The sequence below is a fragment of the Triturus cristatus genome, chromosome 1_1 (assembly GCF_964204655.1).
Source record: "Triturus cristatus chromosome 1_1, aTriCri1.1, whole genome shotgun sequence".
In the NCBI taxonomy this organism is placed as follows: domain Eukaryota; kingdom Metazoa; phylum Chordata; class Amphibia; order Caudata; family Salamandridae; genus Triturus; species Triturus cristatus.
In genome coordinates this window covers 1,041,857,548-1,041,929,636 of record NC_140579.1, presented here as the reverse complement: position 1 = coordinate 1,041,929,636, position 72,089 = coordinate 1,041,857,548, and positions in this window count along the sequence as shown.

Genomic DNA, 72,089 nt, shown 5'->3' with positions numbered 1-72,089 from the left:
AGACATATGTGGGTGGGTGCAGAGGACTCCCAGCAGTGGACAGACATGTGAGGGGTGGGTGTATATGACTACCAGCAGTGGCCAGAGATATGGGTGTGGGCGCATTTCACTACCAGCAGTGGACAGAGACATGGAGGTGGGTGCATATCACTCCCAGCAGTGGACAGAGACATGGGGGTGGGTGCATATCACTACCACCAGTGGACAGAGATATGAGGGGTGGGTGCAGAGGACTCCAGGCAGTGGATAGAGACATGGGGGTGGGTGCATATCACTCCCAGCAGTGGACAGAGACATGGGGGTGGGTGCATATCACGACCAGCAGTGGACAGACATGTGAGGGGTGGCTGCAGAGGACTCCCAGCAGTGGACAGACATGTGAGGGGTGGGTGCAGAGGACTCCCAGCAGTGGACAGACATATGTGGGTGGGTGCAGAGGACTCCCAGCAGTGGACAGACATGTGAGGGGTGGATGTATATGACTACCAGCAGTGGCCAGAGACATGGGTGTGGGTGCATATCACTACCAACAGTGGACAGAGACATGGGGGTGGGTGCATATCTCTCCCAGCAGTGGACAGAGACATGGGGGTGGGTGCATATCACTACCAGCAGTGGACAGACATGTGAGGGGTGGATGCAGAGGAATCCCAGCAGTGGACAGACATGTGAGGGGTGGGTGCAGAGGACTCCCAGCAGTGGACAGACATATGTGGGTGGGTGCAGAGGACTCCCAGCAGTGGACAGACATGTGAGGGGTGGGTGTATATGACTACCAGCAGTGGCCAGAGATATGGGTGTGGGCGCATTTCACTACCAGCAGTGGACAGAGACATGGGGGTGGGTGCATATCACTCCCAGCAGTGGACAGAGACATGGGGGTGGGTGCATATCACTACCACCAGTGGACAGAGATATGAGGGGTGGGTGCAGAGGACTCCAGGCAGTGGACAGAGACATGGGGGTGGGTGCATATCACTCCCAGCAGTGGACAGAGACATGGGGGTGGGTGCATATCACGACCAGCAGTGGACAGACATGTGAGGGGTGGCTGCAGAGGACTCCCAGCAGTGGACAGACATGTGAGGGGTGGGTGCAGAGGACTCCCAGCAGTGGACAGACATATGTGGGTGGGTGCAGTGGACTCCCAGCAGTGGACAGACATGTGAGGGGTGGATGTATATGACTACCAGCAGTGGCCAGAGACATGGGTGTGGGTGCATATCACTACCAGCAGTGGACAGACATGGGGTGGGTGCATATCACTCCCAGCAGTGGACAGAGACATAGGGGTGGGTGCATATCACTACCAGCAGTGGACAGACATGTGAGGGGTGGCTGCAGAGGACTCCCAGCAGTGGACAGACATGTGAGGGGTGGGTGCAGAGGACTCCCAGCAGTGGACAGACATATGTGGGTGGGTGCAGAGGACTCCCAGCAGTGGACAGACATGTGAGGGGTGGGTGTATATGACTACCAGCAGTGGCCAGAGACATGGGTGTGGGTGCATATCACTACCAGCAGTGGACAGAGACATGGGGGTGGGTGCATATCACTCCCTGCAGTGGACAGAGACATGGGGGTGGGTGCATATCACTACCACCAGTGGACAGACATATGTGGGTGGGTGCAGAGGACTCCCAGCAGTGGACAGAGACATGGGGGTGGGTGCATATCACTACCACCAGTGGACAGACATATGTGGGTGGGTGCAGAGGACTCCCAGCAGTGGACAGAGACATGGGGTTGGGTGCATATCACTACCAGCAGTGGACAGACATGTAAGGGGTTGCTGCAGAGAACTCCCAGTTGTGGACAGACATATGTGTGTGGGTGCAGAGTAATACCAGCAGTGGACAGAGACATGGGGGTGGGTGCATATCACTCCCAGCAGTGGACAGAGACATGGGGGTGGGTGCATATCACTCCCAGCAGTGGACAGACCTGTGAGGGGTGGGTGCAGAGGACTCCCAGCAGTGGACAGAGACATGGGGGGGGGTGTACATCATTATCAGATGACCACAACTCCATGGGTGTATGTATGCATCCCTAACTTTGGACTATGACGATAGTGCCATAACAACACATCACTGACAGCAGTGTCCCACTCCCAGGAGGATGGATGTCTTTCCCCCACTGCATGACACACCACATGTGGGTGTGAGGACAAATAACACATGCATACCCACCCCTGGCGGATGCAGCACAATACACACACTGAGATCATGCCACAAGACTGTATAGTCATGTCACTGCCTACTAAACTAAGAGAGCCAAAGGGAACACACACTGTCACGCACATCCCAGGACTGATAGGAATGTACAGGTGCTGGGCCACCCACCAAGATGTTGTCTCTCATGGAAGGAATAGGGTGGAGTTCCCACAGATACAACGCTCACAATTGTGAGTCAGGTGCCCAAATACCCTGCAGAACAAGTTCCATATGTGTGCTAGGCCGGGAGTACACACATGCATAGTGCTGAAAAGGGAGAATTTCTCCATTAAGGCATTTCAACATACTCAATACACAAGTACAGTGACTAGCAAGGACGGCACAGACGATGCAGCCGGAGACATTGCTGAGCAGGCATGGCCATAGTTGAAGGGATCCGTCACCAACAAAGGAAATGTAGACACAGGTCAGCACAACAATTGTGCAACTCTTTGCAGGGAAGATGTCAGGTGCCACAGAGGAAGGAACAGTCCTTGGGACAATGTCTCAAAACCAAAATAACACACACTACCAATGAATCTTTGCAGAGACCTTGTGATGGCACGCAGATACCATGGTCCACCTCATGACCATCAGACTAGAACATTTCTCAGAACCATAACACATTACCACAACACCAACTCCTGGAACCTCAGCACCAACATCAATACCTGAAATGCAATAGTGTTCAAAGTAAAAATAAAATGCTTTATTCAGCATAAAAAACACATTATGAAATCACACTATATACAAAGGTCAATGGCCAATCCATAATAGAAGTCCTTGGGGGGACACATGGGCACGCGTCTCCCCTAGCTTGCCTGCACAGTGGAACCCTCTTGTTCGTCAACCGGGGGGGTATCATGTAGGGAAGGACCAGGCACCGCAGGGACAGAAGGGGGAAGGGTAGGTGTGGTGGGTGCAGGGGTGGATGTCTCCACCACAGGGGGTGGGGCAGCATCAAAGGTGGAGGTGAGCTCGGCGCTGCCCACTGCTGCCAGGGCGTCCAGAGTAACCCCTGCACCGGAAGAAACCCCAGGGCCAACGGAGGGGGGTGTGGCCGAGGGATGGGGTGCAGCGCTCTTGGGGGAGGGGGTGGACATGGGGGGGACTCAACTTCCCTGCCTGGGGACTTCCTCGCCCGCTTGCGGGGTGGTGTCACAGTGGGGGTGAGGGCCAGCGCACCCATGTCGACCTCTTTGGGTGACAGTTTGGCAGGGGAGCCAAGGGGAGTGCTTTTGGAGGGACTGGGTTGTGAGGCCTGCGGACTCAGACTGTGGCTGCGTGTATGTCTTTTTGCCCGAAACCCAGTGGGTGTGCTTACATCCCCCTGAGTGTGCGTGCCAGGAGGTGTGCGCTTGCCCTTACTTGGTGGTGTGCTGCCTGTGTCTGGTGGGGTGCGTGCTTGGGAATGTCTGGGTGTGCATGGGACAGGTATGGGAGAGGGAAGTGTGGATGGGGCTGGGGTGGGGGGGGACGAAGCGCTGCAGGAGAGTCACTGCTGCCGTCAGGGAGGAGTCCATGGACCGCAGAAACCTGCGTTGTTCAGACATCGTTGCTGACATGCCCTCCATGAACGACACCATCTGTGTCAGCAGTGTGGTGTGGCCATGGAGGACAGTCAGCACCGATGCCTGCCCAACCTGCAACTGCCGCAGTATGTCCACAGACTCTGCACTGAGGGCAGCAGGGGTGACAGGGGCAGGGGGTGCGGTGCCTGTCCCGAAGGAGACATGGTGGGGCTCTGCACGGACAGAAGGGACCGGAGCAACTGCGAGGGCGGTGATGGGAATGGAGGAGGCGGGGGAAGATGTTGGGCTGCTGCCAGGTGTTGTAGCAGCCTCCGCCCCCTCGATGAGGTCAGCCTCGGACCCGTCTGCGTCGTAGTTGGGCTCGCCACCAGACAGGTCCTCCGACCGACTCCCCTCGCCCTCCGTGCCACTGGCTCCCGCAGACTCGCCAGTACTGGTGGCACTGGTGCTGGGTCCCTCCTCCAGGTCCGTGCAGGTGTCTCCCTCGGTTTCCAATGATGATGCTGTGGGCAAGGTGAAGATACAGAAAAACATCAGTCACCTGTATACATCTGACATATGAGTACAAAACCAATAGGTCACAGTGCATGTCAGGTAATGCATCATGAGTAACAGCTAGATTACTCCGCACATATGTAAGCCCTGTACTCCCCAGTTGGTAGACCCACCATGCCACTTGGACACAAGGAAAAATAGGAAACACCAGCCCAAAACTTGAATGAGAAATACACTGAGAAGCTAGTGTCTGGGAACAGGTGAGCACAGCAATACAAAGAAGTCATGTCACCTCTTGTTTACCCTGAAAGAAACAGTAGTGGTGCACCCGAGGCAAACTAACACACCTCAATACTAAAGGTGTCCCCACACTCATAGACCTGTAAGTACGTTGGAACACAAAACGAAATATTTTTGCTCCCTTGGGAATCACAATACTTTACACAATCGACATGTTTAGAATGTGGGAATGTGCCATTTTGTGGACAGAACACACATGTGCCGTCATAAGAGATGGCTCCCAAGGAGGTGCACACAAAACTACATTGACCCAGTCATTAAAGAAGCTGGCAGCCTTATTTAAAGAAGCCACTGTTAAAAAGAAATGGGGTTGCAGAAAGTACATATACATGGGCTCACGGAGGTCTTGATGACTTGACACTCGTAAGTTGGTATCACCAACAACCAAGGACTTACCCAAATTCCACAACACTGTGGGAACATGTATATTTATAATCCAAAAAACAGTCTTATTAGAACAGTGCCTTCTTTTAAAATGTGCCAGCGTGTTCCCTGAAAGTGTAAAGGTGGTTTGTTGTGCACTTCCTTGGGAGACATCTGTCATGCAGGCACATTATTGTTCTTAACAACAATACATCAAACTAAAGCATTTAAAACATGAAGACCTGTTGACAAGTGTTGTGAGTGCCAAGGTACAATACTTTTTGACTAACAACTTGAATTATGTCAGTTGTCACATGGCCATCCGTTACCTGATGACACAGTTGGCAACACATCTGACCCACTGCCTGTCATGTGGAGTGGCACACATGTCCAAACCCAGGACAATGCATAAGCTAATGGGCCTGCAATTGTGTTGTAAAAAGGCATACCTGCACTGAGGAGACACTCTCATGGCAAGCCAGAATGTCCACACAGATGTCAGCACACAAAGACCAAACTACGTAGCATCTGGACCACACACTGGTGCAAAAAATGTATGAGCAGGAATCATGTATTTAACCAATTGACACATGCTGCAAAGCACAAACATTAAACCCTGCACAACATCACTGGGTCACTGCACGTTGAGTCTCTGTCCAGCCAATTATCACACACAGGTCAGACCTGGCAAGGAGACATAAGGTTTGGCCATGTAGGTGTCGCCCGCACAAATCCCCCATACCTGAGACAATGTGATAGAGACAGATCAAGAAGTGACACCTCTTAATCAGGGTTTACAAAAATGTGCTGCAAGAATTCCCAAATGTACTCCACATCACTTCGTGAGGCTGGCAACACATATTTGTGACAAACAACCATCAACAGATAGTTGTGAATAGACACACAGGCACTGCCCAGTGTGAGTATGCACAAGTCAAATGGGGTCTCCCTGTCCAGTGGACACATGTAGCACACTTTGGATAAATACAAATGAGGCCAGGGAACAATGCCACAGAGGCAAACCTATGCTGAACACACAGAGAATGGGCACAGTGTTGGATGACACACATGATTACGAGGCAAGGGTGTCTCATGGGACTGTAGTGGGCACACTGCTCCTTGTTTCTAGAATGATCTGACTGTAACATGAGCAACCGTCCTGGCACTATGCATATCTCCCACTCATGCACATCATGTCTGAGGCCACTACATTGGTCATGCATGCTGCAAGTGTGTTCATTTGAAACCTCACACTCCTATGTTGAGACTCATCATCAGTGCCAACAAATATGGACCCCCAACAGAGTGAACAGGACAGGGCACAGGCAAGGTACCAACACATGTCACAGACCACCCTCCCACATGATGCAGAAAGCAATGTGCACTTGGATTCACTGGCAGCCTAGATGACCATGTGCAATTGTGATTACACACAGACCAGGGGACACATGTCAAGGAGGGGAAGGGATGAATAAGAGCACCGGCTGACTTTGGGGAACAGAATATGCACTGCACATATAAACCCTGGCAGTGTATCCAGGCTACAGAGCACTTCCAAAAGCTGGTGACACACAACACAACAAACAGACATGTACCTACCCCATCCTTGCTGCTGTCTCTCCTGGAACTGCCTATCCAGGTCAGGGAAGTCCACCGCCAGGACACGCGTCATGTAGGTGGTCAGGCGTCGGCGCCCGCCGTGGGGGTGTGGAGGTGAGAGCCCCAGCTGGACCCGGGCGATCCGCCGGGTCCAGCACCGGATGTCCTGCCACCGTTTTCGGACTTGGGCTAGGCGCTGACTGCGACCCCCCGCCGATCTCATGGGCCTGACGATCTCCTTCCAGATCCCCCCCTTCTCGTAGGCAGTTACCTGTGAGGATGACAAAGTGAGACAACATCACTACACCTGCTCCATGTCACAGAGACACACATTTGAACATCTTTGATATGTTGAACAGGGCATAGGATGTTGCCAATGAATTGCATCTTTCTCATATAGACATTGGCCTCTGTGGAAGCCCCAATGCACTATATGGCATTGAAAGTACACAGGTGGCAGGAGGGGTGCGACACACTCCCTGATCATGGCACACACTGTGCATCACATGCAACACCAGGCTGATGGACAGCACCTCAAAGCAGTTACATGCCCCAGGCCACTGACGCAACCTCAGCAGAGTACACAGACACACACAGGCACAGATCAATCACCTGCCATTGGCAAAAGCGGATACAAACCTCACTCTGCACATGTGTCACTTGCCTGTGGGGTGTCACAGGTGTCGGGCTAGCTCAGCAAGTCAGACACACAGCATGGCTTACTTCTCACATCAGATGGGTAGAGCTGTTGCCTCCTCCATGCAGCTGTGGTGCAACACTTCACATAGACACTCACCCACATGACAAGGAACATTCACACACATCAATGTCCAGGAGGGCGTACACATCACTTGGACACTCTCACCACAGGTCCACTCAACTCATATACATCTGTGGGTACAGTTACCTGTCACACCGGGGGGACCACTGAATCACCTCAGGACAATAGCCAAAAAATGCCACCAAGGATTTGCCAGGCTGAATGTGTCATGCACTATGCAGTGAATGTCACAGTAAGCACAATGCAAGTGAGGAGTGCACACAGGAACTACATCATGCTCTGCATGAGAGACATAAGCCTTTCCCCCCCCCGGGACCCACTCTAAACAACATTGCATGTCTGTCACACCTGGACACAATGCCAGAAGTGACAGTCACAAAAAAGGTGCACAGTCAAAGGTAGTGGAGTCAGCACTCACCTGCTCCCCTGGTCTCCCATACAGCTTGGGGTACTGTGGGAGGAGGACATCCAGCAATGCCTCATTCTCCTCAAGTGTGAATGGCTGGGCCCTCTCCACAGTACGCGACATGGTGCCAGAGGAAGCACAGACAGCAGCAGTGTGGTCGACAGGAAAGTTGTTCAGGCAAGTGCCCACTCATGGGTTCTGGCTGACTTATGTCTGTCTTGCTGGGGGCTTTCATTTACAGGAGTACAGAGTGATTGGTCAGACTCATTTGCATCCTATGTTTCCTCCAATCCCTTTAAACATACATCAATGACACGAATTTGCATGGTTCAAATTTTGAGCATCATAGCAAGGCAAACACCACTTTGCAACATTGTAATTTTTGGGCCAACTGACTTTTCAAGCCCACATGATGGCCACATTGCAACTGAAATCTCTGTATCCATGACAACCAGCATGCATTTTGGGCCTAATACTTGTCCCCTATGTAATTTTTGAATCCAAAAAACATGTATGGTGCGTTTCACACGTACCCGTACACGTACGGCACCACTACAATAGTGATACGCACCGTACTCACACATCCATAGCATGGGTACGGTGCGTATCACTATTGTAGTGGTACCATAGGAGTACGCGTGGTACGGGCCGTACACACGCTTACTCCTACGGCACCACTACTATAGTGATATGGGCCGTACACACGCTCTGAGAGCGTGTGTACGGTCCGTACCACGCGTACTCCTACGGCACCACTACTATAGTGATACGGGCCGTACACACGCTCTGAGAGCGTGTGTACGGTCCGTACCACGCGTACTCCTATGGCTCCACTACTATAGTGATACGGGCCGTACACACGCTCTCAGAGCGTGTGTACGGTCCGTACCACGCGTACTCCTTACGGCACCACTACTATAGTGATACGGGCCGTACACACACTCTCAGAGCGTGTGTACGGGGCGTTTCACATGCTTACACTGGTGATAGGAGGCGCACACGAAAAGAATGGAGGTCTCCGACTCGCACAAGGCTGTACATCAAGTCATTGTCATTGCAGACTTTCATGTGCAGGGCCTAGGTGTGTCAGGCAGTGATATTGCACATGTCTTCTCATGTAGTTGCACAATTGATGTGTGATGACCTGTGTACACATGTCATGTGTGATGGGGCACTATGTGGCACACTTCCCCTTCACACTTTGCACATGTGTGCCTGTAGTACAAACGTGTCAAGCGCAGCATCACTGGTATGGCACAGTCACCACCACCCGCAACTGTCCCCTGATGCCAGGGACAGGGACACTAACAACTGACATTTCACGATCAGCGTGCCCCGATGTGACTATGTCATGTGTGTGTCATGTGTTCCCATGAGCTTTCTGTTAGTGTTCCGTCAACTACATCTGCTGTTGCTGTATCCAAAATGTGTCTGTGTGGAGATGGGCATGGCACACATCTACGCACACCATGCCACATGTGGATTCCCACGTAAGCAGGGTATGTATGGATCGGACATGATATTTTCACATGAGGACATAGCTGCGTCGTCTCAATGTCTGTGTTTTCTATTTTCACGTGTACCCCTTCATCGCAATGTGTTTGATCTGTACATTTGACATTCCATGTGACCTGTGCGTCTAGCTTGCCGTCAGCTGTCTGTATGAGATGACATCCTTTAAATGCAGCTATGTGAATGTATGTCACTCCTGTGATGTCTCTGGCTGTTCACTCAGACTGGCCCCCAGCTCGTTTCAGGGCATGTCATGTAGACTTGCCAATCAACTGGTGTATCTGGCTTTTCGTAGGAGTATCACCAAGCTGGCATACATGTCCTGGATGTATTGCACAGACCAAAATCTGTATTTAGCTGATGTGTAGTAGCAATTTAGCATGTGCTCTGTTCATTGACATTGATGTTGGTATGCTCTCAATCTTCGTTATTCAATACAATTTTCTGCAGGGCACCGCCTGTCTCCCGACCAATGCCAGACTTGGGTGCCATGAGGGAACATGCCTGCATCCGACGTTACAGATTCACTGAACAGTTGATTGAGGACTTGACCGACAAGCTGGCACCACACCTCCAACCGCGACACAGGTATCCTACTGCGCTGACCCCCAAGATGAAGGTGATGGCAGCCCTACATTTTTTTGCCACAGGTACGTTTCAATTCACCATAGCTGATGTTGGTGGCATGTCACAGACAATGTTCAGCCGTGTCCTGCGGGATGTTTTGGCAGCCATGTTGGAGCACCTTGATGAATTCATCCATTTTCCTACTCCTGAGGAGTTGACAGGTGTCAAGGGTGATTTCTATGCCCTGGGAGGGATGCCCCATGTCATTGGGTCAATTGATGGGACACATGTGGCTTTGGTACCACCACAGGCACAGGAGGTAGCCTATCGCAACCGTAAACATTACCACTCTATAAATGCCCTTGTGGTGTGTCTTGCTAACATGCTGATTTCCCATGTCTGTGCACGTTTTTCAGGGTCAGCACACGATGCCTGCATCATGAGGCGTAGCAGGGTGCCACAAATGATGCTGCGGCTGCACAACGAACGAGCATGTCTTGTTGGTGGGTATACTCTGTTTGTCCTGTTTGTTGCGGTATCTTTGGCTCTTACGGTATCTCCTGACCCACTTATTTACATGATGTTTCCATGTAGGGGACTCTGGCTATCCCAACATGCCATGGCTGATGACACCTCTCCGCAACCCAAGATCAGCTGCAGATCACCGGTACAACACACGGGCAGACCAGGCGAGTGATTGAGAGGATGTTTGGCCTCCTGAAGAGCCGATTCTGGTGCCTTCACAAGACAGGTGGGTCCCTCCCATATGCACCGGCGAAGGTCTGCAAAATCTTCCTCGTGTGCTGCATGCTGCACAACATGGCAGTGGAGAAGGCAGTGCCACTCATCCTGGAGCAGGATGAGCAGGAACATCCACCCGTGGAGGATGAAGGGCTTGGTCACGAGGCAAGTGAGGAGGAGGAGGAGGATATCCGGAGTCAGCTCATACGCAACTTCTTCTCATAATGGTGAGTCACTGGGCCTGAGTGTGCACGCTTGTAGCCTTGGGTGGCATGTGTTGCAATGTGTGTGTCCAGCTGACTGTATGCTGAGTGACTTAGATGTGTGTTCTGATGTGCCACTCGAGTGATGATGTCATTCCACACATTTTAGCAGAGACACTTTCTTTTAAATTAGGATGGGGACAACATTGTTCATGTTTAGTAAATGACCATGTATGCGGAGAAAAATCTTTTAGCTGACTTCTTGTGTGTCTGTCATTCCCTGGTTCTTGCGCATGTTGTCTGCTCGTGTCATCGTTGTCCTCCTGCTATTCCTCATGAGTATTGCAACGTGTGCTGAATCAGCGTACCATGCACGGACATGGGGAAATGTCATTTTGGGTAAGGATTGCAGCAAGGCATTTTGTGGGTGGTACGTGTTTGGAATGTGTGGGGACTGCTTCTGTGCATGTTGTGTTACCATGCATACATGTTTACTCATCATGGGGCATATAACATGTAGCATGACTCCCATGAATTGATAGTCACCATTCGTGACAGTCATCTGTAATGGATTTTGGATTCTGATGAAGGCATCAATGTGTGTAAAACTTCCCTCTGAAACATACGGGATGCTACGGGTGGACATAGTGTGGGACATCCCCATAACAGGCTCAATGGGGAATTGCAGCCTCTCCGTGTGCAGCAGGAGGTGTTTGGCTCATCCCCTTAACTTGTGTGCCAGTGTATTTGGATTTACAACATCCGTGTTGTGAAGGGGGTGTCCAGCGTATGTCCCACATGTTCAGTCAAATGACCTGTGAGTATTGATGCATTTCCCTTAGTGTGAGTTTGAGTAATAAAGGTGTTCCTCACCCTCCAAAGTGCCTCATCTCTGTCAATGCAGGTCTCTTGCCACTTTGCATGCGTCATCTCCTGCATAGTTGTCAAAGATTGTGCATATGAGTGTATGTGTAGTTCGGCAACATGCATGCAGTTCTTCATGGCTAATAATCTCTATTGTGCATGAAGTCCATGGTTGTGTATGTATTTGGGCAGGTTGCTCCCCCCAACGGGCCGTCAACGCCTGCTGAGGGTGTGTCTCCTGTGCGCAGCTCGGCCTTCTGTTTCCTGATCCTGTGTCAGTCATCTTTGGTGATTGTTTATCCATTTTCTCTGGGTGAGCCATGAGTAACCTGACACTCCTTCCTTTACGTATGCCTGTTGCAGTTGTCCTTTCTGACATCCTTGTTTTTGTGTGCTACTTTTGGCCTAGTTTCCAGTACATGCCGCCTGCTGCTGCAGCCCCTGCGGCAAAGGCCCACCAAGTTCCCGGATTCTGCAACCCACACGCCTCCAAGATGCTCCTCCCTTCCTCCTCCCTTCCTCCCTCCACCCATTCATCAGGCTGTCATCAGCTTGTCTGTGCCACTGTTGCGGCCACGCCGTGCCAAAGGCAGGACCGTCAGCGCATGCAACGTGCACATTGCACGACCCTCATGTCCTTGCATGACCCACATCACACAACAGTCTCATGTTGCAGCCACCCTCCAAGCAATGTCCAACCGAAAATCAACCGCCTGCTCTCAGGCATACCCTAAGCGCACACTCGACACCTTCGCATGCTGAGTGTGCAACTCCAACTGCCTACACAGCGCTGCCCCGCCTTCCAGGCCCTGTCACACCAACCAGGTCATGTCCCTCCTACTCCACACCGGCTCCGTCCAACAGCACGCCATTGGACTCTGTTACCTCCTCAACACAACAGGCCCACACATCACCTTCATGACAGGGACCTGGATAAAAGCATCCTCAGCACACAACTTCTTCATTGCCATCTCAGACGGATACAAGAGCACCCGCAGGGACGGCACTAACAATCCCGGAGGATGAATTGATATCTATTCCCAAGTACGCACTCAGGGTCACAAATCCGGTTTGGCACAAACCCCCTGCAAACCCTCAGAGTAACACTCATCTACAGATCTCCAGGCCTACATCCACAATTCCGCAAAGCCATCAACACGTCCATCTTCACGCATGCCCTCACATCCACAGGATACATGTGGCTGTGGGCCAGGAACTTCTGGCTGGATGAGAACCACACCAGCATCCATCATTAGTCCATCCACATTAGCATCCACGTCTCCGACAAGCAACACGCTGCCACACACCCCGCTACCAATCCCCCAAAGATGCTTGATGTAAGTCAACACAGACATGCTGAGTGGGACACTGGAACCAACACCATCGCCACACCCTGCAACCTCACACACTGGATCAGCAACTGATCCAACAATCTAGCCACGTTGACGGACTTTCCTGTGATGCACAACAACAATTAAGCCACCTGGGACAAGGCAGACCTACTGGACTCATACACGTCTAGCAGGACTCTTGTGCACAACTTGCAACACAAATAACCATCAGTGGCCTTACAACCCTGGAAAACGGCACACACAGCCATCACCATATCATCAGCAAGGACAATTGGAGATCCTTCAGATGGGGCCGAGGCAAAAAAACGCACGACATCAAGGAGCTCATCAGCATTGTGAGTGCACTGACATCAGCTCTCCATCCAAAAGACACCCCACCCTTCCAAGGCTGAGCCAATCCCTTGCAACTTTCTGCCACTACAAGCTCATGGACATACACGCAAGCCTTGGCACACAGAGGCAGAACGCACTATTATACGTGGGACCAACCCCCCTCAGGTTTTTGACTTCCATCATCAGGAGATACAACACCCGGCTCATGTGCAACATCCCCTGGGGATCTCCATCAGGCCCCTTCCCACACAACATCTCAACCACATCATTCCCCATCCTTGTAGCCCCGTCCAGCCCGTCATGTATGTATCATTGGAGTTAGCCACATTCCATGGTAGATAGAGGCATGCATGACCCAGGCCCTTCTTAGACAACGGGCGGCAGGAACGCAGGCTCTCAAGGAACATCACCGTGCTTCCCTAGTCAGCAAATGTCATCAGGAAGACAGTCAACGAGCAACTGACAAACTTCCTCCACGCAAAGAGCTCCAGGCAACCTGCACAAGACCATCTTCCACAGTAATCACCCCACTGCAACCGTCATCATTGCCACCAACACCGACAACTTTGCCCTGCTCAACAATGGTGAGGCCACCCCCCTTGACCTCTCCACAGCATTATACACGATGTGCTCACACACTGTCAGCTCACACATCTCCAACACTGGTATCCAGGGGATGGACCAGGATGAAATCACCAAGTAGCTCACCAGCAAGGCCATGGGAGTGGGACTTAAGCCTTAAGCATGTAGTACAGTGGCGTCATCTGGCACATGGCCCAGGGCTCATCTCTCAGCATGTCAATCTTCAATGTGTCCATGACCCCCCTCTCCACCATCACATGCGCACACAACCTCATCATCATCTCGTATGCCATTGACAGCCAGCTGCTCCTCACCCTCACCAAATACACAGCCATTGCCAGTTCCAACCTTCAAGAAGGCATGAGGTCCGTTGATGAATGGCTGAACATCAGCCACCTGAGGCTGGACTTGGCCAGGACTGAGATAATCATCTGAGGATTGTCCCCTTACAGCTGGGTCAACTCCTTGTGTCCCACCGCCAGGGCACTGCACCAGCACCCAGTGGCCCCACACACAAGATGGTGTGCATCATGGACTCGTCACTTACAATTGCCATGCAACTCACCAGCATATGTACCTCATGCTGCAACACCCTCCGCATGATGCACATGATCCACAGATAGATCCACTCCAAGGCAAGACAGACCGTCCCCCAGGTCCACGACACCAGCTGTGTCAACTACAGCCCCGCCCTCTACGGAGCAAGAACAGCCAAACTCCCGGAAAACTTGTCCACATCCAGGGTGCATCTGTACACCTCAGCTTCAACATCCTGCGCCCCAGCCACCTCACCGTCCACCTGAGATAGCTGCAATGGATCACTGTCTGCTGCAGGATGACCTTCACACTCCTCACCCACACTCAGGAGGCAGTCCACAACCCCAGACCCCAAACCAACCTTGGACGTCTGTCATCCAAGACCCCGTTGGGCCAACTCCGTGCATCCAACCTTGCCCTGGCCACCATTTGTCACATCCAACGAACTCCAGCATGCAGGAGATAGTTCTCACACCTGGCCAAACATACCTGGGACTCCCTCCCCGGGAACCTCCACATGAGCCATGACCTCTATGCCTTAATGATACTCTTCCAAATTGGTCTGTCCGCACAGTATTGCAAGCCCCCTCTCTGCAGCTTGAGGCCATCACGGGTGAGTATTGTGCTCTATGTCTGTATTGGATGATACATTGTGACCCATGTGTGTCCTGTACCGGACTCAGATCCCAGGGTATGGATGGCTGGAGTTAGTTCAACACTCAGGCATAGTTTGACATTTCCCCACACGTATGTTGTGGACTCATGCAAAATGACTGCAACATCTAATTAAAGAAATTTAGTTTTATTCTCGGTGGGGGGCGTGTTTTGTGGGAAAAAATAGGTGCTATACAGTGTGCCTAGAATCCAATGTTCACAGGGGTAGATGGGATCCTTGGCATTTGAAGTCATCAGAGTCCAGAACACAGTGTTTGTCATCATTGGTCAGACTGTGACCAGCAAGTCCATGTGGCAGAGAATGTCAGTGAATGAGGTGATGCTGCTGCGCATGAAGGCCTGGTGCCAGGCCAGGTGACCTGGTAGATGTGGATGGTCCGCTGCCTCTCACAGTCTTTCCCGTGGACGACCCACCTTCCTCGTGGGACCCTCAGATGCAGGCCTTGACGATGTTTGGGACGCTCCGTCGGACAAATCCTCCTCCTCCTCCCTCCCTGTGGCTGGTGGTGGTCTTCGCCTAGTGGCACAGGGAGGGTTGCCCATGTTGTCGGCGATCTGACGGAGTGAACGGCTTATGTCCGTTTGCACCGCCAGGAGCTCAGACAGTCTTGCCTCCATTTGTCCTTGGTGTTCTTGTTGACTGGCGTGTTGCTCGGCCTGCTGGTTCTTAATCTCTGTGAGGGTCTCCACCACCTGGCTGATGGCCCTGGTGTCACGCCGGTATGCGTCCATGATGTTGCGTATGTGTGATATACCGGTCCCTTCAGCTGGCTGGTCAGGTTCTCGCCTCCGCCTGCCTCCACTCACACCACCCCTGCCCACACGAGCCTGGCCTGCCGTTGTGGGCACATCGGGTCTATGGGACCCCTGAGGGATGGCAGTTGCGGGGTTGTCTGCCTCCTCCTGGGTGCCCGGCAAACCTTGTCCCTCCAGGTCAGACTGGCTCAGTTGTTCAGTGCGAGCAGGGCTCCTGGGTGTCTCCTGGGATGTGGCAGGAATAGGGGTGGTGGTTGGCACAGATGTTCCTGAAGCAGGTGCTGCAGGGGCTTGGACACCAGAGGATCCAGGTGGGTTGGGGTCATCTGCGGAGTGTTGAGAGGCGTCGCTGCCGGTGGGCTCAGGTTCCTCCCGAGCCTGGGACTGTGATTCTTCACCCCCATTGTTGGGGGGAGATCCATCAGGTTGCCCTGTGTGTGAGAGAGAGACAATGTTAATGCTGATTCATTCCACATCCATGTTTCATACATATTCAAGTTGGCACAGTTCCTCCAGGTAGTTGTATGTGCCTAGCATTCTCCTCAATGTTCACTTGTGGATGGGTATGTTGCGGGGGACAGATTGATATGTTCTCCTGAGTGTTTGACATGTAGATTTTTGGCTTGGATGCTTCTTTGGCTATGGATTGATCTTGTTGTGTCACATGTCCATTGTGAGAGTGGGTAAATCCATTGCCTGCCCCGGGGGTGTGTGCTTGTGTAAGGGGTGTGTGTGACAGGGCCTGCTGGTGGGTGTAGAGTGATTTGGCAGTGGGTCTCCCAGGTGATGTATCTGTCCCCCATGGAGCATGCTGCCATGACAGTGAGTGTGAGTTCCTTTCCTAGATATCTGAGCTTGTTGTGTTGGTGTTTGAGTTTGCAGTGGTCACAGGAAGGCCTTGTGCTACCTACAGCAGGGCTAAGTGTCAGCTACCTTGTCAGTACTTTGCCAGTCCCTTAGCATTGAGCATGGTGCATGGGTATGTACCTGGGCCATATGGGCTGAGGGCAATGGTGTCTGATTCAGAGTTGAACAATGTGTTTTGTGAGCCCCACCCTCCCAGCATCCCTGAAATCCAGTCTTGGGTTAGTGCTTCGTGTAGCCTGGGACATGGCATGGCCTTGCTTTGTGAATGGGGCACACACATGTTAGTGGCATGAGCGTTGTTTTGAGTGTGGTTGTGTCCGGTGAGGGCTTGGGGGTAGTTGCGTGCATTTTGTGTAGTTGGGGTGTGGATGCCATTCCCCCCATGTTCCATGAGTTGTTTGTGTACTCACCAGTCTCTGGAAGTCCTTGAAGTCCGTGTACTCCCACCGGCGGAAGCAGGGCCATCACCTTCTCCTCCCAGGGATGGTAATGTACCAGTCTGCGGGGCAGCCCACCTCCATTGATGTTGCTCTGGGCGTAGTCCTCGTTTATTTTCCGCTTGACTGCCCTCCGCAGATCGTACCACCTGGCTTGGTATTCATTCCTGGTCCTTCTGATGGGTGCAACAGCATTCACCCTATCGATGATCCTCTGCCACAGGCGTGATTTTTCGGCTATGCTGGTCTGTCTGACCAATGTTCCAAAGAGCAGTGGCTCGACTCTGATGACTTCGTTGACAAGGATGTCCAGCTCCACCCTTGTGAACTTTGGATTCTTGTCTGTGGGCATGGTGTGGGGTGAGGGTGTGGATGGTTGTGGGTGTGTGGGTGTGAATGTGAAGGTGTGTGTGGGAATTTGAAGAGGGGGTATGTGTGAAGGAGTTTGTGTGAAGGTGTATATGTTAAGGTGTATGGGTGCAGTTGTTGGGGTGTACTCTGTAGCTGCAGTGAGTCTGTTGCAAAGGCTCATGGTTTGTGTGTGTGGGCCCTTTTTATTGGTCCATTTGTGGGTGTGCCTGAGTTTGAAATTTTGGTGGGTGTGTTATAAGAGGTGGTTGTGAGTTTGGGCCTTTGTTTGCCTGTTTGGATGTGCCAGGTCAGTCATTTTGATGTTTTTTCTACTGTAGACGTGTTTTGTGGTGTTGTGCGAGTCGAATTGAAGGTGAAGTATGAGTCATTTTTGCGTATGTAAGGTGTGTAGATACGCGATGTTGTTGTACCGTGCTCGCATACGCAATGTTGTTGTAAGGTCTGTACATACGCAATGCTGGGGGACGGGGCTGGGGTACGGTGCATCCAAGTACGGGGCTGGGGTATGGTGCGTCCAAGTACGGGGCTGGGGTATGGTGCTGGAGTACGGTGCGTACGAGTACGGGGCTGGGGTACAGTGCATCCAAGTACGGGGCTGAGGTACGGTGCTGGGGTACGGTGCGTACAAGTACGGGGCTGAGGTACGGTGCATACCAGTACGGGGCTGGGGTACGGTGCATCCAAGTACGGGGCTGGGGTACGGTGCGTACGAGTGCGGGGCTGGGGTACGGTGCATACGAGTACGGGGCTGGGGTACGGTGCGTCCAAGTACGGGGCTGGAGTACGGTGCTGGGGTACGGTGCGTACAAGTACGGGGCTGGGGTATGGTGCATCCAACTACGGGGCTGGGGTACGGTGCATACAAGTAAAGGGCTGGGGTACGGTGTGTCCAAGTACGGGGCTGGGGTACGGTGCGGACATGGGGGGGTACGGTGCTGACATACGGGGGGGTACGGTACTGACATACGGGGGTACATGCGGACATACGCAGGGGGTGGGGGGGCTGTACGACTCGTATCCGGGCACAAGTTTACCTGGGATACGAGTGTTACAGAGTTCGCTATGTACGGGACGTTTTACATAAGCTTGTGTATTCGGAAGGGCGGTACGGATCATACTTGTGCGCTCGGACTTCAGTTTTACGATTTGTACGTAAAACTGTCCGGGTACGTCTCGTAGACCTTTTCCTGATACGATTCGTATGTATTTTTCACGTACGAATCGTACTTCACCGGTGGGACGGAACTTGTACGAATCGTACGTAAAAATATACGGATACGAGTCGTACGGGAATTTTTTTTGCCCGATCGGAATCGGCTCCCAAATATTTAAATTACATCTTATTACCAATTAAATATTTAACTAAAATAAAAAGTATTTGGAACACACATAATTTAAATACATTCCCACAGTTTTTCCCTACAAACTGATAAACCCACAACCAAAGTGTTGTCTAGTAATTTATCTCTCCATTCAAATGACAAAATTCACTTAAATGAGTAAAATAATTAATGAAATAATAATTTTGCAGAATAAATTAGCTATTGAATATTTAATTGAAATAAGTTACAAATTTCAATGACATTAATCCAAAATGGAAAAAGCAATAATAACTTTCTCCATCCCCCTACAAACCCAACAACGGATTTCTAAATTACACATTTCTATTTAGGTGCCGATTCCGATCCTGTAAAACCCGGGTACAAATGGTCGTATGGAGCGTTTTCTCCGTACGACTCGTACCCGGGAATTCCACCGTACAAACCAGCAAGTACGATTCGTACAGAAATACCATTTCCGTACGAATCGTAAAAAACACCGTACGGCTAAAAAATACATACAATTCCGATCCTGGACAGCGCGTAGGCGATGTCCGCACGGAGTCAGGCAGCGTTTTACAGACCAGCAAGTACGATTCGTACCTACAGCACTCCGCACAGCTATATTTTTACGGGAGCCAAAAAGTGCCGGAAAAGCGAAGTACGCTGCGATGCACGAGGAAAAGGGGGCCCGCTACGCGATGTACATGCCATCACCCACATCGTATGTGTCATCATGTATGGTGCGTACCCCAACATGGCATATGTACGACACGTACCCCCCACCCCCGTATGTACGGCGCGTACCCCCCACCCCCCGTATGTACGGTGCGTACCCCAGGTGTACCCCCACCCGCGTATGTTCGCACCGTACCCCAGGCTTACACCAATCCTCGCGTATGTACGGTCTGTACATACGTGGGTGGGGGTACGCCTGGGGTATGTGCCGTACATACGGGGGTGGGGGGTACACGCCGTACATACGGGGGGTGGGGGTTACACGCTGTACATACGGGGGTGGGGGGTACGCACCGTACATAAGGGGGTGGGGGGTACGCACCATTCATACGGGGGTGGGGGGCACGCGGCGTACATACGGGGGTGGGGGGTACGGTGCGGACGTATGTGGGAGGGGTGGGAGGCTGGGGGGGCCGTACGACTTGTACCCCGGGCACAAGTGTACTCGGGGTAGGGCTCGTGCAAAGTTCGCTCCGTACGGAGCATTTTCCATGCGCTTGTGTTGTCGGAAGTGTGGTACGGATCGTACTTGCGCGCTCGGACTTCAGTTTTACGATTTGTAAGTAAAACTGTCCGGGGACGTCTTTTAGACTTTTCCCGAGGCGATTCGTATGTATTTTCCACATACGAATCGTACTTCGCCGTTTGTACGGGACTTGTACGATTCGTACGTAAAAAAATACGGATACGAGTCGTACGGGAAAAAATAAACCAGGATCGGAATCGACCCCTTAATGTAAAAAAAAATACAAATTAAAAACTATAGTTAAAAATATAAAACAGTTACATTAATATTATTTACTCCTAAAATTAGTATAGCTAATATATATCACATGAATTTAAAAAACATTTTATACACCTATATTAAAGTAAACAATATTTTATGTAAATTTATTTTGTAATAACGAACTATATACTTCCCGTCTATAATTTGTTACTTGAGATGTTTTTTAGTGGCAATATTTTTGACATGATATTTATGTGACACAATGCTTTTCAATCAATATTTTTGTCCTTTTCCCCAGGGGAATGTCATTTGCATAAAAGTACCAGTAAATTAAAACCCTTTGCTCAAATGCTTCAGTGCCACTGTACTACCAGTATATTTTGACCTCTCTTGAGATAAAATTGCACAGAAAATATGCATCATAACAGTAACACTTGGAATTAAAATCTGGGCATTAACCTTACCAAATAGTCGTCGGAGAACTTTTTTTGGACAAAGGAGTGAAGAAGAGCCAGATGTATTGAGATAGGATTCGCAAGAAGTGGTTGCAACTTGGGCACAAAACTTCTGCAAATCCTATGGTATTTTGTGAACTGACATATGTACTATTAGGTCTGTTCACAAATTACCAAATTGCTGAGGGGTTGCAATGTGGTCTGCCTCATGCATATTAGTGAGGTCAGCTGCAAACTGGCACTCACTAAGATTCAATGCCATTACAGGGAAGGTGACCTGCTGATGTCAGTAGACCACCATGTCTATGATCGCTTTTAAATAAAGCAATCAATATTTTTTAAGTGCAGCCTGTTAACCTTAAAGGAAAACAGGAAGCTTTGAACCAGGGACCACTGCCTATTCAAAGCAAATGTTTTTTTTAATCATTCACAAAGGGGAACGGTTCCCTTGGGGACCCCTTCCTGTTTGCAAATGGGTTAGAACTACCTTTCAGTAGTCATTAAGATATAAATGTTTTTCAACCAAATTTTGTTCACAAACGATTACTACTTATCATAAAGAATCTTTATTTCCAAATTACAATTCCTACCAGTTTCTTAAACCAATTTAGAGATCTTATAAGATGTTACTGAATTGCCAAATGGGTTTCGTACATCTGAAGATTACATATTCTTGCCACCAATCTGGATTACCAAATCGCAGGGTTTGTGACCAGATGATGCATTTGTACATCGGACCCAAATTATCTTACATAGGGGCTCATTATGATGGCGGGCAGACATCAGTTCGCCCGCCATCATAAAGGTGATGGGACCGACCGCAAGACGTGTGGCAGTACCACTGGCCCAATTAGGATGCGCACGCCATACTGGCGGGTCCATCTTGGCCTTTCACCATTGCAGACGGTGCTGCTGGCTGCTGCACCATCCGCAATGGTTAAAGGGCATGCACAGCATTTCCCTCCACGCTTTGGCACGCACCACGTGGTGCCTGCCACTTGGTGCAGTGAACTGCAGGGGTTACCATGGGTACCCCCCAAGTGTACCCCACATCCCCCCAGGGGGCCAACAACGGGCCCCCAAAGCCAATCCCTGCCAACCTTTCCATGGCGGCAACGCCGCCATGGAAGGGCCTTTAAACCACCCACATCTTAATATGGCTGGCAGTGCCTGCTAGGGACCACCACCATATTAGTGACTCAGTTCTGCCCGACCGGGAATCGTAACGATTGCCGACCGGCGGAAAAACGCCAGACGGACTTTGCGTCCGCTGCGATACCCACCGCCATCATAATATGGCAGTGGGTATTTCACATTAGGATGGCATAATGATCGCCACCACTGGCCCGACGGTGGCGATCGTTACACCATCCTAATGAGCCCCATAGTTCTCTCACAACTATTTATTGTTAATAGCTTGGATGGAACAATCTTTGATGCAATCTAGAACCTTTACCTGAATAGGTGCTACTTTAGATGAAAGGATATTGCTTTTTGTCAGGGTGCCAATTATTAAGCAGTATGTTAATGAGCTTCTATCAAACTAATTTATGATGATAAATGTTGATTGGAAAACTGAACCATAGTTTAGCAGGATGATTTGCACTAAATCTAAATGTGATAGGAAACTTCTATCCCTTGGTTATTATGTTTTTTTACTAATACCAGAGTGTTGGTATATATTTTTTAGATGTCTTTCCCTACCTACATAGGGCTGCACTAGCAATTGCTATTACCTATCAGAAGTGATCAGTTAAATACAATAAGCTATATTAGTTTAGAGATGTGTGTTGTTTGCAGTCTGTCATTGCTCTATACCACAATTTGTTCATCTGTACATGCTATATAATGTTTTATTGAGAAAATCTTGACAATTAATGCAGACTCGATTTGGGTTTTTCTGTAAGAAGTGAGGAACTTTGTAACATGTATTGGGCGTGTGATGTGATGATATTTTGGGATTTCCCAAAATCTTGATTGATTTAGTGATTGCTTGAATGACTCAACTGATGTATTTCTCTCTGATTGGTCCCCAGTTTTGTAGTGCGAGAACCTTGGAGGAATCAATCCCCAGGGATACAGTGTAATTGCCAAAAGGCCACCTGTAGGTCACCTCCATATTTGGCCCTAGGAACATAAATTACAGTGGAGGAATATTGGTGTATTTCCTCCGCTACTGGCCTGACGTCAGAAAAAACACAAGAATAAGTGAACTGAGGCTATCATCATCCCCTGGCTTCCCCCTCACTTTCATGGGAGGCAACAGTTTTTCGTCTGCATTGAAAGGCTGTCATTTCTCTCCTGGAGCATAGAAACTATTAGCATTGGCGTTTCAGAAAGTTCATGTCCACCTGCTGCCTTAATAGCTTCTGACTCTTTCTCTTTTACATGCCTTATGAAATGATCTAGCTCTATTTTTTGTCATCATCCCAAATTGCTCATGATAGTGCATCTAAGTTGTATGTGTATATATATATATATCACTGAAAAAAAACATAGGTTTCAGAGACGTTATAGTTAGAAATTAGCATTTAAAAAACCTTAGAAATTCACAGAAAAAAACATAGGTTTCAGGGGTGTTATAGTTAGCTGCCCATTTCACTCGTACAAAACCATAGAAATTCCTCCGTTATAGTTAGTTCTGCTAACTATAACTCACGCGCCCGCAATGCACTGCTGATGATGTCACATATTGCATCATTCATGACATGGTCAGTGACATCACTGATCACATCACTGATGACATCTCAAATGACATCACTGATGACATCATCCACTTGACAATCCGATACACCACATCATACACTATGTTTTTTTTCAGTGAATTTCAAAGGTTTTTTAAATGCTAACTTTTAAGTGTGATAGTAGTTATATCTATTTTTTGTACTGATTTTCTACAGTTTTTTAACTGTTTATTTATAAATATTTAATTCATTAAATAACATTATATATTTTTCTGAAGATTGCAAAAAACCATTTTTTTATTAAAACTGAAATATTGATTAATTTTCTTGTTTTCATTTTTTATTTTAATATATTTATATCATTTTCTTTAAAAAAAAATCCAATTTTTTTCGTAGTCGCGCACTCAAAGTGTACACATCACGGTGGGTGCGCGCATTCTAGCCACCATTTTAGAAAAGTCATGAAGGATCCGTGTATGGTGTGCGACGGCTGCGTGTTTTTCAGTTACATCATATACATTTAATATCACGTGATATGCGCGATTGGTATGCGACCAGTCTGCGACTCCTGCTCCCACGCATTTGCGACACATGCGCATTACGGTACGAGATGTTTGCACGCTTGTGGGTCCCGCGTGACATCATATACGTGCTGGGGCGCGCTGGGTGCGTGACTCCCGCAAAAAAAATGTATGTTCCAAAATGATATGTATGTGTCTTTAATATACATATTAAGGCAAGAGATTATGTAAGATATTCATCAAAATAATATATTTGTACTTATAAGAAACTTATATTATTTTTAAATATATTTTCGCGAAGTCGGGTGCGTGCGTCGTGAGTGCAGAAAACCAGGTCAGCAGAGCTGCTGTAGAGCCAGAGAACCAGGTCAGCAGAGCTGCTCTAGAGCCTAAGAACTAGGTCAGCAGAGCTGCTCTAGAGCCAGAGAACCAGGTCAGCAGAGCTGCTGTAGAGCCAGAGAACCAGGCCAGCAGAGCTGCTTTAGAGCCAGAGAACCAGGTTAGCAGAGCTGCTTTAGAGCCAGAGAACCAGGCCAGCAGAGCTGCTTTAGAGCCAGAGAACCAGGTCAGCAGAGCTGCTTTAGAGCCATAGAACCAGGTCAGTAGAGCTGCTTTAGAGGGAGAGAACCAGGTTAGCAGAGCTGCTTTAGAGCCAGAGAACCAAATCAGCAGAGCTGCTTTAGAGCCATAGAACCAGGTCAGCAGAGCTGCTTTAGAGCCAGAGAACCAGGTCAGTAGAGCTGGTCTAGAGCCTAAGAGCCAGGTCAACAGAGCTGCTCTAGAGCCAGAGAACCAGGTCAGCAGAGTTGCTGCAGAGCCAGAGAAACCAGGTCAGTAGAGCTGCTTTAGAGGGAGAGAACCAGGTCAGCAGAGCTTCTATAGAGCCAGTGAACCATGTCAGCAGAACTGCTTCAGAGCCATAGAACTGGGTCAACGGAGCTGCTTTAGAGCCAGAGAACCAGGTCTGCAGAGCTGTTGTAGAGCCAGAGAACTAGGTCAGCAGAGCTGCTCTAGAGCCAGAGAACCAGGTCAGCAGACCTGCTGTAGAGCCAGAGAAACCAGGTCAGCAGAACTGCTTTAGAGAGAGAGAACCAGGTCAGCAGAGCTGCTTTAGAGCCAGAGAACCAGGTCAGCAGAGCTGCTCTAGCTGACACTGACTGACTGACACTGACTGACACTGATTGACACTGACTCACACTGACTGACTGACACTGATTGACTGACACTGACTGACTGACTGACACTGACTGACTGACATTGACTGACATTGACTGACACTGACTGACTACTCTCTACTACTCTACTACTGACTCTCTACTACTCTACTACTCTCTCTCTACTACTCACTCTACTACTCACTCTCTACTACTCAACTACTCACTCTCTAATACTCACTCTCTACTACTCACTCTACTACTCTCTACTACTCACTCTCTGATACTTTCTCTACTACTCTCTACTACTCTCTACTACTCACTCTCTACTCTCTATTACTCGCGCTCTACTCTCTACCTCTCTACCTCTCTCTCTACTACTCTCTACCTCTCTACCTCTACCTCTCTACCTCTACACCTCTACCTATACACCTCTACCTCTCTACCTCTCTCTACATGCACACATATGCACATATATATATGCATATATATGCATATGCATTTATATATATGTATGTGTATATATACATATATAAACATATAAATATAATCTGCATATCTATATAAATATAAATTCATGCAAACATATACATTACCTACTGGCGGTTGCCAGTAGGTAGTTATAGTTAGGACCACGTTTCCATAGGAAATCCGCAACATTCTATTTTGAATAACTTTGGCGCCGGTCGACGAATCCTCGCGAATTTTTCAAAATAGGTGGGGCGCTACGCTCCGCTCCTACCCTGAAAGTCTCGGGGAGATTCGTCAAGCGGGGGCTGAGATAAAAGGGGGGTCCCAAAACGCGTTTTTCCCATGCATTTTTCCATAGGACCTTTAGACAGGGCTACAGCCCGAACGGCTGAACAGAATTACTAGAAATTTGGCAGAGAGGTAGTCCTCAGGTCAAGGAAGTGCCTTTTGTAGGTTTGGTGTAAATCTGTTCAGTAGATTCTGAGAAAATAGCCTTTAAATCAATATATATATCTGAGCCAGCTTACGGTGCGCTTACGGTACGCTTACCGTACGCGTACGGTGGCGTGCGCGAGCGCGATTCTGATTGGCTCTTAGATCTTAGTAAACATTCGAATCGGCCGAAACCAGGAAGCGGCGGCCGCCATTTTCTCTCTCGCACTGAGAGTGATGTTTAAAATATAAAGCACAAAAACATGTAAAGGGGCTGTTTAGACAGCTCCCACACACATAGCAATGTTGAGGGAGTCCCCAAAGATCCCCCAAGGCCAAAAACGGAATTTTAATTTTTTCGCTAATTTCGCCGATTACGCTTACCGTACGCGTACGGTAAAAAATTATAAAAAAAAAAAAATTATCCACACTCTCCTCACCCCGTGTGCAATTGGCGCCCGAAGGGCACCAATTGTGCATGGCTTATTGAAGATGAGTTAAACTAAAATATTTTAAAAAAAAAGAATAAAAAAAAAAATTATCCACACTCTCTCCACCCCATGTGCAAATGGTGCCCGAAGGGCACCATTTGTGCATGGCTTATAACATATACGAAAAATTAAAATATTACCTTTCAAAACGAAGTGCATCATATGTCCTCCATGTGCGCACGGTGCGCGAAGCGCATCGTGCGTACATGGTCCATCTAGCGTAACGTGGGCACGCGCACCGCGTGCCCACCGTGCGTGCACGGCACTAACTGCGTAAAGTGGGCGCGCGGTGCGCGAAGCGCTCCGTGCGCGCACGGAACGAACTGCGTTAAGTGGGCGCGCACGCCACGAATGGCGTAAAGTAACTTAGCATTTAAAAAACCGTACAAATTCACTGAAAAAACCATAGGTTTCACACACGTTAGAGTTAGGAATTAGCATTTAAAAAACCTTGCAAATTCACTGAAAAAACCATAGGTTTCACACATGTTATAGTTAGCGGAAATTTTACTGATAAAAAACCAATGAAATTCCCCCGTTATAGTTAGTGCAGGCAACTATAACTCACGCGACCGCAATCTTCTGCTGATGACATATGTGTCTTTATGAAAAAAAAATATTTGTAATATATGTATAGCTAAAAATGTATGGAAGAAGACATGGGCAAATAAGTGTCTAAATACAGTATTAGCATCAGCAGAGGATTGCGGTCGCGTGAGTTATAGTTGCCTGCACTAACTATAACGGGGGAATTTCATTGGTTTTTTATCAGTAAAATTTCCGCTAACTATAACATGTGTGAAACCTATGGTTTTTTCAGTGAATATACATATATGCATACATATGCATGGTATGTATATGAAAGTTTGAAAAACTCTAATACAAGCAAAGCCAAAAAGCCTCCTAATTACAAACAGAATTGCTTTAACTTAAACGAGGGCGAGACCTATTGCATTTTCAATGCTTGTTTACTTTGATTCCATCAAGAAGGCATTCAGATGTGTCACACATTTTCCATAAATTCTGAATGGTAGCACTCTAGTTGCTCATTAGATCACTGTAGTAAAGCTACTGCTCACCAGGGAAGTCTGCTGCTGGTATTGAAAGTGCATGTTTCAGTCTGCATGGCAGAATTTTTTAATGAAATAGAAGAGGATTTGAGAAGTCACTCAAAATGTGCCCTAATTTTTCTTTTTTCCTCACTAATTTCTATGGCAAAATGAACCTCCTCATTGTGTTCCTTTTCAATTAAACTACTCACTCTCTACTACTCACTCGCTACTACTTTCTACTACTCACTCTCTACTACTCACTTTCTACTACTCTCTAGTACTCTACTACCCTCTACTACTACTCTCTACTACTCACTCTCTACTACTCACTCTCTACTACTCTCTACTACTCTCTACCACTCACTCTCTACTACTCTACTACTCACTCTCTACTACTCTCTACTACTCTCTCTCTACTAATCCCTCTCTACTACTCACTCTACTACTCTCCACTACTCACTCTCTACTACTCACTCTCTACTACTCTACTACTCTCTACTACTCACTCTCTACTACTCACTCTCAACTACTCACCCTACAACTCTCTCTACTACTCACTCTCTACTACTCTCCACTACTCACTCTACTACTCTCTACCACTCACTCTCTACTACTCTCTCTCTTTACTACTCACTCTCTACTACTCACTCTACTACTCTCTACTACTCTCTCTGCTACTCACACTCTACTACTCTCTACTACTCACTCTCTACTACTCACTCTCTACTACTCTACTACTCTCTACTACTTTCTCTACTACACACTCTCTACTACTCACTCTCTACTACTCTCTCTCTACTACACACTCTCTACTACTTGCTCTCTACTACTCCCTACTACTCACTCTAATACTCATTCTCTACTACTCTCTACTACTCACTCTCTACTACTCCACTACTCTCTACTAATCACTCTCTACTACTCACTCTGTACTACTCTCTACTACTCACTCTCTACTACTCTCTACTACTCACTCTCTACTACTCTCTCTACTACTCACTCTCTACTACTCACTCTCTACTACTCACTCTCTACTACTCTCTCTCTACTACTCTCTACTACTCTATACTACTCACTCTCTACTACTCTCTATTACTCACTCTCTACTACTCTCCCTACTAATCTCTACTACTCACTCTACTACTCATTCTCTACTACACATTCTCTACTACTCTCTCTCTGCTACTCAGTCTCCACTACTCACTCTATACTACTCTCTACTACTCACTCTCTAATACTCACTCTCTACTACTCTCCACTACTCACTCTCTACTACTCTCTACTACTCACTCTCTAATACTCACTCTCCATACTACTCTCTACTACTCACTCTCTACTACTCTCTACTACTCCCTCTACTACTCACTCTCTACTACTCTCTACTACTCTCTACTTCTCACTCTCCACTACTCTCTACTACTCACTCTCTCCTACTCACTCTACTACTCTCTCCTACTCACTCTCTGCTACTCTCTCTACTACTCTCTACTACTCTCTCTCTACTCTCTATTACTCATCTCTACTCTCTACTACTCTACTACTCTCTACTACTCACTCTCTACTACTCACTCTCAACTACTCACCCTACTACTCTCTCTACTACTCACTCTCTACTACTCTCCACTACTCACTCTCTACTACTCACTCTCTACTACTCTACTACTCTCTACTACTCTCTCTACTACACACTCTCTACTACTCACTCTCTACTACTCTCTACTACTCTCTCTCTACTACACACTCTCTACTACTTGCTCTCTACTACTCACTCTACTACTCACTCTCTACTACTCCCTACTACTCACTCTAATACTCACTCTTCACTACTCTCTACTACTCACTCTCTACTACTCCACTACTCTCTACTAATCACTCTCTACTACTCACTCTGTACTACTCTCTACTACTCACTCTCTACTACTCACTCTCTACTACTCTCTCTACTACTCACTCTCTACTACTCACTCTCTACTACTCACTCTCTACTACTCTCTCTCTACTACTCTCTACTACTCTATACTACTCACTCTCTACTACTCTCTATTACTCACTCTCTACTACTCTCCCTACTAATCTCTACTACTCATTCTGTACTACACATTCTCTACTACTCTCTCTCTCTGCTACTCAGTCTCCACTACTCACTCTATACTATTCTCTACTACTCACTCTCTAATACTCACTCTCTACTACTCTCCACTACTCACTCTCTACTACTCTCTACTACTCACTCTCTAATACTCACTCTATACTACTCTCTACTACTCACTCTCTACTACTCTCTACTACTCCCTCTACTACTCACTCTCTACTACTCTCTACTTCTCTCTACTTCTCACTCTCCACTACTCTCTACTACTCACTCTCTACTACTCACTCTACTACTCTCTCCTACTCACTCTCTGCTACTCTCTCTACTACTCTCTCTCTACTCTCTATTACTCATCCTCTACTCTCTACCTCTCTACCTTTCTCTACCTCTCTCTCTACTACTCTCTACCTCTACCTCTCTACCTCTACGTCTCTACCTCTACACCTCTACCTCTCTCTACCTCTCTCTGTATTTATATAGATATGCAGATTATATACGCACATATATGCATATGCATTTATATATATGTATGTGTATATATATATATATACATACATATATAAACATATATAATCTGCATATCTATATAAATACAAATATAAATGCATGCATACATATACATATATGCATGTTATGTACATGAAATTTTGAAAAACACTAATAAAAGCAAAGCTAAAAAGCCACCTAATTACAAACAGAATTGCTTTAACGTAAACGAGGGCGAGACCTATTGCATTTTCAATGCTTGTTTACTTTGGTTCCATCAAGAAGGCATTCAGATGTGATACATTGGCCATACATTCTGAATGGTAGTTCCTCATTAGATCACTGTAGCAAAGCTACTGCTCACCAGGGAAGTCTGCTGCTGGTATTCAAAGTGCATGTTTCAGTCTGCATGTCAGAACTTTTTAATGAAATAGAAGAGGATTTGAGAAATCAAAATGTGCCCTAAGTTTTCTTTCTGCAGCACTAATCATAATTTCTATGGCAAAATGAACCCCCTCATTTTGTTCCTTTGCAAATTAAATGTTTTAAATGTTACCACTTTTTTCCAATCAAGATGGCTTCAGGTGTGCCATACCTTTGTCATAAGTAAGACTGTTAGCGCTCTAGTTGTTCTTTAAAACACTCTGGGATTTCTGTCATTGGGCTATACTTGGGCTACATCTCGGTGATATTTGTGCTACATTTGGGCTCTTTTGTCTCTGGTGGCCATCTTGGGAGACTTGTTATGAAGATTCCTAATTTCCTCATTTACTGCAGTCTCCTCAGTAGGCATACTGTCAGTTTTTTACTTTGATTCAATGAAGAAGGCATTCAGATGTGTCACACATTTGCCATAAATTCAGAATGTTAGCACTCTAGTTGCTCATTAGATCACTGTAGTAAAGCTACTGCTCACCAGGGAAGTCTGCTGCTGGTATTGAAAGTGCATGTTTCAGTCTGCATGTCAGAATTCTTTAATGAAATAGAAGAGGATTTGAGAAGTCACTCAAAATGTGCCCTAATTTTTCTTTCTGCAGCACTAATCATACATTCTATGGCAAAATGAACCCTCTCATGTTGTTCCTTTTTAAATTAAATGTTTTAAATGTTACCACTTTATTCCAATCAAGATGGCTTCAGGTGTACCATACCTTTGTCAAAAGTAAGACTGTTAGCGCTCTAGCTGTTCTTTGGAACACTCTGGGAAGCTGCAGTAGAACACAAAGGAATCAACTGACAGTCTCTGCTCTTGTTGGATGTACATGTTTTACTGAGAATGTCAGACTTCATTCTCACATGACTGAGAAAGATAATGTGAATTTACAGAAAATATGCTCTCAGTTTAGCTTATAGATCACCTTCCAAACCTCTGTGGTAAAAGCATGTGAAAATAGTTTTCTCTCAAAGATGATTCATGATATCCCAGCAGAAGGCTTTTTCACATGGTAAAATCCCCTTAGAACATACCACAATTCCTAAAATGAGTATGGTACCATCAACAAATGATTTATAATGTAACTAAAGTCTTAAAACCTTCTATTAACTGCAATGCTTTTTAATGAGGTGCTATCATGTATATTGGTCCCAAGATGGCTGCCAACACTTCTTGGATGAAGTGCTGACAGCCAATCAGATCTCACAATGAGATGTGTGGTTAGGCTCCGCCCAGATATGTATATGATTTTACTTTTGATTTTCTCAGGAACTACTGAACGGATTTACACCATATATGCAAAAGGCACATGCCTGACCTGAGGACTACCTCTTTGCCAAATTTCAAGTAATTCTGTTCAGTCGTTCGGGCTGTACCTTCGACTAAAGGTCCTATGGGAAAATGCATGGGGAAAACACGTTTTGGGACCCCCCTTTTTTCTCAGCCCCCGCTTGACGAATCACCCCGAGACTTTCAGGGTAGGAGCTGAGCGGAGCGCCCCATTAGTTTTGAAAATTTCACGAACATAAGTCAACCGGCGCCAAAGTTATTCAAAATAGAATTTTCAGATTTCCTATGGGAACTCGGTCCTAACTATAACTATCTACTGGCGACCGCCAGTAGATAATATACAAATATATATATATTGTGTATGTATACAATGTAGACATTGTATAGAGTTTTCCTATTACAATAAAGAACTGTGCTCTGCATACCATGATGTGCCTGGCACAAACACATTAAGCAACTATGCAGTTTATGCGAGAGTCCATTGACTGTTCGTCATCATACTAAAAATCTCATGCACATTTCCACTCTGTGGAAACTGAAATGAAAGGCCATGATACTCCATATAATGGACAGAGCAGATTGCACCATCCAGAGAGCTGTGCCAGTAAATGGCAGCTTAAACAGGCCTCACACAGGAATATACGTGAGCTGCACTAGCTTCAGCTGCATTCAGTCCGCCACATGTATGCAGATTCTGTATCTCTTGGTTCACTGGTAGCAATTAGAGTTATGTTGGGAATACATTATGTACTGGTGGTCGCCAGTAGATAGTTATAGTTAGGACCATGTTTCCATAGGAAAAGTTTTTTTTGACTTGCCTAAATTTTTGTCTAGGTTTGACAAATCACAAACTTTTCCCCAAAAAGTGTGCTGTGATTCTTGTTGCACATGGAATGTTTTGGGGCGATCTGTCATGCGGAACTGAGAAAAAGATGGGTGTCAAAAAAGTGAGTTTCCCATGTTAATATCCATGGGAACTTTAAACACGACTACAGGCACAACCGCTAGATGGAATTACACCAAATCTAGCAGAATGCTAGATTTGATTACCAGATCAGGTTTTTACTTATTCGGTGCAAATCTGTACAGTAGCTATTGAGAAATTTAAGGGCACGGGGGGCTGACACGTCCTGCCAAGTCAGAGCAAACACTGAGTGGGTGGGGGCTGTCAAGTTGCTCCTGCCGCTGGAAGCAGAGGTTTCATCTCTTTCCCTGCTGACAGTCATGCGGGTAGGGAAAGAAATGAAACAGATTACTTATGCACAAAGGGAGCAGCCTTTTCAGTTGCTCCCTCCATGTAGCAGCAATGCTGGCTCCCACAGGAGGCGGGGAGCTGGCTGGGACAGCAGGGTCTTTCAGGCTCCCTTCATGTCCCGGGGAAATGAGACGAAAGAGTAAAAAAAACTTGAGAAATGAGCAGAAGGAGGAGAACAAAGGTGAGAAATGAGTAGAAAGAGGCTGTATAAACGTCAGCAATGAGTAGAGAGAGGCACAAAAAAGATGAAAAACAAGCAGAAAGAGGCATAGTAAAGGTCAGAAACGAGCAGCTAGAGGCAGAATAAAGGTGAGGTGAGCAGAAAGAGGCAGAATAAGGGTCAGAAGGGAGCAGCAAGAGCAGTGGCAGCCAACACAAGCTGTGTAGGGGTGTGTGGAGGGGGCCGGTGAGTGCATGCAGCGGGGGGATTCCAAAGTGAATTAAACAAAATAAAAGACTTCCCTGGTGCTGCCAGCCACCATGCGCTCCTCTGTTCCTGGTCCCAGCAGTCCCTGGGACAGCATCACACACTCCTCATCCAATCCCTGCGCTGCTCTCAAGCATGACTGCAGCGTGTGGATTGGACTGAGTGGGCTGGATTGCCACTCCCTCAGGCACAGGGAGTCTGTGCTGTTTCTCCAACCCAGCAGTGGAAGGCAGTTAGGTTGAAGAAACTTAAGTGCGGATGTCAGTTTGGCAGGCATGAGATGGCCAGTCTAACTGACAGGCACACTTAAAAGTACACATATACCAATCCTCATCCTCCGCCGATGCCCTGGCCCCGCCCCTCCCTGCACACACTGGCTCAGCCAGAAGCTGTAAAATAAACCAATAAAAAATATTGCTTTATTTTTCAGCTGCTGGCTCTGAGCCAGTGGGGCGACGCTCCTCCACCACTGCAGAGGAGCCGCCGCTGAGCAAGAGGCAATATAAACGAGCAGAAAGAGTCAGAAAAAAGTTCAAACGGAGCAGAAAGAGGCAAAATAAAGCTGACAAACGATCAGAAAGAGGCAAAATAAAGGTCAACAATGAGCGGAAAGAGGAACAACAAAGGTTAGAAACAAGCAGAAAGAGTCGGAATAAAGGTCAGAAACAAGCAGAAAGAGGCAAAACAAAGGTCAGGAGCGAGCAGAAAGAGACAAAATAACATGAAGAATGAGCAGAAAGAGGTAAAATAGAGGTGAGAAATGAGCAGCAAGAGGTAAAATGGAGGTCAGAAAGAGGCAGAATGAAGGTCATAGAAGACACAAGCAATCAGAGAAGAGGCAGAAAAAAAAGCAGAAAATGAGCAGAGGAGGCACAAAACCAAAGGCATCAGAAGATAGTGGACAAGCGGACCATCTCAGGGGGACCTGACATGAGGACCTGCTCCTGTGTGCTCCTATGTGCCCCCTGCTATGCACCTACAGAAAGACCCACTCATACACTCATGCACCCTCTCACAGACCGACTTACATGCTCATACCCAATCACAGACCCACTCAGAGACTCATGCACCCTCTGACAGACACACGCAGACACTCACGTACCCAAGCACAGATCGATTAAAGCACTTATTTACCTACTCACAGACAAACTGAGAGATTCTCATACAAACTCACAGACCCACTCAGAGATTCACACACTCATGCACCCACTCAAAGACCCACTCAGAGACACACACCCCCACCCACTCACACACCCACTCACAGATCCACTCAGACACTCATGCACCCAAGTACCGACTCACTTAGGGACTCACACTCTCACAGACCCACTCAGACACTCATCCATCCACTCACAGACCAACTCAGACACTCATGTCCCATTCATAGACCCAGTTAGAGACTCATGCACCCACTCACAGATCCACTCAAAGGCTCACACACTCACTCAGAGCCCCACTCAGACACTCACACACCCACTCAGAGAGACACTTAGAGACTCATGCACCTAGTCACTAATCCACTTAGAGACTCATTCTCCCAATCAGAGATTCATGCAGCCACTCACAGACCCACTCAGAGACTCATATACCCAGTCTCAGACCCACTTAGAGTCACACACTCACAGACCCTACTCAGACACTCATACACACAGTCACAATCTCAATCAGAGAGTCATAAGCCTACTCACATTCCCACTCTGAGACTCACTCAATCACTAACAGATAGGATAGGATAGGATAGTCACTTGTATAGCGCGAACAAATGCCGAGGCGTCTTGACGCTAGTCCAGAGAGAGAAACTGCTTCCACTAACATCGGGTCACATCAAAAAGGCATGTTTTTATCAATTTTCGAAAAGCTTGATGACTGTCAGTACGTTTAACAAAACCAGGGAGATCATTCCATCGGCTGGCCGCCTGATACGAAAAAGCTCTGCCACCCCATTTAGCTTTTTTCACACGGTTAAGTTTAAGCAGGCTTTGAGTAGATGACCTGAGTGTCCGACCCGGAAGGTAAGGAGTAAAGAGCTTCTCCACTTCCTTGGCTCCCCCCCAAACACCGCCTTATGGACTAGGCATAGCGCCTTGAACTCTATCCGCTGCTGGACAGGGAGCCAGTGCAATGCCTTGATTCCCTCAGCGACAGACTGATCCCTAGGTACATCCAACAGGAGTCTGGCTGCTGTGTTCTGCAGGACCTGCAGTCTCTTCAGCAAGGACTTATTCAGTCCTAGTAGTAGTGCGTTACAGTAGTCCATTTTGGAAAACACTAAAGCCACCACCACATTCCTGCGAAGGTCAGGGTTGATAAAAGGGAAAATCTTCCGCAGTATCCTGATTAAATACGAGCAGGAGGAGGCAAGATTGCTGACATGCGCAGAGAAATTGAACTGGTTATCAAACACCACTCCCAAATTTCTAACCTTGCGCACAGGAGAGGGACATTCACCTGCCTCGGCCGGCCACCAGGAGCTATTCCATGTGGGCTTTCCTAGGCCAAATTCAATTATCTCCGTTTTCTCTGTATTAATTTTGAGAAAATTCTCTCGCATCCATCTCATAATTTCTGACATACAGCTATGAAACTTAATAGCCGTGTCATTTGTTTCTTGCCCAGCAGAGACTATAAGCTGCGAGTCATCAGCGTAGGAGATTATAGTGAAGCCCTGGGCCCTGATGAGCTTGGCTAGAGGGGCTACGTAGATGTTAAAGAGCGTAGGTGATAAAGAGGAGCCCTGTGGCACCCCACATGGTAGGTGGAAAGGGTCCGACTGTAGACCATCCCAGGACAGGCTATGGTCTCTACCCTCCAAAAAAGAAGCTAGTAGGGCCAATTTCATTCCCTGTACCCCAAACTCCTGGAGCCTTCGAAGCAGCACCTTATGATTGTCGGTGTCGAAGGCAGCCGAGAGATCTAACATCACCAGGACTGCGCGACCTCCCCCGTCTACTATAGCCCGCACCTTTTCCGTTGCGATCAACAGTGCTGACTCTGTAGAGTGCTGGGCACGAAAACCATGCTGAGAAGAGTCAAGTAGATCGTGGGCCACCAAATGTGTTGTAAGGGCACGGTTCAATTCTTTCTCCAAAATCTTGGCCCCCATAGGCAGGGCGGCAATTGGTCGATAGTTTTTTAAGACAAGGGGGTCTAATGTGGCTTTTTTTAGTAAAGGTTTACTTATAGCCCTCTTCCAGCAAGAGGGATAGCATCCGGATTGCAGTGCTATGTTAATTACCTGGGACAGCTCTTCCGCTATCACCTCAACGGCCAGGTGAAAAACTGATGGAGGGCAGGGATCTAGGGAAGATCCCGAGTTTGTTGAGATGATCAACCTCCGAGTTTCCTCCGCCTTGATTGAGGCAAACTCCCTGAGTCCCGTGTTGTTCCAGGAGTCTGCTTCCGGCACTAGCTCTTTCCCCTTTGTGCTGGAAGGCCTACTACTGAACTCATCGTAGATAACCTGAACCTTCTCTTGGAAATATGCCGCCAACGTTTGGCAAGTTTCTTGATCAGGACAATAGTTGTTGTCCTGCGGCGGTTTAGCCAGAGCTGTTATGGTCCTAAACAGCTCCTTAGCCGAGTTGCCGGCATCCATAATTTTGGTTGAGAAATAAGCGCTCTTGGCTGCCACTATTGTCTGTTTATAGGCTGCGAGGGAGGAGTTATGCTGTAATTTTCCCTCAGTACTATAATCCTTTCTCCAGGACCGCTCCGCCCTTCTGCATGTTGCCTTCAAGGTCTTAAGTTCAATGCTATACCAAGGTGCGCTTGGTTTGGTTCTCCTGGATCCAAGCAGCTTCTGAGGGACTACCCGCTCTACCGCCGCTTCCAACCAGTCGTTAAAGCGCTTTGACGCCACGGGGATATCATTAGTGTAGACAGGGCGTGACCCGGCCAGTAAGGGGAGTAGTTTCTCCGCAGTAACCTGGGACCATGGTCGGATCATGCGTTTCCCTGCTCTAAGACCCGAGGAAATGACTGATATCCCAGTCATAACATTGAAATTCACTGCCTTATGGTCAGACCAGGGAAGTGCCATGATGTTAACCCCCTTCAAAACTATATTATTAATAAATATACCATCTAAGGTATGTCCTCCACTATGCGTGGGGCTGGCCACTACTTGGTTAAAATCCAGCGCTGCTAAGCTATCAATTAGTGTGGCAACCTCTGACTGATTCGTGAGTTCTAAATGATAATTAAAATCGCCCAAGATCATAAAAGGGTGATGATCCAGCCGGGACTATAAAAAATGCATAAGCATCGCCGGAAAAGAGGACTTCGGGCCTGGAGGACGATAGACTAGGATTCCGTGGAAGTTGTACATATTAGCCACATAAATGGTAAAATACATAGCTTCTGCGGCAAGGTCTAGGTGGGTTTCCACCCGGATTTTGAGCTGTGATGAATGTACAACAGCTATTCCCCCCCCTTTCTTATCAAGTCTGTCCTGGGAAGAGACAACATACCCACTCGGTAGGGCAATGTTCCAATCCGGACCAGACGCTTCGTCTGTCCACGTTTCAGTTAGAAAAACTAGATCATACATGCCACTTTCTATCAGAACACGAATTTGGTAGCTGTGCTTATGGAGTGACCGAACATTCACCAGAACACAACTGAGCGACTGAAGAGAGTGAGACCTCGTCACGGGGAGGGGCACTGCCCTGCTCTCAATCGTATACTCTCCGGCCTTCTGCCTGTTCGTGGGGGGCTGCAGTCCACCCTCCCAAACATCGTTCCAAGGCTGGACATCACATTTGGGGCATGATCTCATCCCAGAGACCCTCTGACTTAGATCCCAGTCATGGGGCCTGCATGTGGAGTTATTCAGATCTAATAACTCCTCTCTGCTGAATTGGGTCAAGTGGCGAGGGGCAGGGGTCCTGGCGCTGGGCGTGGATCGGGCGCGGACGGGCGCAGACGGGCTTGCCTCTGGCTAGCCTTCGGCGCGCCGCCGGCACGCCCGCTGCGCGGCCGTCCCAGCGCCATTTTTATTTGCCAATGGTCACGCCCCCTGTCTGACGCGTCGATCCCAAGTGCAGTGCGGGCCTGCCTACAGCCGGGTCCGCTTGGGTCGACGGTCGGTGATTTAGCAGGGAGAAGTGCACAGAGGCACCTTCCCGGTAAGATTACTAACGTGCAACAAGCAGTGTGCAAAACTGATGCCAACAGCATTAAAAACCTGTGCAAAATTGTTTATATTTGTTTAAAAACGAACAGCAGCAATAGCAATTTTAAAAACCAGCAGCGTAATATATCCCAACAATTCAGTAATTTTTGTTAAAAGATAAGACAGTCCCTGAGAAATAATGAGGAGTCGACCCAAAGGCCAAGCAGAAGTCCTCTCTACAGACCACTGCGCGGCCGTCCCAGCGCCATTTTTATTTGCCAATGGTCACGCCCCCTGTCTGACGCGTCGATCCCAAGTGCAGTGCGGGCCTGCCTACAGCCGGGTCCGCTTGGGTCGACGGTCGGTGATTTAGCAGGGAGAAGTGCACAGAGGCACATTCCCGGTAAGATTACTAACGTGCAACAAGCAGTGTGCCAAACTGATGCCAACAGCATTAAAAACCTGTGCAAAATTGTTTATATTTGTTTAAAAACGAACAACAGCAATAGCAATTTTAAAAACCAGCAGCGTAATATATCCCAACAATTCAGTAATTTTTGTTAAAAGATAAGACAGTCCCTGAGAAATAATGCGGAGTCGGCCCAAAGGCCAAGCAGAAGTCCTCTCTACAGACCACTGCGCGGCCGTCCCAGCGCCATTTTTATTTGCCAATGGTCACGCCCCCTGTCTGACGCGTCGATCCCAAGTGCAGTGCGGGCCTGCCTACAGCCGGGTCCGCTAGGGTCGACGGTCGGTGATTTAGCAGGGAGAAGTGCACAGAGGCACCTTCCCGGTAAGATTACTAACGTGCAACAAGCAGTGTGCAAAACTGATGCCAACAGCATTAAAAACCTGTGCAAAATTGTTTATATTTGTTTAAAAACGAACAGCAGCAATAGCAATTTTAAAAACCAGCAGTGTAATATATCCCAACAATTCAGTAATTTTTGTTAAAAGATAAGACAGTCCCTGAGAAATAATGCGGAGTCGACCCAAAGGCCAAGCAGAAGTCCTCTCTGATCTAGTCAGAAATTAATGCATCCAGTCATTGAGAGACTCATGCACCCACTCGCAGATCCACAAAGGTACTCCTACAACCACTTACACAGCCATGTACACACCCATACAGTCACTCACATACCCACTCACAGGCCCATTCAGCCACTCACAAACCCACTCACACACTCACTCAAAGACCCATACAGCCACTCACAAACGCACTCACCTACCCATACAGCCACTCACAAACCCTCTCTCAAAGATTACAAGTTACAGTTAGGAAATACAATTTAAAAAAAGTTGAAATTCACTGGAGAAACATGGAAGAGTACAGGGACGTTATAGTCAGGAAGTAGAATTTGGAAAACCGTAGAAATTCACTGAAAAAAAACAAAGGCTACAGGGACATTACTGTCAGTCTCAAATATCACTCCTACAAAACCAGTGAAATTCAGCAGTTAGTTACCTGAGCTAACTATAACTTAAGCCCCCACAATGCACTGCTTATGACCTCATATATATTACTCATGACATGGTGAGTGATATACTACCACTCACAAACCCACACACCCACACTCAGACACCTACTCACACATCCATACACCCACTTACACACCCATACAACCACTCACATACCCAATTACACACCCAGAAAAGCACCCATCCACAGACCCATACAGCCACTCACACACCCACTGACAGACGTATACAGCCACTCACACAACCATACAGCCACACAGACACCCACTCTCACACTGATACAAGCAGTCACAAAGCCAAGCAGATGACATTTGTTAAAAATAGTGTCACTCATTAGTGGCACAGAAAGAATAGTAATTTACAGTATGCTGTAATTTAGTTTATATCTTTAAGTCTCAGAAATGTTTATGAAACACTTACACTCACTGGATGATGTCTTCAGTGATATAATCAATTATGTCACTGATCATGCCCTGGGTGATGTAATATGTGGTTTCATAAGCAGTGCATTGCAGGGGGCATAAGTTATAGTTAGCTCAGGTAACTGCTGAATTTCACTTGTTTGTATGATTGAAATCTGAGCCTAACTATAAAATATGTCATGTAACCTTTGTTTTTTTAACAGTGAATATATATATATATATTTAATCATAAAATATATATAATCCTTTCATATATATAATCATTTATAAATTTATTATATTCACTATTTACCAATACTATTGTCACTTTAGACTCTATTTAGCTACATATTCTAAGGAAAGAGAACTTTACCACATGAGTCCCTGATTTTTTGGACAGATGCTTCTGGAGTGAACAGGCCCCAGTGCATGTGCTCTGGACCCCTCTAAATGTATGTGCAATTGGCTAGTCCCTGATTTATAGATTTAACTTACCTATACGTCACTAGTAATAATAATAATCCACATTTGTAAAGCACGAACAATCACCCATAAGGGTCTCTAGGCGCTGGGGGCCGTCGGGAAGATTAAGCAAGCTATTGCCCAGAGTCACATGGTGCTGGGCTAATCTGCCGCTGGTGCCGGGGATCAAACCGTGATCTCCAGATTCCAGAGTCAGTCGCCCTGGCTGCGGTGCCACACCTCTTCCTTGACATGACAGTACATGATAGAACGTGTACCCAAGGCAAGTAGGTTGAACTCATAAATTAATTGCAGCACTTATTATGCCACCACTGCTGTGGCAAAGTGAAAACATGGCTCTAGGTCTGCCATTGACACCTGGGCAGGCAGGTTTTAAACTGCCAACACATCATGGCACAATAGCCCATATGTCATGTTCAGACCTTCCTTTATAATATTTGTAAGTCATCCTAAAGTCAGACCTTAGTAGCCCATAAGGCAGGGTGCCAGATATTAAAAAGAAGAAATGTCAAATTTAAATTTTGCATGTCCTGCCAGTAAAAACTCAAAGTTGACGAATTCACTGTACTAGGGCTAGTAGTCCCATTGGCTAGCATGGGGTTCCTCTAGCTCACGCGCTAAGTGCTAGCTTCTATCTGGGATCACTGAATATAGTACTTGAAGGTATCAAATTAATTCTTACATTAAACCTGACTTATTTCTGAAGTCGGATTTAAAGTAGCTTTTAATGCAGAGGTGACTTAAGAAAGTCACCACTTTAATGCTCCAAATGTTTTAATAGCCATTTATGATTATATACAGCAAGTGTCACCTGATACAGCCTGCTTTCCTCCTGTCAAAAAGTGTGAAACTCTCCCAGGAATGGGTAACAAAAGGACTCTTGGTGGGAGGTGGTGGGACCTCCTCCAGCAGGATGGCGAGAGAGCTATGGCCACAGATGCACCAGCTTCACAGGGGGTATCAACTCTGATAGGCAAATGCGAATCACACTGCAGCATGTCCTTCTCCTTGTGCAGACAGGCTGGCATCTCCTTCACTGGGAGAAACCGCGTTGCAGAACCAATTTTCCAGGAGGGGTAGCTAATTATATTGGACACACATCCGGGGTGTGCCCTTGGTATGCCGTTGACTCTGTCCCAGGGAAGCAGGGTCCTGACATCCTAGATATGGGCAGAGAGAATGCACTGTGGGAATGTTTAGTGCCAATCCACAGGTCATTAAATAAAGGTAGGCATGGTTGATGCGTGAAAATAGTGTCCCATTGCTTAATAAGTTCTTCTCACTAACAAATTGAAAATGTAAATAAATGTGGCATATCGCTGGACTGGGAAAGAATAGAAGGACTGCACCTGCTAAATCTATGGGCCGCAGGAAGAAAGGCAGTACAAAGGAAGACTGCACCCACTGCACCTACTGAGCCAAGACAGGACTTCATATAGAAGGGCTGCTACTGCTTTTGCACCAGTGGTGGCTCGCAAAGGTAATGCTGTGGGGCGGGGGCTGGGTGGGGGGTAGTGGAGTCTGATATACAAAGGCAGATATTTATTTATTTATGTTCAGCTTTGCCGTCGTATGTCGGACCCCACTAATCCCCCACCCAGCCCCGCCCCACCTCACTGCCCCACAGCGTTACCTTTGGGAGCCGCCACTGGGTTGAATCCATAGTGACAAACTCCAAGGACTGTATCTGCTCCAAATCATGCCAAGGACCAGGGAATTGACTCCAAGGACTAGTTGACTAGCCTCCTGTTCAGTTTGACGGAGCAAAAGCTAAAGAAGCCCTAGATCTGCAAAGAGCAAAGCTGACCAGTTTGCACTGGACTTGGGCTGGACTCCGTTGTTGTAGCAATGAGAGCCCCAGAGGTTGTTCACAGGTCTTGGAGCCCTGGTTAGTGCAGAGTGTACTTTTTCTCACCCCAGAATTGCAACTTGCTAACTTAAAGCTAAAGATAATTGTTGTTGACCACAGACTCCAATGTTCATAGACTACCACTAATTGCCAGTTTGCGGGTAGCCTCGAATGCCACTGAGAACCAAGGCTTTCATCAGACCACTAGGTTTTGCCTGTTTGCCAATGTCCAACTCAAAGTCAGACTGAAGCTGCAGAGGACCCCACCGACCTCACCAGCGATGAGAAAAAGAATCTGAAATGTTTCTAAGTACGTAGGTAAAATCCTGACCAGGACCAACATGGCACCTGAATCGGACACCGAATTCCATTGTGGGCCACCTGAAACTTTCACTTTGCCCTGAACCCTTGCGTTTAAGTCTCATAGGCCTATTATGATTTTGTTCAGAAACTGTTCCAAACGAATCGGTCTCAGAATCTTTTCTGAACGAATCGGGTCCTGAGAGCCATAAGACCGATTATGATGCTCATGCGAGTAGGGAAAGAAATGAAACAGATTGCTTCTGCACAAAGGGAGCAACCTTTTCAGTTGCTCCCTCCATGTAGCAGCAATGCTGGCTCCCACAGGAGGCGGGGAGCTGGCTGGGACCACAGGGTCTTTCAGGCTCCCTTCATATCTCGGATAAATGAGACGAAAGAGTAAAAAAAAACTTGAGAAATGAGCAGAAGGAGGAGAACAAAGGTGAGAAATGAGTAGAAAGAGGCTGTATAAATGTCAGCAACGAGTAGAGAGAGGCACAAAAATGATGAAAAACAAGCAGAAAGAGGCATAGTAAAGGTCAGAAACGAGCAGCTAGAGGCAGAATAAAGGTGAGAAGTGAGCAGAAAGAGGCAGGATAAGGGTCAAAAGGGAGCAGCAAGAACAGTGGCAGCCAACACAAGCTGTGTAGGGGTGTGTGGAGGGGGCCGGTGAGTGCATGCAGCGGGGGGGATTCCAAAGTTAATTAAACAAAATAAAAGACTTCCCTGGTGCTGCCAGCCACCATGCGCTCCTCTGTTCCTGGTCCCAGCAGTCTCTGGGACAGCATTAAACACTCCTCATCCAATCCCTGCGCTGCTCTCAAGCATGACTGCAGCGTGTGGATTGGACTGAGTGGGCTGGATTGCCACTCCCTCAGGCACAGGGAGTCTGTGCTGTTTCTCCAACCCGGCAGTGGAAGGCAGCTAGGTTGAAGAAACTTAAGTGCGGATGTCAGTTTGGCAGGCATGAGATGGCCAGTCTAACTGACATGCACACTTAAAAGTACACATATACCAATCCTCATCCTCTGCCGATGCCCTGGCCCCGCCCCTCCCTGCACACACTGGCTCAGGCAGAAGCTGTAAAATAAACCAATAAAAAATATTGCTTTATTTTTCAGCTGCTAGCTCTGAGCCAGTGGGGCGACGCTCCTCCACCACTGCAGAGGAGCCGCCGCTGAGCAAGAGGCAATACAAACGAGCAGAAAGAGTCAGAATAAAGTTCAAACGGGAGCAGAAAGAGGCAAAATAAAGCTGACAAACGATCAGAAAGAGGCAAAATAAAGGTAAAAAATGAGCGGAAAAAGGAACAACAAAGGTTAGAAACAAGCAGAAAGAGTCGGAATAAAGGTCAGAAACAAGCAGAAAGAGGCAAAACAAAGGTCAGGAGCGAGCAGAAAGAGACAAAATAACAGGAAGAATGAGCAGAAAGAGGTAAAATAGAGGTGAGAAATGAGCAGCAAGAGGTAAAATGGAGGTCAGAAAGAGGCAGAATGAAGGTCATAGAAGACACAAGCAATCAGAGAAGAGGCAGAAAAAAAGCAGAAAATGAGCAGAGGAGGCACAAAACCAAAGGCATCAGAGGGTAGTGGACAAGCGGACCATCTCAGGAGGAGCTGTTAGTTACCTGAGCTAACTATAACTTACGCCCCCACAATGCACTGCTTATGACCTCACATATATTACTCATGACATGGTGAGTGATATACTACCACTCACAAACCCACACACCCACACTCAGACACCTACTCACACATCCATACACCCACTTACACACCCATACAACCACTCAGATACCCAATTACACACCCAGAAAAGCACCCATCCACAGACCCATACAGCCACTCACACACCCACTGAGAGACTTATACAGCCACTCACACAACCATACAGCCACACAGACACCCACTCTCACACTGATACAAGCAGTCACAAAGCCAAGCAAATGAAATTTGTTAAAAATAGTGTCACTCATTAGTGGCACAGAAAGAATAGTAATTGACAGTATGCTGTAATTTAGTTTATATCTTTAAGTCTCAGAAATGTTTATGAAACACTTACAGTCACTGGATGATGTCTTCAGTGATCTAATCAATTATGTCACTGAGCATGCCCTGGGTGATGTAATATGTGGTTTCATAAGCAGTGCATTGCAGGGGGCATAAATTATAGTTAGCTCAGGTAACTGCTGAATTTCACTGGTTTTGTATGATTGAAATCTGAGCCTAACTATAAAATATGTCATGTAACCTTTGTTTTTTTAACAGTGAATATATATATATATATTTAATCATAAAATATATATAATCATTTAATATATATAATCATTTATAAATGTATTATATTCACTATTTACCAATACTATTATCACTTTTGACTCTATTTAGCTACATATTCTAAGGAAAGAGAACTTTACCGCATGAGTCCCTGATTTTTTGGACAGATGCTTCTGGAGTGAACAGGCCCCAGTGCATGTGATCTGGACCCCTCTAAATGTATGTGCAATTGGCTAGTCCCTGATTTATAGATTTAACTTACCTATACGTCACTAGTAATAATAATAATAATCCACATTTGTAAAGCGCGAACAATCACCCATAAGGGTTTCTGGGTGCTGGGGGCCGTCGGGAAGATTAAGCAAGCTATTGCCCAGAGTCACATGGTGCTGGGCTAATCTGCTGCCGGTGCCGGGGATCGAACCGTGATCCCCAGATTCCAGAGTCAGTCGCCCTGGCTGCGGCGCCACACCTCTTCATTGACATGACAGTACATGATAGAACGTGTACCCAAGGCAAGTAGGTTAAACTCATAAATTAATTGCAGCACTTATTATGCCACCACTGCTGTGGCAAAGTGAAAACATGGCTCTAGGTCTGCCATTGACACCTGGGTAGGCAGGTTTTAAACTGCCAACACATCATGGCACAATAGCCCATATGTCATGTTCAGACCTTCCTTTATAATATTTGTAAGTCATCCTAAAGTCAGACCTTAGTAGCCATATGGCAGGGTGCCAGATATTAAAAAGAAGAAATGTCAAATTTAAATTTTGCATGTCCTGCCAGTAAAAACTCAAAGTTGACGAATTCACTGTACTAGGGTTAGTAGTCCCATTGGCTGGCATGGGGTTTCTCTAGCTCACGCGCTAAGTGCTAGCTTCTATTTGGGATCACTGAATATAGTACTTGAAGGTATCAAATTAATTCTTACATTAAACCTGACCTATTTCTGAAGTCGGATTTAAAGTAGCTTTTAATGCAGAGGTGACTTAAGAAAGTCACCACTTTAATGCTCCAAATGTTTTAATAGCCATTTATGATTATATACAGCAAGTGTCACCTGATACAGCCTGCTTCCCTCCTGTCAAAAAGTGTGAAACTCTCCCAGGAATGGGTAACAAAAGGACTCTTGGTGGGAGGTGGTGGGACCTCCTCCAGCAGGATGGCGAGAGAGCTATGGCCACAGATGCACCAGCTTCACAGGGGGTATCAACTCTGATAGGCAAATGCGAATCACACTGCAGCATGTCCTTCTCCTTGTGCAGACAGGCTGGCATCTCCTTCACTGGGAGAAACCGCGTTGCAGAACCAATTTTCCAGGAGGGGTAGCTAATTATATTGGACACACATCCGGGGTGTGCCCTTGGTATGCCGTTGACTCTGTCCCAGGGAAGCAGGGTCCTGACATCCTAGATATGGGCAGAGAGATGCACTGTGGGAATGTTTAGTGCCAATCCACAGGTCATTAAATAAAGGTAGGCATGGTTGATGCGTGAGAATAGTGTCCCATTGCTTAATAAGGCCTTCTCACTAACAAATTGAAAATTTAAATAAATGTGGCATATCGCTGGACTGGGAAAGAATAGAAGGACTGCACCTGCTAAATCTATGGGCCGCAGGAAGAAAGGCAGTACATAGGAAGACTGCACCCGCTGCACCTACTGAGCCAAGACAGGACTTCATATAGAAGGGCTGCTACTGCTTTTGAATCAGTGGTGTCTCGCAAAGGTAATGCTGTGGGGCGGGGGGCTGGGTGGGGGGTAGTGGAGTCTGATATACAAAGGCAGATATTTATTTATTTATTTATGTTCAGCTTTGCCGTCGTATGTCGGACCCCACTAATCCCCCACCCAGCCCCGCCCCACCTCACTGCCCCACAGCGTTACCTTTGGGAGCCGCCACTGGGTTGAATCCATAGTGACAAACCCCAAGGACTGTATCTGCTCCAATTCATGCCAAGGACCAGGGAATAGACTCCAAGGACTAGTTGACTAGCCTCCTGTTCAACTTGACGGAGCAAAAGCTAAAGAAGCCCTAGATCTGCAATGAGCAAAGCTGACCCGTTTGCACTGGACTTGGGCTGGACTCCGTTGTTGTAGCAATGAGGGCCCCAGAGGTAGTTCACAGGTCTTGGAGCCCTGGTTAGTGCAGAGTGTACTTTTCCTCACCCCAGAATTGCAACTTGCTAACTTAAAGCTAAAGATAATTGTTGTTGACCACAGACTGCAATGTTCATAGATCACCACTAATTGCCAGTTTGCGGGTAGCCTCGAATGCCACTGAGAACCAAGGCTTTCATCAGACCACTAGGTTTTGCCTGTTTGCCAATGTCCAACTCAAATTCAGACTGAAGCTGGAGAGGACCCCACCGACCTCACCAGCGATGAGAAAAAGAATCAGAAATGTTTCTAAGTACGTAGGTAAAATCTTGACCAGGACCAACATGGCACCTGAATCGGACACCGAATTCCATCGTGGGCCACCTGAAACTTTCACTTTGCCCTGAACCCTTGCGTTTAAGTCTCATAGGCCTATTATGATGTTGTTCAGAAACTGTTCCAAACAAATCGGTCTCGGAATCTTTTCTGAATGAATCGGGTCCTGAGAGTCAGAAAGACCGATTAGGATGCTCATGCGGGTAGGGAAAGAAATGAAACAGATTGCTTCTGCACAAAGGGAGCGACCTTTTCAGTTGCTCCCTCCATGTAGCAGCAATGCTGGCTCCCACAGGAGGCGGGGAGCTGGCTGGGACCGCAGGGTCTTTCAGGCTCCCTTCATGTCCCGGGGAAATGAGATGAAAGAGTAAAAAAAAACTTGAGAAATGAGCAGAAGGAGGAGAACAAAGGTGAGAAATGAGTAGAAAGAGGCTGTATAAACGTCAGCAACGAGTAGAGAGAGGCACAAAAAAGATGAAAAACAAGCAGAAAGAGGCATAGTAAAGGTCAGAAACGAGCAGCTAGAGGCAGAATAAAGGTGAGAAGTGAGCAGAAAGAGGCAGAATAAGGGTCAGAAGGGAGCAGCAAGAGCAGTGGCAGCCAACACAAGCTGTGTAGGGGTGTGTGGAGGGGGCCGGTGAGTGCATGCAGCGGGGGGATTCCAAAGTTAATTAAACAAAATAAAAGACTTACCTGGTGCTGCCAGCCACCATGCGCTCCTCTGTTCCTGGTCCCAGCAGTCCCTGGGACAGCATCACACACTCCTCATCCAATCCCTGCGCTGCTCTCAAGCATGACTGCAGCGTGTGAATTGGACTGAGTGGGCTGAATTGCCACTCCCTCAGGCACAGGGAGTCTGTGCTGTTTCTCCAACCCGGCAGTGGAAGGCAGCTAGGTTGAAGAAACTTAAGTGCGGATGTCAGTTTGGCAGGCATGAGATGGCCAGTCTAACTGACATGCACACTTAAAAGTACACATATACCAATCCTCATCCTTCGCCGATGCCCTGGCCCCGCCCCTCCCTGCACACACTGGCTCAGCCAGCAGCTGTAAAATAAACCAATAAAAAATATTGCTTTATTTTTCAGCTGCTGGCTCTGAGCCAGTGGGGCGACGCTCCTCCACCACTGCAGAGGAGCCGCCGCTGAGCAAGAGGCAATATAAACGAGCAGAAAGAGTCAGAATAAAGTTCAAACGGGAGCAGAAAGAGGCAAAATAAAGCTGTCAAACGATCAGAAAGAGGCAAAATAAAGGTCAACAATGAGCGGAAAGAGGAACAACAAAGGTTAGAAACAAGCAGAAAGAGTCGCAAAAAAGGTCAGAAACAAGCAGAAAGAGGCAAAACAAAGGTCAGGAGCGAGCAGAAAGAGACAAAATAACAGGAAGAATGAGCAGAAAGAGGTAACATAGAGGTGAGAAATGAGCAGCAAGAGGTAAAATGGAGGTCAGAAAGAGGCAGAATGAAGGTCATAGAAGACACAAGCAATCAGAGAAGAGGCAGAAAAAAAGCAGAAAATGAGCAGAGGAGGCACAAAACCGAAGGCATCAGAGGGTAGTGGACAAGCGGACCATCTCAGGGGGACCTGACATGAGGACCTGCTCCTGTGTGCTCCTATGTGCCCCCTGCTATGCACCTACAGAAAGACCCACTCATACAGTCATGCGCCCTCTCACAGACCGACTTACATGCTCATACCCAATCACAGACCCACTCAGAGACTCATGCACCCTCTGACAGACACACTCAGACACTCACGTACCCAAGCACAGATCGATTAAAGCACTTATTTACCCACTCACAGACAAACTGAGAGATTCTCATACAAACTCACAGACCCACTCAGAGATTCACACACTCATGCACCCACTCAAAGACCCACTCAGAGACACACACCCCCACCCACTCACACACCCACTCACAGATCCACTCAGACACTCATGTACCCAAGTACAGACTTTCTTAGGGACTCACACTCTCACAGACCCACTCAGACACTCATCCATCCACTCACAGACCCACTCAGACACTCATGTCCCATTCATAGACCCAGTTAGAGACTCGTGCACCCACTCACAGATCCACTCAAAGGCTCACACACTCACTCAGAGCCCCACTCAGACACTCACACACCCACTCAGAGAGACACTTAGAAACTCATGCGCCTAGTCACTAATCCACTTAGATACTCATTCTCCCAATCAGAGATTCATGCAGCCACTCACAGACCCACTCAGAGACTCATATACCCAATCTCAGACCCACTTAGAGTCACACACTCACAGACCCTACCCATACACTCATACACACAGTCACAATCTCAATCAGAGAGTCATAAGCCTACTCACATTCCCACTCTGAGACTCACTCAATCACTAACAGATCTAGTCAGAAATAAATGCATCCAGTCATTCATGCACCCACTCACTGAGAGACTCATGCAAACACTCGCAGATCCACAAAGGTACTCCTACAACCACTTACACAGCCATGTACACACACATACAGTCACTCACACACCCACTCACAGGCCCATTCAGCCACTCACAAACCCACTCACACACTCACTCAAAGACCCATACAGCCACTCACAAACACACTCACCTACTTATACAGCCACTCACAAACCCACTCTCAAAGATTACAAGTTACAGTTAGGAAATACATTTTAAAAAAAGTTGAAATTCACTGGAGAAACATGAAAGAGTACAGGGACGTTATAGTCAGGAAGTAGAATTTTGAAAACCGTAGAAATTCACTGAAAAAAACAAAGGCTACAGGGACATTACTGTCAGTCTCAGATATCACTCCTACAAAACCAGTGAAATTCAGCAGTTAGTTACCTGAGCTAACTATAACTTACGCCCCCACAATGCACTGCTTATGACCTCACATATATTACTCATGACATGGTGAGTGATATACTACCACTCACAAACCCACACACCCACACTCAGACACCTACTCACACATCCATACACCCACTTACACACCCATACAACCACTCACATACCCAATTACAAACCCAGAAAAGCACCCATCCACAGACCCATACAGCCACTCACACACCCACTGACAGACTTATACAGCCACTCACACAACCATACAGCCACACAGACACCCACTCTCACACTGATACAAGCAGTCACAAAGCCAAGCAGATGAAATTTGTTAAAAATAGTGTCACTCATTAGTGGCACAGAAAGAATAGTAATTTACAGTATGCTGTTATTTAATTGATATCTTTAAGTCTCAGAAATGTTTATGAAACACTTACACTCACTGGATGATGTCTTCAGTGATATAATCAATTATGTCACTGAGCATGCCCTGGGTGATGTAATATGTGGTTTCATAAGCAGTGCATTGCAGGGGGCATAAGTTATAGTTAGCTCAGGTAACTGCTGAATTTCACTGGTTTTGTATGATTGAAATCTGAGCCTAACTATAAAATATGTCATGTAACCTTTGTTTTTTTAACAGTGAATATATATATATATATATATTTAATCATAAAATATATAGAATCATTTAATATATATAATCATTTATAAATTTATTATATTCACTATTTACCAATACTATTGTCACTTTTGACTCTATTTAGCTACATATTCTAAGGAAAGAGAACTTTACCGCATGAGTCCCTGATTTTTTTGACAGATGCTTCTGGAGTGAACAGGCCCCAGTGCATGTGCTCTGGACCCCTCTAAATTGATGTGCAATTGGCTAGTCCCTGATTTATAGATTTAACTTACCTATACGTCACTAGTAATAATAATAATCCACATTTGTAAAGCACGAACAATCACCCATAAGGGTCTCTAGGTGCTGGGGGCCGTCAGGAAGATTAAGCAAGCTATTGCCCAGAGTCACATGGTGCTGGGCTAATCGGCCGCCGGTGCAAGGGATCGAACCGTAATCCCCAGATTCCAGAGTCAGTCGCCCTGGCTGCGGCGCCACACCTCTTCCTTTATATGACAGTACATGATAGAAGTGTACCAAAGGCAAGTGGGTTAAACTCATAAATTAATTGCAGCACTTATTATGCCACCACTGCTGTGGCAAAGTGAAAACATGGCTCTAGGTCTGCCATTGACACCTGGGCAGGCAGGTTTTAAACTGCCAACACATCATTGCACAATAGCCCATATGTCATGTTCAGACCTTCCTTTATAATATTTGTAAGTCATCCTAAAGTCAGACCTTAGTGGCCCATGAGGCAGGGTGCCAGATATCAAAAAGAAGAAATGTCAAATTTAAATTTTGCATGTCCTGCCAGTAAAAACTCAAAGTTGACGAATTCACTGTACTAGGGTTAGTAGTCCCATTGGCTGGCATGGGGTTTCTCTAGCTCACGCGCTAAGTGTTAGCTTCTATTTGGGATCACTGAATATAGTACTTGAAGGTATCAAATTAATTCTTACATTAAACCTGACTTATTTCTGAAGTCGGATTTAAAGTAGCTTTTAATGCAGAGGTGACTTAAGAAAATCACCACTTTAATGCTCCAAATGTTTTAATAGCCATTTCTGATTATATACAGCAAGTGTCACCTGATACAGCCTGCTGTCCTCCTGTCAAAAAGTGTGAAACTCTCCCAGGAATGGGTAACAAAAGGGCTATTGGTGGGAGGTGGTGGGATCTCCTCCAGCAGGATGGCCAGAGAGCTATGGCCACAGATGCCCCAGCTTCACAGGGGGTATCAACTCTGATAGGAAAATGTGAATCACACTGCAGCATGTCCGTCTCCTTGTGCAGGCAGGCTGGCATCTCCTTCACTGGGAGAAACCGCGTTGCTGAACCAATTTTCCAGGAGGGGTAGCTAATTATATTGGACACACATCCGGGGTGTGCCCTTGGTATGCCGTTGACTCTGTCCCAGGGAAGCAGGGTCCTGACATCCTAGATATGGGCAGAGAGATGCACTGTGGGAATGTTTAGTGCCAATCCACAGGTCATTAAATAAAGGTAGGCATGGTTGATGCGTGAGAATAGTGTCCCATTGCTTAATAAGTCCTTCTTACTAACAAATTGAAAATGTAAATAAATGTGGCATATCGCTGGACTGGGAAGGAATAGAAATCCAATCTAATGTCTGCCAAAACTCACCCAAATGTCCCTGATACTTGGGCAGTACCAAGCCAAATAAATGACATCCGCCTTGTGGTGTCATATCTCTGACATACAGTGTCCACGTGCCGCCAACAACTATGCAGCCCAAAAGGAGTGTATGGCTCTGTAGCCTAACAATCTGTTTCTGATATTCATGGAGAAGTATCAAGTTTGTTCGCAACACTATGGCTACTGGCCAACAGTAGGAGGCAACCCACGTTTATGTCCCTGCACCTCCTAGGTGATACTTCTCCTGTTTTCCTAGCCTCATGTCACTGCATAAACTCGATACAATTCATCTGTTCAGTCTGTGACAACACTGTGCTAAAGTGGGGTTCTAAGGAGAAGGAAGAGTGCTGTATTCCAACGTAGGTGCACAACCCGAAATAGAGGAACAGATTAAGCACAGTGACCACCCACGTCTTCTTTAACTTATCCAGATATATGAAAAATCAATTTACAAACTGATCAACAAGGCAACTTAACCCTGTGGGCAAGCCAGGCTTGAATGTAAGTGGAAAAGCTGTGGTTATGGTAGGAGGGACATCTGGAGTGAAAAACATATCAAGTTGAGCAGTATCCAAGATCTGATATAAAGTCCAAATGGTGCATGCATCTCAGAGGACTGGACTGATAATCTGTTGATAGTACACCAAGACTGGACTGGACTAAAAGGACAACCAGTTCTTTAAATAAGAAGGTGGGGGCATAGGGCAGGGGGTGAGGTCAATAAGCTGCAAAGTGAGCTGGTGCATCATAGCAGTGTACATCCAGGCCTGGAGCTACCATGCTGCCTTCATTACAGAAGGACATCAATGTGTTCCAACTGACCTGGACTAACAGCCCATATTTTTCATGTCAGCTGAGCACTGATTTTCCCAAATAATTATCTTCTCAGTTGTACTGGAAAATCTAAATACAATTACAGTTACTCAGAGGAGCCCCCACTGCAGGTGATTACATCTCGGAACTCAGTCATCTTAATTAAAGCAATACAGCCTACAATGACTAGGTGTCAATTAGTAAGGCAGTGTAATTGTTTGTGTTATAATGATTGATATTCATTCCTGTAGCTGGAAGGTGGAGATACAGACACCAAAATGAGGAGGTTGAAGACAGAGCTACATTTAGAAACGTTATGAAGACTTTGATAGCAAGGGATTGCTGATTCATTCTTCCAGAGCAATCCTATTTGGTTGATTACGAGTGGGAGAGGGTGGGTGTAGGAGGGGGGGGGTTGGACTATAGTTCTGTTGTTCAAAATTAGGAAGTTTCTCAACCAGGCCTCTCCTTTTTTTTTGTCTCTGATTACTGCTTCAGGAGTGCAAAGAATTCACACTTAATTGTGCCCATGTTTGGGCTACTTCTTTCTTAGAGTCAGTCCCATTGCTACCAGTTTGGAACAAAAGTGAAAAAAAAGTGAAACCGACCAGCCATTCCGGCTGGATTCTGGCGGGCTCAATGAACCCATTGGCCAGTTGAAGACTGGCACTTAATCATTATGGATGGCGTTTCTGCCATAGGGATTACAATGTGGGTTTTCGACAGGCTTTCCATGTTGGGCTTTCCGACATGGAAAGCCTGTCGGAAAGTGAAATTTAGGGCCCCTAGCAGGGCCCCCTTCATCCTGTAGCCTCCAGTTGGGACTTGAGGGTGCACCATAGGTGCCCCCTATAAATCCCTGCACGTGTGACAGGTACCTTCAGGTTGAATGAACAGATTCTCCCATTTGTATATTAGAGCTTATGCTATGGCTGGTTTATGGCCATAGCACAAGCTCCCATAGACATGTATTACACATTATAAAACAACTGATTAGATACTAGTTTCAGACACTAAGGGCCTAATTACGATGTTGTACGGATGTAACCTTTGCGGTCTCGGGACCGACTGACCTCCAGTCGGTGGTCCCGCCACTGCGCTTACAATGTGAACGCACAAGGGGGTCAATTATGATGTCGGTCGGAAACGGTAGGAGGCTTTCTGACCGCCATCTCCTCTTTCAATTCCAACCGCCTAATAACAATGTAGGCAGTCGGAATTTAAACTGGCCAGTCATTCCGGCTAGATTCCGACAGAATCAAAGTGCCCGTTGGCCCGTCAAAGGCCCCAACATAATCCCTGAGGACGGAGTTCCTGTCGCTGGAATTATGATGTCGGTTTCCGACAGGCTCTCCATGTCGGGCTTTCCGACATAGAAAGCATGTCTAAAATTTACTTTGGGTACCCCTAGCTGGGCACCCATTCTTCCACGGCCTCCGATTGGGGGCCGAGGGGGCACCTATGGTGCCCCTCTTCTAATCCCTGCACTGTGTGGCAGGCACCTTGAGGGAACAGTGCAGGGATTAACAGAATGTTTAATTTCTCCGTGGGAGTTTGTGCTGCAGCCTGCATATGCGCAGCACAAGCTCCCATCGAGAAATGGCAGTATGCAACCTCATCATGTACAGTCGCATTGTAATGGCGGTGTCGGGACCGACGATCGGAGATCGGTCGATCCTGAGATCACGGCGATGACATCGTAATCAGACCATACATGTTGACTGAAGTTGAGGTTTCCCCTGGGGTTCGGAATGATATTCACATGGAATGCCTTCTTCTACAAAAGGAGTGCTTTCAGATAGTCAATGTATTTCCCTGCTTCTTCATGTGGTGCAGATCCGTATGAAAGTCACCTATGTTCAGTATTATTAATGTTTTCATATGGAAAGGATCTATAGCGACACCAGCTGAATGTATGATATACATGTAATTAGTAAGCTGATAATATTGACTGTAATTTTCCTTTTCATCGGTTTCTGGGTCTAAATGTGCTCTGTCACATCTGGCATGGAAATTCAGCAGTGGTAGCACTTACTGTGTCACTGTTGGAATCCGTGGATGGTGTGCCCGCCTAGATTTTGTTCAGGTGAATTTGGCTGATTGAAGGTTTCACTGTATGCTATAGTAGATGTAGGCGATCTCTGAGCAGAGGGGGATTCTCACTCTTCTCACAGCTCACTCAGAAAAGCAGACCAGCCCCCACAAGCAGGAATCACCCAGAAGGCAGCCAAATACCCTGTTGATAAAGCACTTCAGATCTGAAATATCGAAACAGTGATAAGTCACATTCAACATGACACTGCTTCAAGCTGCGGCAGGCTGTTACAGGGTGTTCCCATCCCCTATTGACCAAGAATGAATCACATGATGTAAATAAACACAAAGCTGCACAGAATTGCTCAGTGGAGTGCTGAAAAATTAGGGTAACATTCAGACAGAGGCACTGGCATATAGTTAAGCACTGGCTTTGGTTTCTCGAGTACCACTCTAGGTTGCAATCCAGCAGACTACTTACAAGATTGAGACTTCACCATGAGGGAAAGAGAAAATGGCAACACCTTAAAGCCTACTGCATGCAAAAGGATAGCAGGCAATCCGAGCAACCATATAGTGACTGGACTTCCGTTTCAGTTAGTGCCGCTCAGAAAGTGCGCAAGATTTACCTCATTCTGTTTCTGAGTTGTGCAGTATGAAAATCATGTACTTATTCAGAGAAAGATTGAGTTAAATAAATTCACTTTAGACGCTGCAGGTTCGTAAAACAGGAGCTCGACTCTGCTCTGTGCCAGCAAGGCCCATCATGATACAGCTCCCGACCTCCCAAGCTTTAAGATTGCATGTGTTTGTAACTTATCCACTGAAGTGTTTTTATTTGCATTGTTGAGCTTCGAGTCTACTTAATTTCAATAAAAATAAACTTCAAGTACAATAATGCCATAAAAGACTCAGGACCTTATAACAACTTTGGCTGTCCTCCTGCGGTGCCACCACCCTGCCATCGGCTGGAGGACCTCCAAAGCCGTGTTGCACCCCACACCAGATCATAACTTCAGTAAAGGTCTAGTTGGTGGTGCTGCAGAAGTGTTAGGCTAATAGGAGTGCTTAACATGCAGCCTGCTGCCTTAATAGTGCCTTCAGCATGTTCCTGCATGGTGTGGCATGCACGCCACACTGTGCAGAAATGAGGATGCAATTCCAGGTGGGCACAACAGGTACCCATCCTCCTCATGTATCCTCAGACCCTGATCCAGCGGGCTCCCTGTTAGGACCCCCTTAGTTGCCTCTGAGCCAACCTTTTTATGCCGGGCTCTCCGCCATGAAAAGGGCGGTGAAAAGGCAACTTACAATATGCTTGGCAGTGCCAGCAGCTTTGACAGCATATTGATGTTGCAGGCCACTGGCCCAGCACAAGCCTTAATCCTTGGTCTTGTGGCGGTCCAACCGCCTTTACTGAATACTGCGGGCAGGCCCGCAGTGTGGTGGTGGTCGGCCTCCCTGTGGTATCCTGGTTGTCATGGTTGTCATGGTGATCGTGGTGTCATGGTGTTCTGTGGTTGTGGCACCTAGATCTCTATGGCTCCTTGTTATGACATAGCAATGTTCTATGCTGGGTTTCCTAGGTTTGAGAATGTATTTGTATTTTAAGTAGATTCCAACTGGAGAAGCTGTTATGGAGTTAGAGCTGGCTGTGGTTTTGGATGGGTCCTTTTACACTTTGAATTAAACCTGCATGTTCCTGTTGAATCTCCTGAGTCAAGTGTCCTTATTTGATCTAAAGGAGATTCTCACACTCCCACCATAAGTGCAGCGGTCCTGTGGACTGCCGTACTCATAATAGCCCCTCACTCATGCAACTGGGAAATTGGAGAGCTTTGCTAGAGTGATATGAAACACCTGCAACCACCTTAGCATTTCTTTTGTCCTGTTTGCATGAGTAAGTGCAAGCTAAGTGGTCTGTGTATATGAATATCTATAGGTGTGTGTGTTCAGATGGCTGTTTGTCTACTGTCTGTGTGTGAGAGTGTTAGTAGGTGTATTGGTCTATGTATATGAGAATGCTTGAAGCTGTGTTGCTTTTTTCCATATATGTATTATCTATGTCATAGTGTCCATTACTGACGTATGCCTGTGTGCATTTTATGAGGTCAATATATAGTATTTGTCAATGTCTGTTAAAATCAGCAGAAGTTAAGGGATAGGGACTATATTTTATTTTCTGCCATGAGAAAAGCCACTACTCTACAGCTGGATGATAAATCCATAATTAATAATTAATACACAAATTCACTATTAATGTTACCTCTATTAGGAGCTGCAGCATTACACCAGGATTTAAGAGTTCAGAACAAATATGGGGCATATTTTCAATGAAATGGTGCAGTGTGGCACTGCAAGCAATTTAGCTGTGCCACACTGCGTCATTTAAAAAACATAGAGGTGCACCGTATTTACAAGAATATGGTGCACCCCTGTGTTTTCCCTTGCGCTAGTGCATAAAATATCTGCTTAGCGTCAGCACAGGCACCCTTACACTATGATGCAAGAGTACCTGCATTGCAGGGATGATGATATTTGTGCAGGAAGGGACACCTTCCTGCACAAAAACAATAACAATAATTAACGGCCTTTAGCTCCTTCTATGTGCGCTGCAGTATACAGCACACAAAGAAATTAGTTTTGACGCTGCCTCAGATTTATAGATTCTTGTAAACCTGGGGCTGTGTCAAAAACCAATGGGTTTTGCCCGAGAACCCACTGCAACATCAATTGCACGGCCCCTTGCAGCAGAAAACTGCAGCGAGGAAGGCAATATTTACAAGGCAGCGTCAAGCCACGTAAAGTAGTTTAGTGCCGCCTTGTAAATGGATCAGGGCATTGCACCACCGGAGTGTCGGAAAAAGTAATGCTTTGGTGGCACAATGCCCTTGTAAATATTCCCCTAAATGTGGTAAAATGTGCAATGTAATGAGTACTAATACCTCATCCAATATAGCACACATTCTATTCCATTTATTTGCATTTGTTACCAGCAACTTTTATTTCATGGTACATCCGTGCTTTAATGCAGTATTACAGCATTGAATGACACAAAAATCGATTCATAAACAGAACAAAAAACATTGGGGAACAAAATAGAGAATGTAAGAATATTGGCATTTATTGTATATAAATTTGCCACGGCATTTGACACGGTAGATCACAATCTGCTCCTTAGGGCTCTCCAAGAAAGAGCCGGCCTTGGCCAAGTGGTCCTCCAATGGTTCTCCTCCTTCCTGCACAACCGCACGCAAAAAATTAAAATCAAAAACTTCACTTCCGACCTCCACCAAGTCAACAAGGGTGTCCCGCAAGGCTCAGTGCTATCCCCACAACTCTTCAACATCTACATGGAGCCTCTCGCTAAACTACTCAAAAAAGCCACCGTCCGCTTCCATCTCTATGCTGATGATACTCAGATATATTTGGAAACTACCTCCCTCAAAGACATTCAAAGACTCAATGACGTACTGAGCGATGTTCAACACTGGCTATCTTGCAACCACCTTAAACTAAACCCGGACAAAACTGAGACACTCCTCATCTCGAATAAGGAAGAAAACCCCCAAATTGCCGAATGGCTAAAGGCTGTCGATGCGCTCAAAGGAAATCTCACTCTTGCAGATTCTGTCAAATCACTAGGCATCACTCTAGACCCGAAACTGAACATGACCAGACATATCAAAAATTCGGCCAAGAGTGCTTTCCTTAACCTCCGACTACTGGACAAAATAAAACCCCTCATTCCTCCCTCTGATCTCAAACAGGCCACCCAAACTCTGGTACTGTCAAGACTGGACTATGGGAATGCAGTCCTATCTGGAATTCCAAAATCGCACCTGGCTCCCCTCAAAACGACGTTGCATGCGGCAGCCAGAATGATCACCGGTATCAAGAAATTTGACCATATTTCTCCTGCACTCAGGGAACTTAAGTGGCTTCCGGTCGAAATGCGGATTAGCTTCAGAACAGCCTGCCTCACTCATAAAGCACTTCACACCGGCAAACCCGAATATCTGGCAAAAAAACTCAAAAAAGCCGGTCAGGCTAGGAATCTCAGAAGCTCAAACTCACTTCTACTCATCCCACTAAAAACTCGAAAACAAAAAACTGCAGATCGGTCCTTCGCCGGTAGCGCTCCAAAAATCTGGAACTCTATTCCACCTCACATCAGAACCATCCCCTCCTTTGCAAAATTCAAAAGCCAACTCAAAATCTTGTTTCTCAACCGTTCCCTAGTGAATGGATAGGATCAATCTGAGCAGCGAGCCGACACTGCGCTCTGCTCCAACGCCAAGGCCCCGAAGGACTACAAAGACTCAGTCTGTCTTTCACTGTTATTCTGACACTCTACTGTTTTGTGTTGTTGAATCTATGCAATGTTTCCCGCTGTAAAGCGCTCCGATACGGAGCAGCGAGCTGACACTGCGCTCTGCTCCTACGCCAAGGCTCCGAAGGACTACAATGACTCAGACTGTCTTGCACTATTATTCTGTCACTCTACTGTTTGTCTTGTTGAATCTATGCAATGTTTCCCGCTGTAAAGCGCTCCGATACCCTAGGGTCTGGCCAGCGCTATAAAAAACTTCTTAAATAAATAAAAAATAAATAAATAAATAAATAAATAAATATATTGTTGTTTTTAAAAGTATAGTTGTATATAATATTGTTTACTTTAATATAGTCACATTTAATATTGTTTTGTATTAATTTAATATATACTAATTATAATAATAATTGTAGGTGTAAATATTAATGCAACTGATTCATTTAATTTTACTGTAGTTTGTAATTTTTAATGAGTGATTATTTTTTACATTTAATTACTCATGCATAATTTAGCAGCTGTTTAGTGGGTTTGTAAGGTAACAGATTGGTAAGGTACATCATTTATACAATATGATATTTTATGTTCAATAAATTATTGTTAATTAAATATTTTTGCGAGTAATTATGTAAATTGTTTAAAATATTAAGTTGCATTTTGTGATTTTTTATATATATTTTATTTTTTTATAGTTTAATTACTAACTTATATTTTAGTTGTGGGTTGTTGGGTCTGTGGGGAAAAAAGGTCAAAAGTTAGGTAAATTGTAATAGTTTTTTTTTAGTAAGCGAGAGGTGTAGTGCAGTGGCCAGGGTGGCTGACTCCTGAGCGTGGTGCTTACGGTTCGATTTCTAGCGCTGGAAGCAGGTCAACTCATCATCATGCGACTCTGTGCAATAGTTCACTTAATCTCCAGATCGCCTTGAGACCCTTACAGGTGATTAGTTTGTGCTTTAAAAATGACTGGTTTTTATTTATATGGTAATTAAATATCTAATTGGTAACTTTTTTTATATTTGTATTGTAAATTATTATGTGAGTTGTGCATTGCATTTTTATTGATTGTTAATCTATTGCTTAGTGTATTTTATAATGAATATTATAAAATACACTAAGCAATAGATTAACAATCAATACAAATGCAATGCATTATATTTTAGGCATATAATTGGTTTTAATTATAATTGTGTTCATTATAATTACTTACTATTTTCTGGGTTTAAAAAAATTATATTTTCATTAGAACAGGAAAAATAGATAAAGTAAATAGTTTACATGTCAATTTACATATCAATAGCAAGACCAGTAAATTAATCAAGCATAATCAACAGTTATAAAAAGCATTCCACATTACAATTACTCAATGGTAACCTACAAGGAATCAGACTCCCACAGTCTCCAACTAATACATCCTGACTTAAACTCTTCAATAATAAATTATTACATTAAGCAGGATTAATAAACAAGCATTTGCAATGCAATAGGTCTCGCATTTATGCAAGTTTGAGCTATTGGCATTGTAAATGACAATACCTTTTATTTATGTTTTGGTTTTTAAAATTGCATTGCAAATGCTTGTTTTGTTTTATAGATTTTAGATTAACGCACCTGAAATCAATAATTTGTTGGTGAATATTTCAGGACTGGAGACAGTGGTCGGAGGGGGTCACCCTACACATTAGACTCCAAATAGAACCCTACAGCTAGCCATCTTGTAGCTGATTCACCAACAAACATCCAGTCAGCAGAAACCTGAAGGAAGATTATTAGGCATTAAGATCCCCAGACTCTTGATCCCTTTAACCCCACCTTGCCAACAGAATTCAACCATAGTCTTCAAGAATTGCTGGCAAAAACACAACTATTTGGGCTGGCTGTTTTTGAGACGTTGATTCTTCCAAGGCAGCATACAGTGTATACAGCAAAGGTGTGTATGCTTCGAATTCCATTGGATCCTTAACACAAATATCCTCAGCTGATAGTTCCCAGACTCTCTGGCACTCTCCAGTGGTGATAAGGTAGCGTGTGGCTATTTATAAAAGCTGCAAATAAATAAAAAATGCTTCGGCGTGGGTCCTGCTTGAAACGGGTGCCCCACAAATAACACTATGGTGTCTCCAGATGTAAAAAAATAAACTGGACTTTAATGCTTTTGCTACCGTGTAATGAATTTGTAGACCAATTTAAGCTTAAAATAAGAGCATACACGTTGGGCAGGCGTCTCATTGGGCGTTAATCACACGAAGCAGAAACAAGTGGTAGCGTTTGGTTGCATTCTCACTTATGCCGCACTGGTGCATTGCTGTCTCCTCTCATTTTATCACTGCAACCCCCTATGGAGAGAGCAGCGTGAGGCTTCATAGGCGCAGCGTAGATAAGTGCCGGCATAGATAGAGAGTTGGTTATCTTTAAGTAGCATGCACACAATGGGTGCGCTCAGACCCCGATTTCAAGCTCCGCGGGCCCTGCCTCCCTGCACTGGGTTGGTTAACGATGGTTGCGGAGACTGGCATCGATACAGTAGACTCACCCCTCCCGTGCGCACAATACACGCGCAATGTCCAGTGTGCGCAACTGCCAAAGGAGGAAGGCCGTGCAGAGCTCTGAGAATCCGATGAAATGAAGCACCTTCAAATAAATGTAACAGATAGTGGGAATGAAAACTCACGGGTATGCGTACACTCACACCACTTAATACACATTCTTGCAACCCGCACACCACATGTACTCCGCACATCAATCACACACAGTGCAACTATCGGCAATATATGAAATGCACCAATCACACATTAATAGCACACTCAGTAGACATACCAGACAATTAGTCATATAATGTACATATAACAAACTTGACGAATACACGCAAAAACATAAACAACTCACACGCAACGCCTACCACGCACACCCACCAGTCACACCTTGCGAAAACACATCATGAACATATAACAGGCTCGACGCACACACCCTACACCCACCAGGCATGTATTGCACACACACAGCAACCGCACACATCATGCACGCACATAAACTATGCCACACATACACATCAGTCAAGCGGCAAACACACCATTGTCATTAAGATGCGTGTCTACTGCCTGGTGACGTACACTTCTCTGCTGTTTATGGCACTTGGAGTTGTTACTGCACCCCACACCTCTTGACAGCAGTGCAGCTGGGCACCTTACCTTGGGAAAACCCGGGCTGTCACTCATGTAAATATAATAAAATATAAAATAAAGACAAAAGATAAAAGCACAGTCTATTGTATTTGCCGCGGTGTTGCTCCAGACCTATACCAAATTTTGAAGAATGTTTGTTTAATTTGCATATTTAATAGTGTTAACTGGTGCTTTGCTTCCACGGTGTGTTCGAGTACGGAAAATAGACCCCTGGCACCTGCAGGAAGACAAGCAGATGCGAGTCTGTAATTGACACAAAAGCGGCTTGAATTATCCACTTTCACACAGTGGACACGGGTGTAAACCCACGGTGTGGGGTGGAGGCATTATTTCGCAATGTGTAAGAGTTGCTTTTAGCCAAAGATGCTCAGGCCAGCAGCCAGACTTTATCACCCCTACCCGACGACAACAATGATCTCCCAGTCTAATCTGGTTCCTAGTTTGTAGTTTTAGGAGGGGAAGCTGAGCCTCCTGCACGACGCTTTGGCACCAATGCATCACAAGACACGCATGCGATGTAAACATATTTATTCTAGTTTAGTTGGCAACTAAAGAACCCGCAGCCTGAAACTTGGTGAATACACACACAATATCAAAAGAACAAGGTGAGCGTGTAGTTTGATTATATATTGCAGTTTGCTAACGCAGCTTAACTTTCAAGATGAACCACATAGTTCATAGGAAGATATAGTTAATCCGCATGCACTGCAGGTTTTGAAGTCATTGCTAAGCGGGCAGTGAAACACCCACATTATGTCACGTAGCGGAACAGATCCAGCAGCCCCGCAGAAACATGAGATGGAGGAATGACATAGCTCACGCACCAGGAGGAGTGTGCCGGACGGGGTTGGGGAACCGGGGAGCTCATTTTTTTCCGTTGCTTCCAAACAAGCCACCAGGCAGCAGCGGAGACTTTGCACCGCTGTGAAACCGAGCTCTGCCTAGAAGGTCTCTCCGTCTCCATGGACCAACAGCTGGTCCAGCACCTCCCAAAGAACTGGGCACCCACCCGATTGTGCCTGACGCAGGAGCTGCAAAGCCCAGTAACCTATGCAACTGCCATTGCTGAAGACCGGCTTTGAGCCGGACACGCGAGGCAGATGACTTTACATGGCAATGGCCACAATGCAGCATAGCCCGGCACCATGAAGGGCAAGGCAGGGGACTGTGGCTCTAGGCTGGCCTGGTAGCACTTTTTGGAGCCCTCTCAATAAGTCTCACCAGACCAGCGCAGGCGCTGGGTCAGGCGAGACCTAAAAATGTGCAAAATTCCAGACTAGCACTTCGCGTGATAACCTGTAATTACTTGCAATTTTTAGGCATTCCGAGTAATCTCCATAAAGGAAATAATAAAAGTTTTACTCGTCTAGTCTTTCAGCCAACAACAGCAGCACCACACTCACCCTCATAAGCTCTTACTTGTGATTGCAAATGTAAAACTACACGATCCAGAACGCCGCTAAAAAAAATACACTTTACTGTTTAAAGGTGCTGATGACGTCCAGGGCCGGACTGGGAACCAAAACCGGCCCTGGAAAAAGTGCTCGGCAGGCCTCCCAGGGGCTTGGGGGAGCCGCCGAGCTCTTTGCCAGGGCCGATTTTTGGCCGATTTTGTTACAGGGCTGCAAAAACGGCCCTGTAACAAAAACGGCCCCCAGGGGCTCAAAACCGGCCCCCACCCGTGCAGCGCACCGGGGATTGCCCGGTGCCCGCTACGGCCAGTCCGGCCCGGATGACGTCACGGGGTTAGCTGGCAACCATGGACTTCGCCTCACATCAATATTAGTTGACGGGTCGGCTCACTCGTGAAATGGGCGTGAGCATGGGAGAAAGAGTGGCCCTCCTCGTGCTCAGTGCAATACAACATGAGAGAGCTGCCTGCATGGTTGCCATGGCGCCGCCGCAGCAGCGTTCATCTTTGCAAGCAATGATCCAAAAGGCCGGCCACTTCAGATTTATTTTTAGGCCGAACAAGAGCCTTCCAGTGAAAAACACAACCTGCACCCATATAAGGCCGGGGAGTAATCAGACGCGCGTGGGTAACATTCTGTATAAAAGGAATAAAGTCTTCGAGGGCGACAGGAAGGAAACCACTTCCTGCGCAACCTTGGACGAATACACCCAGGAGCTCTTAATCAAACAATAAATCTATGTACCATTCGGGTGACAGGGGGCTGTCTCACTGCGTGCCCCAGGGCGAGTGCTGCGCAGGCCGGTGTGGCATGGAGCCGACGCAGCGTGTGGAATCTGCGAACTGCTGTTTACATGGCAACGGCGCACAACACGCTATTTTAAGAGGGGCCTGTGGATTTGGAATGAGCCGCGGCCCCCACCTGGCCCACCTTACGCTACCCGTGTCCTACAATGCTCTTTGGAGCCCACGAGGGTGCCTCAAGGCACTAGCCGCAAGAGCATGGCGGTATCTTTCAATAGAAGCACCGGCATATTTTTGTTACAAAAAAATAAATTAAAAAAGGCCTCAACTCCTTTGGCAAACATTTTGCACGGGCAAATGCTATCCGCCCAGAGGGCACCGGGCAGGCATTCCTGGCACTGGCCTCTTCCCAGACTTAAGTGTGAAAAAGTCCTGTGGAAGTGCCGCGTGTGGCATGCACGCTCTCTGCATTCAAGGTCTCGACCCACCGAGCTGACTTACAACAAGCCATTACTGGGCAAAACATACGCATGGCAAGCAAGGACAGAAGAGTACGTTAAAAAGTAGAACCCCAAAAATAACCAAACATATGAAAAGTAATTCAAGACAAGCGCTCGCCATGACGTTTCCGTTTGGCTTTTTCTGCCGTGGCCTCGCCTGCTAAAAGGTTTCTTTTCTTTATGGGGCCATGTGTTTGGCCCCATAAAGATAAGAAACCTTTTGCAGCAGAAGGAAGGCAGGCAAGGCCGGTCAAATGGGACGGCTCGAAAAGCCAAGCGAAAACGTCACCGGCACCTTTCTCCCAATGGCTGGCCGCCGTTTACCATAAACGGTGACGCCGGCCAATGGGAAAGAGGGGCGGGGCTTAATGCCCCTTACTGAAAATACCCTGTCAACACTAAATCTCGCCAGCGAGACTGCGTATGCGCGCAGCTTTACGCTAGCGAGACCTAATAAAGTGCCAAGTGTAAATTGTTTTTTTTTGTTTTTAACAAATATAGAGATACCATAATTTCTTCACAGTGCCTCGTGCATATATAACCTATTTTTAACTAATTCATCATCATCATGTTTCATCTATGAACCCGTAGGGAAAAAAAAAGTCGCCATATGCCCTTGAATCTTACCACAGCTCCTATACGTTTGGCATAGGCCTCTTCTAGTCTACAAGTCCTGGTAATTTTATTAAACCAATGTTCAATGCTAAGTTGTAAACTGATTCTCCAGTTTTGCAGAACAAGTGATCTAGCAACTGCGATGACAATTAATTTAAATATTGCTGATTTTCTTTGAAACATTTCACTTCTCCTGAAGAACCAAATAACACCAGCATGGCTGACAGACTGATTTCCAAGGATAGAATCAAGGAAATTTCCGCAAAAACCCTCTTCCAGAAATATTGTAAATCATTACATTAAAAAAATATATGTAGCCAACCGCCTTCACCCTCTTTATTACAGCGAAAACAATTATTCGGGCAGGTTTGAAACATTTTAGACAATTTCAGGGGTGTAAAATATAGTAACCATCTAGATAGAAAATTAATTATTTTTAAATTGGCACCTCTGAGAGCTTTATTTGCAAGATCACTACGCTGTTTCCACTCTCTGGTATTGAACTTACAGCCTGTCTCTGAATTAATTTTTTGGAGCTCTTTTGTCAGGATCTCTTCCGAGTTGGCTTTTTGATGAAGTAACTGATACCAACAACCAACCCCTACCATTTTATTTACAATCTGCTTAACAATTGGCCGTACCGTCTCATCTAGCATTGCGTAATTAATTTTAAGGAAGTTGGATATTTGTGCAAAGCTCAGGGCCAGCGCTGTATTCGGTGTAATGGCCTGGAAACAAACCGTTTCCCAATAAATTAAAGAATTATGGTTATAGAAATCCCCGAGCTGGAGATAACCCAGTTCTTGCTAATCCTGAAAAAGCCCTCTGGAGAGTTTGAGACCTCCTACTACCCCATCCTGTATAGGGGTGTAAGCGTGAAATAACTGCATTCTTTCAGCCAGTGTGAAGATAACCTTATATCGCGTTTTTTGGGGGAGTTTCGCCAAACGTAGGAACACGGGGAGTCCAATGGCGCTTTCAGCATACTTGTCAATTTTTTTTTATCAAAAACAGAATTTTCCTTACCCAATTGGGAAAATAAATTAAGTAAAGAAGCCTGATAATATGTTAAAAAATGTGTGAGTGCTAGTCCTCCTGAAGTTACATCAAGTTGCAATATAGAGAACTTAACCCTAGGTCGTTTATTATTCCAAACAAACTTCCTTATCAATTGATTCAGCTCCTTGAAATAATAATTCGGGATTTTCATGGGCAGATTAATAAATAAAAACAAAAACAGTGGAAGGACCGTCATTTTATCCATTGAGACCCTCCCAACTAAGGACAGTTGAAGCAGAGACCAGTTATCAAACAGCTTTTTGACTTTCGTGAGCAATCTATTGTAATTCAAAGAAAATAATTGCTCAAAATCATTAGTGACATGTATCCCCAAATATCTAATTGGGTGCGGAGGTTTTAGATGGATGGCAGGTGGAAAATCCAAAGGAGTCATATTAAATGCTAACATTTCAGTTTTACCATGGTTAACTTTATATCCTCCAACTTGCGTAAAGTTTTGAATTTCATCCAACACATTCTGTAGGTTATCTGCCCCTGCCTTCAGATATAGAATAATATCGTCTGCATAAAGCTTAATTTTTGCCATACCATCAATGTGAGGCACGATTATTATGCTCTTCCGGATCTTCTCAGCTAGAGGTTCGATAAACAATGAAAATAGGAGAGGGAGACAACGGGCACGCCTGATGGGTGCCACGTTTGATAGTAACCTTACCATTGACTAAACCGTTAATCATGATTGTAGCTTCTGCCCCTCTATACATTTCTGTTAACATCCGTATAAGTTGTTGTGGAAAGCCGAACTTCCGTAAAATAAAAAATAACGCACTCCAGTCTACCAAATCAAAAGCTTTTTCAGCATCCATCATCATAATCACCGCATCAGTCTGATTAATAGAAAAGTAATCGATGGCTTGCATTAAAACATACGTATTCAATGCCATTAAACTCCCAGGAATAAAACCATTTTGATCACTATGGACCACCTGTTGTGCACAGGGAGCTATCCTTTTTGTCCAGATTTTTGTAAGAAATTTATAATCTATATTTAGCAGACTGATTGGACGAAGGATCCTTATCCTTTTTAAGAAAAACTATTACCCTCGATTCCTAAAAACTTTTGGGAATATCTATACCATCCTTAATTTCATTAAACAATCTTACCGAAAAGGGAAGTAGTTCATCCTGAAAAACATTATACATTTCTACAGGAATCCCGTCTGCTCCACTAGCCTTGGCATTAGCCATACTTTTTAGTATAATTGTGTTTCACGTCTTCCTATTTGAGAGCTCAATGCCTCTGAGAGCTTTTGCGATAGCAAAGGAAGCTCCAATGAATAAAAATATCTCCCAAGATCTGCCTCATCCACCCCATGCGTTTCTCCATAGATATGGTTAAAATGTGCACAGAACACCTCACCAATAGCCTGCTTATCATCTTCTAGGAGACCTGTTGCTGGATTTTTTATTTGAGAGATTAATTGTGCAGCTTTTTGTTATTTCGTGGACCAGGCCAAAAATCTGCCAATCTGCTGGCTCTCCTCGTAGAGTTTTTGTTGGTAGCCTTACTTCCTGCAATTTCCTCTGTTAAGAAAAAATATTTTAGATTCTCTTTTGCCCTAGCTAGCTCTTGCTGCTGAGCCTTTATTATGGGCGCTGAAGAATCTGTAAGAATTATCTTCTAGCCTCCTCCATGGTCATTTGAAGTGTGGCAATCTTATGTCTCCGTAAGTTATTAATTCTTACCTTATAAGAAATAACCTGGCCTCTAAACGTAGCTTTAAAGGTCTCCCATACCGTAATTAAAGGGGCCGTATTTAAATTGTGTTGAAAAAACTCCTTGATAAACCCTCTGGTTTCTGTTAACCAGATCGTATCTTGTAGGAGGGATTTATCAAATTGCCATCTGGGTCTATTTTTCACAATCTTATTTAATAATAATGTAAAAGAGACTAGCGAATGGTCTGAAAAATAATTGGCGACTATTTCTGCCAGACCCCTAGCAACTAATTTATCCACTAAAAAATAAGCCAAACGTGAGGCCGATCTAAATCTACCAGAGTAGCAGGTAAATTGCGAGAGAGTAGGATGGGCTAATCTCCAGGGATCGGCTATGAGAAATGTTTTGTTAGGCTATTAAATAATTTTGAAGTTTTGGGTTTTAGTTGACGCTTCGCTTTATTTAATGAATCCAAGGCTAAATTCTGAATAAATTTAAAATCACCGCCCAGAACTAATACACCTTCCATACTTATTACTAATTGATAAATTTGGCCGAGTGCTGCAATATCATCCTCGATAGGGCCATAATAATTTACCAAATTCAGCGTTGTTTCCTGCAGCTTAACTTTTACCCACAGCCCTCTGCCTTTCCCATCTCGTTGGACCTCCTTAACTTTCCAGTCAAGTGTGTTTGCAAGTAGAATCCCTACCCCTCGAACAGCTAAATTGGCAGAAGAGAAAAATGCCTGTGAATACCTTTTGGGAAGTACTATCTTTGGGTTATTAGATCTGAAATGAGTTTCCTGTAATAAAACAATCTCAGGAGAAAGAGAGTAACCCAATTTAAAAAAGCAGCACTTTTCCGCATGTTAAGAAATCCATTAACATTACAGGATACAATTTTCACATTCTGCATTTAAACATTTCATCTGTAATTCTGAATATTCTTTTTGAAAGACCCAGGTAAAGTGGCCTACATTGAATGAAATAAATCTGTAAAGTCGATTACCTTTTTCCGGTTCATTTTTTCCTGTATCTATGCACCCCCAACAAAAAAAACCCCAGCAACCCTGAACCAACCCCCCCAGAAATGTGGTCAACCCTTCCGGCCCGCATCCCACATCTCTCCCTCCTTTAACCAATGGGGTGCCCTGTAGCTGCACCCTAGGTGATCTGCCCCCAACCCAAACAACAAAGGAGACCTAAGTACTATTTTCTGTTATTGTTTCATTTATAATTTATTTTAATTTTTGAAGAGTTAGTGGATTTTTCAGGGAGTAAGCAGGGAAGTGAATTCATTTTTCATTTATTTATTTTGTTTCCTAAAATATTTTTGTATGATATTTTCATTACATTACATTCTATTTATTCATATATTATATTCAGTGAAAAAACCATAGGTTTCACACACGTTATAGTTAGGAATTAGCATTTAAAAAACCTTAGAAATTCAGTGAAAAAACCATAGGTTTCACACATGTTATAGTTAGCTGGACATTTTACTCGTAAAAAACCAATGAAATTCCCCCGTTATAGTTAGTTCAGCTAACTATAACTCGCGCGCCCGCAATGCACTGCTGATGATGTCACATATTACATCACTCATGACATGGTCAGTGACATCACTCATGACATCACTGATGACATCTCAAATGACATCACTGATGACATCACTGATGACATCATCCAGTGAATGTGTGTTTTTCTGAAAATTAAATATGTTTTATATATGTATATCTCAAGGTCGATGGAAGAATAAATGGGTATATTACTGTCTAAATGGATGATTTCTTTTTGAAAAATTGATTGTGTAACTGACTGATTAAGTGTATCATAGTGAATACATGGCTTAGTGAGTAATGTTTAAATATATAAATATCTGTATCAGTCTCTCACTTTGTGTATAAGTGGCTGCATGGGTTGGTGAGTAGCTACATGGGTGTCTATATAGGTTATTAATTGGTTTTTTGAGTATAAGTATGAGTGTCTGCATGGTTCGGTGGGGGGTATGACGTAGTGCATAGGTGCATGAATGAGTGACTCACTGTTTGTATGTGTTGAACAGAGCATGTGTGCAGGACTGCATGGGTGGATGAGTGTGTGTATGGGTGTGTTAGTGAGTGAATGACTGTCTCAATAGTGTCTTTATGAGTAACTACATATGTTTAAAACTAGTATATGTGACTATTGGTTTATATATGTGAGTATATGTGAGAGTGAGAGATTGAAAGAATTCCTGTATGAATAAATATGTATTTCTATAAGTAATTGTTTAAAAGACTAAGTATGTGTAAGTTTCCGTAGAAGTAAGTGTGGTGGTGTGTGTATAACTGTATATGCAAGTAAATGTATGTTTGATTCTTTATTAGCATGAGTGACTATGTGTGTGAGTAGCTCTATGGATGAGTGGCATTGTGTAACAGGATGTATAGGTGTATGAGTACATATGATAAGTGAGTACATGTATGAGTGACTGTATTGGACTGTTGGTGAATGAGTGGATGTGTATGTGGATCTTAGAATTACTGAAGAGGTTGTTGTAACTGTTATTGGTATGTCCATTGTTTTGTAAATTTTAGTCTCTATTTTTGAATGTGTGTATCAAAGGTTATATTAGGGGAAGAGGAGGTCTGCTACTCTATCACAAGGATGATGTCATCAGTGATGTCATCAGTGATGTCATTTGAGATGTCATCAGTGATGTCATGAGTGATGTCACTGACCATGTCATGAGTGATGTAATATG